The following is a 72,089-nucleotide window of genomic DNA, read 5'->3' as shown; positions in this document are numbered from 1 at the left end:
CAGCACACCCGCACCGAGAATACCACCGGCACTCCTGCACTGTTGATCACTCCCGCACTGAGGACACTGCCGGCACTCCATCAATGCTGACACTGCCGGCACTCCCACACTGAGGACATTGCTGGCACTCCTGCACTGCCAACACAACCAGCAACCCTGCACGGCTGACTCAGCCGGCAGCCCCACACTGTCGACACCACGTACACACCCCAGCACTGAGGACACCATTGGCACTCCCATGTTGTTGACATCGCGGACACTCCTATACCGCCGACTTCAACAGCACCCCAGCAGTACTGACCTCACTGGCAACCACACACTGAGAACACTGCCAGCACTGCCAGCACTGCCAACACTACTGCCACCCAGGCAGTGAGGACACTAGTGGCACACCCACACTGCTGACACAACTGGCAGTACTGACTCCGCCAGCAACTCTGTACAAAGGACACTGCTGGCATCCCTGCACTGAGGACACCACCATCACCTCGGACACCACCAGCACCGAGCAGTACAGACATCGCCAGCAACCCTACACTGAGAGCACTGCCAGCACTGCCGACAATGCCAGCACCCCTGCAGTGAGGACACCCCTGACACCCCAACATTGCCAACACAGCCAACAGTACTGACACTAGCAGCAACTCTGCACTGAGGACAGCACCCCAGCAGTACCGACACCGTCGGCAACCCCACACTGAGAACTCGGCCAGCACCCTTGCACTGCCTAAACTCCCACACTGAAGACATCGCTGGCATCCCGTGTCACAGTAAGTGCACTATTGGTGTATCCGCCCTGCACTGTATCCTCCATTGCATCCGACCCACACTGAATCCTGCACTAAATCCATCCCACACTGTATCCAACCAACAGTGTATCCTGCACTTTATTCAACCTGCACTGTATCCAACTAGCAATATATCCCACACTGTATCCGATCCACACTGTATCCTGCTCTGTATCCAACCAGTATTGTATTCAGCACTGTATGCAACTTGAACTGTATTCAACCCAAACTGTATACGACTCACACAATATCAAACCCACACTATATCCAACCCACAGTGTATTTTGCACTGTCTCTGACCTGCAGTATAGCCCACACTTTATTCAACCCACACTGTATCCAACCTGCACTGTATCCAACTAGCAATATATCCCACACTGTATCCGATCCACACTGTATCCTGCTCTGTATCCAACCAGTATTGTATTCAGCACTGTATGCAACTTGAACTGTATTCAACCCAAACTGTATACGACTCACACAATATCAAACTCACACTATATCCAACCCACAGTGTATTTTGCACTGTCTCTGACCTGCAGTATAGCCCACACTTTATTCAACCCACACTGTATCCAACCTGCACTGTTTCCGACCCACACTGTATCCCACACTGTATCCAAGAAGTAATATATCCCGCACTGTATCCGATCTGCACTGTATCCAACCCACACTGTATTCCACACTGTATCCAACCTGCACTGTTTCCGACCCACACTGTATCCAACCAGTAATATATCCCGCACTGTATCCGACCAGCACTGTATCAAACCAGTAATATTTCCCGCACTGTATCCGACCAGCACTGTATCCAACTGACACTGTATTCAACACTGTATCCAACCTGCACTGTATCCCGCACTATATCCAACCCACGCAGTATTCAACCAGCACTGTATCCAACCCACACTGTATGGCGCTTTGTATCCAAACTGTCCTGTGGCTCGCACTGTATCCATCCCACACTGTATCCAACCCACATTGTAAACTACAGTTTAGCCAGCCAGTCTTTGGCCAATATTGGGGAAAATGATATTTTAAGCTGTGAGGTGGTCAAAATTGAGTGGAAATGACTGGAAATGAAAGTTATTGAGGTTAATAATGCCCTAGGAACAAACAAAGGCCAAAATTAAGAGATTTTAGCTTTTTTGTAAAAATGAAAAAAAAAAAAATCAAAATCCAAAGTCGGCTAACAAATCAGAACCAATTCCAAATCAAGCAAAAATGGCCCTGCGCACATCCCTAATAATAATATCTCTGCCCCCTTAGTTTTACTTTTAATTTGTGTCCTATTTGTGAGAAATAAAGGGTCTAACTCAGACCTAATCGCAGCAGCAAATTTGTTAGCAAATGGGCAAAACCATGGGGGTCATTCCGAGTTGTTCGCTCGGTAAATTTCTTTGCATCGCAGCGATTTTCCGCTTAGTGCGCATGTGCAATGTCCGCACTGCGACTGCGCCAAGTAAATTTGCTATGCAGTTAGGAATTTTACTCACGGTTTTTTCCTCGTTCTGGTGATCGTAATGTGATTGACAGGAAGTGGGTGTTTCTGGGCGGAAACTGGCCATTTTATGGGAGTGTGTGAAAAAACGTTACCGTTTCTGGGAAAAACGCGGGAGTGGCTGGAGAAACGGAGGAGTGTCTGGGCGAACGCTGGGTGTGTTTGTGACGTCAAACCAGGAACGACAAGCACTGAACTGATCGCAGATGCCGAGTAAGTCTCGAGTTACTCAGAAACTGCACAGAGATGTCTTATCGCAATATTGCGAATCTTTCGTTCGCAATTTTGATAAGCTAAGATTCACTCCCAGTAGGCGGCGGCTTAGCGTGTGCAAAGCTTCTAAAAGCAGCTTGCGAGCGAACAACTCAGAATGACCCCCCTATGTGCACTGTAGGGGGGCACATATAACATGTGCAGAAAGAGTTTGATTTGGGTGGGGTGTGTTCAAGCTGAAATCTAAATTGCAGTGTAAAAATAAAGCAGGCAGTATTTACCCTGCACAGAAACAATATAATCAGAGGCGTAGCTAGGGTTTTCGGAGCCCAGGGCAAAATGGAAAATGGCGCCCCCCAAAAAAAATAAAAAGAAAAAGAAAAGAAAAGAAAAACACAAAAAGAAGGATGTGCGTGCGCCGAAGGCGCGTGCACCTAAACATGGGCGTGGCAACACCCCAGAAGGGGTGTGGCCACTGAAAATGGCCCACGGTGCCAGTTACATTGCCCCACAGTGCCACATACAATGCCCCACAGTGCCGGATACATGCCCCACAGTGCCAGTTACATTGCCCCACAGTGCCGGATACATGCCCCACAGTGCCGTATACATGCCCCACAATGCCAGATACATTGCCCCACAGTGCCAGATACATGCCCCACAGTGCCAGTAACATTGCCCCACAGTGCCAGTTACATTGCCCCACAGTGCCAGTTACATTGTCCCACAGTGCCAGATACATTGCCCCACAGTGCCAGATACATGCCCCACTCAGTGCCAGATACATGCCTCACACTGCCAGTTACATTGCCCCACAGTGCCAGATACATGCCCCACTCAGTGCCAGATACATGCTCACACTGCCAGTTACATTGCCCCACAGTGCCAGTTACATTGCCCCACAGTGCCAGATACATGCCCCACTGTGCCAGTTACATTGCCCCACAGTGCCAGATACATGCCCCACAGTGCCAGATACATGCCCCACAGTGACAGGCCCCACTCAGTGCCAGTTACATGCCCCATTTGGTGCCAGATACATGCCCCACTGTGCCGCCGCCGTTGACCCCCCTGGTCACTCACCGGCCGCCTTGTTGTTGATATGTGAGGCGAGGAGAGAGCAGCGCAGCGCCTCTCCGTCCCCTCACAGCTCCAGGTCTCTGGCAGCTGTCTGGCGCCGGTTCGCTAGCCAATCAGAGCTCGCGGACCGGCAGCCAATCAGGAGCCGGTTCGCAAGCTCTGATTGGCTAATGCCGGAGACCAGACACAGCAGCGCTGCTGGCAGCGCTGCTAGTGCTGGCAGCGGCGGTGAGGGGAGGGAGAGATGCTGCGCTCTCCTCCCCTCACATTTAGGGTTACCGGTGGCGAGTGGGGCATGATGCCCTGGCCGCCGGCGGCGCCCCCTTCTCCTGGGCCTGCCAAGGCGCCCAGGGCACGTGCCCCACTACCCTAGATATGCCTCTGAATATAACCCACCCAAATCTAACTCTCTCTGCACAGGTAATATCTGCCCCCCCATGCAGTGCACATGGGCCCTCATTCCGAGTTGTTCGCTCGCTAGCTGCTTTTAGCAGCCGTGCAAACACTAAGCCGCTGCCCTCTGGGAGTGTATCTTAGCAGAAGTGCGAACGAAAGGATCGCGGCGCGACTACAAAAAAAGATTGTGTAGTTTCTGAGCAGCTCCAGACCTACTCCTAGCTTCAGACTATTTAGTTCCTGTTTTGACTTCACGAATACGCCCTGCATTTGGCCAGCTACACCTGCGTTTCCCCAGCCACGCCTGCGTTTCCCCAGGTACGCCTGCGTTTGTATCTGACACGCCTGCGTTTTTACACACTCCCCGAAAATGGTCAGGTACCACCCAGAAACACCCACTTCCTGTCAATCACTCTGCGGCCAGCAGTGCAATTGGAAAGCGTCGCTAGACCTTGTGTGAAACTGCATCAGCTGTTGTGAAAGTACGTCTCGCGTGCGCATTGCACCGCATACGCATGCACAGAAGTGAAGCTTTTTTACCTAATCGCTGCGCTGCGACCGAAAACAGCTAGCGAACAACTCGGAATGACCCCCACGGTTTTGCCCATTTGCTAACAAATTCAGGTCTGAATTAGGACCAATATTATATGGTTCTGAATAATGTTTGTGCTTTCTTCAGTTATGTGAATATTATTTGCAACATTATAATATTATTATTTAATTTAGTCTACATATCTTCTGTAGTGTAGTAATTATTACTTACCTTTCTACACCCGATCTTGATCAAAGCAGTTTAAAAAGAGAAAGTGTACTGCTCAATAGTACTAGAGATGTGCGGCTGGCATTTTTCGTGTTTTGTGTTTTGGTTTTGGTTCTAATTCCCTGCTCATGTTTTGTTTTTGGATTGGTTTTGACAAAACCACCCTTTTGTGTTTTGGTTTTAGTTTAGGATCTGGATGATTTTTTTAAAAAACCATAAGAAAAAGCTAAAATCATAGAATTTGGGGGTAATTTTGCTCCTACAGTATTATTAACCTCAATAACAATCATTTCCACTCATTTCCAGTCTATTCTGAACACCTCACACATCACAATATTGTTTTTAGGCCTAAAAGTTGCACCGAGGTGTCTGTATGGGTATCCGTTCACATGGTCGACCATGTTATGGTCGACAGTCATTAGGTCGACCACTATTGGTCGACATTGACATGGTCGACATGGACACATGGTCGACACATGAAATTGGTCGACATGAAAAGGTCAACATGCATTTTTTTACTTTTTTTTTATTTAGGGGAACTTTTCCATACTTTACGATCCACATGGACTACGATTGGAACGGTAAAGTGTGCCGAGCGAAGCGAAGGCACCATGCCTGAAGCATGGCGAGCGAAGCGAGCCATGCGAGGGGACGCGGTGCACTAATTGGGGTTCCCAGTCACTTTACGCAAAAAACGACACCAAAAAAAGTAAAAAAACTCATGTCGACCTTTCATGTTTCGACCATTTTCATGTGTCGACCATGTGTCCATGTCGACCATGTCAATGTCGACCAATAGTGGTCGACCTAATGACTGTTGACCATAACATGGTCGACCATTCATACCGGAACCGTCTGTATGACTAACCTAAGCGAAACAAGTTTGCGGCACAAACACCTAGCCCATCTAGGAGTGGCACTGCAGTGGCAGACAGGATGGCAGATTTTAAAAATAGTCCCCAAACAGCACATGATGCAAAGAAGAAAAAGAGGTGCAATGAGGTAGCTGGATGGCCAAGCTAAGCGACACAAGTGTGCGACACAAACACCTGGCCCATCTAGGAGTGGCACTGCAGTTACAGACAGGATGGCACTTAAAAAGACTAGTCCCCAAACAGCACATGATGCAAAGAAGAAAAAGAGGTGCAATGAGGTAGCTGGATGGGCAAGCTAAGCGACACAAGTGTGCGACACAAACACCTGGCCCATCTAGTAGTGGCACTGCAGTTACAGACAGGATGGCACTTAAAAAAACTAGTCCCCAAACAGCACATGATGAAAAGAAGAAAAAGAGGTGCAAGATGGAATTGTCCTTGGGCCCTCCCACCCACCCTTATGTTGTATAAACAGGACATGTACACTTTAACAAACCAATAATTTCAGCGACAGGGTCTGCCACACGACTGTGGCTGAAATGACTGGTTTGTTTGGGCCCACACCAAAAAAGAGGCAATCAATCTCTCCTATCACAAACTGGCTCTACAGAGGCAAGATGTCCACCTCATCATCATCCTCCAATTCCTCACCCCTTTCACCATGTACATCCTCCTCACAGAGTATTAATTCGTCCCCACTGGAATTCACCATCACAGGTTCCTGTGTACTTTCTGGAGGCATTTGCTGGTAAAGGTCTTCCCGGAAGACTGTATAATTCATTTTGATGAACATCATCTCCTCCACATTTTGTGGAAGTAGCCTTCTATGCCGATTGCTGACAAGGTTACCGGCTGCACTAAACACTCTTTCGAAGTACACACTGTAGGGGGGGGGGGGTACTTAGGTAAAATAAAGCCAGTTTGTGCAAGGGCCTCCAAATTGCATCTTTTTCCTGCCAGTACACGTTCGGACTGTCTGACATGCCTACTTGGATGCTGTCACTCATATAATCCTCCACCATTCTTTCAATGGTGACAGAATCATATGAAGTGACAGGAGACATGTCAGTAATCGTTGGCAGGTCCTTCAGTCCAGACCAGATGTCAGCTTTTGCTCCTGACTGCCCTGCATCACTGCCAGCGAGTGGGCTAGGAAATGTTATTCTTTTCCTTGCAACCACAGTGGCAGGAGAAATTGAAGGAGGAGCTTGTTTACGAGTCACCTTCCGCTTGAGTTGACAATTTACTAACTAGCAGGTCTTTGCAACCCCTGCACACTTGTGTCTGCTGGAAAGAGAGATACAACATAGGCTTTAAACCTAGGATCGAGCACGGTGGCCAAAATGTAGTGCTCTGATTTCAACAGATTGACCACCCTTGAATCTTGGCAAAGTGAATGAAGGGCTCCATCCACAAGTCCCACATACTTTGCGGAATTGCTCCATCTTAGCTACTCCTTCAATTTATACAGCTGCTTCTGCAAAAGCCTGATGAGGGGAATGACATGACTCAAGCTGGCAGTGTCTGAACTGACTTCACGTGTGGCAAGTTCGAAGGATTGGAGAACCTTGCACAAGATGGAAATCATTCTCCACTGCGCTTGAGTCAGGTGCATTACCCCTCCTTTGCCTATATCGTAGGTGGATGTATAGGCTTGAATGGCCTTTTGCTGCTCCTCCATCCTCTGAAGCATATAGAGTGTTCAATTCCGCCTTGTTACCACCTCTTGCTTCAGTTGATGGTGGGCAGATTCAGGAGTGTTTGCTGGCGCTCCAGTTATCGGCACGCAGTGGCAGAATGCCAAAAGTGGCCTGCAATTTTTCAGACCACCGACAGCATCTCCTGCACACCCCTCTCATTTTTAAAAAAATTCTGCACCACCAAATTAATTGTATGTGCAAAACATGGGACAAGCTGAAATTATTCAGTTGTAATGCACGCACATTATTGGTGGCATTTTCCGATATCACAAATCCCCAGGAGAGTCCAATTGGGGTAAGCCATTCTGCGATGATGTTCCTCAGTTTCCGTAAGAGGTTGTCAGCTGTGTACTTCTTTTGGAAAGCGGTGGTACAAACGTAGCCTGCCTAGGAACTGTTAGGGTCTCCTGCCCTGTGCTGCCACGTCGTCATGGCAACCGGGAGACAAGTGCTAGCAGAGTGGCCTGAGCGCAGCTGATACTCCGGTTCGGGTCTTTTGCTGTGCAGTGGTTACAGGCTTTGTGCACGGCAGGGGATCCGGTGCTGGTTTTTGTGCTCACAGTCTGTGAGGTCTGAGTGGGGCGTGGACAGCACCTGCTATATAAGGCCTCTTCTCAGGTTAAGCAGATGCTGCTGAATCTTTGTTGGTTAGTCAGTTCCTGAAAGTTAGCCAGTACTGTGTAGCTTTGTATTTGTTGTTGCTTACTGCAAATAGGCCTTGGGGTTTGGTACTACACTCTGCCAATCCAGACCTAGCAGTAAGACTGGAGTCAGTCGTTTAACTTGCTGGGGTTCTTTTGCTACTCTGTGAACTTAGCAAGTTTGCAGCTGTATTCTCAGACTTGCCTGCCTAAATCCTTTCTCACTGTGCAAAGGTGTTCAGGTGTCAGTTTAGTGGCAGTAAGCTGAACCTGTGCACTGCAAGTGAGGATTAGGATTGTGGAGACTCTCCTTGTGTCTATCATTCCATCTCTGACCAAGGAGTTTACTGCCACACCCGTTGGTAACCCTTTAGGGTTTTTGCTGTTGCCCTTAGCAACAGCATTTCGGGTTCTCTACGTATTAAAACACAACATCTTGCTTTTTCCATCTGAGCATTCCTAATACTAGGGAGACACCCAGTTTCTTAGCCTCTGGGCTTATCTGTTCACTTTGTGTTTATTTTGTTACCCTATCACCTTCTGTGTACGTAATGTCATATTCCCCAGTCTGTCTGTGAGTTCATTTGTTTTGCATCCCTATCCGTTCAGACACCAGTACATTCCTGCAGGCACTGGTGTGCATAACAGTTCAGACACCAGTACATTCCTGCAGGCACTGGTGTGCATAATAGTTCAGACACCAGTACATTCCTGCAGGCACTGGTGTGCATAACAGGAACGAGTTAGCGTTTGCAAGATGCTGCTACTGGTGCCGTTGCGGGAGGCCATACATCAACCCAGTGGGCTGTCACAGTCATATAGTCCTTAGTCTGCCCTGTTCCACTTGTCCACATGTCCGTGGTTAAGTGGACAGTGGATACAACCGCATTTTTTAGGACACTGGTGACTCTTTTTTTGACGTCTGTGTACATTCTCGGTATCGCCTGCCTAGAGAAGTGGAACCTAGATGGGATTTGAAACTGGGGACACAGTACCTCAAATAAATCTTTAAGTGACTCTGAACTAATGGTGGATACCGGCCGCACCTCTAACACCAACATAGTTGTCAAGGCCTCAGTTATCTGCTTTGCAAAAGGATGACGCTGTCATATTTCATCTTCCTCACAAAGGACTGTTGGACAGTCAATTGCATACTGGAATTAGTACAAGTGGTCTTCCTACTTCTCCTCTGGAATGACGATCGACTCCCAGCAGCAACAATAGCAGCGGCAGCAACAGCAGGCGTACCACTCAAGGATCCTCCGGAGGAATCCCGGTTAGGAGATGACTCCACAGTCTTGAAAGTGACATGGCCTGCAGGACTACGGACGTTCCTGACTGAGGAGGAAGTTGACGTTGAGGGAGTTGGTGGTGTTGCTTGCAGGAGCTTGGGTACAGGAGGAAGAAGGGATTTAGGTGTCAGTGGACTGCTTACGCTCTTACCCAAAATTTCTGAACTTGACACTGACTTCTGATAAATGTGCAGCAGGTGACGTATAAGGGAGGATGTTCCTAGGTGGTTAACATCCTTATCCCTACTTATTACAGATTGACAGAGGCAACCGATGGCTTGACACCTGTTGTCCGGATTTGAGGAGAAATAATTCCACACCGAAGAGGTGGCTTTTTTGGTAGTTTGCCCTGGCATCACAATGGGCTTCTTCATCCCAAGGACAACAGGTGTCTTCCCCCGTGCCTGACTTAAACAATCCACATCACCATCAGAATCCTCATCGTCAACGTCCTCCTCAGCGCCAGCAACACCCATATCCTCATCCTGGTGTATTTCAACAGTGACATCTTCAATTTGAATATCAGGAACTGCACTGTGGGTGCTTCTTGCAGCACTTACAGGGGGTATGCAAATGGTGGAAGGAGCCACCTCTTCCTGTCCAGTGTTGGGAAGGTCAGGCATCGCAACTGCCGACACACTTGGACTATCCTTGGGGATTTTTAATACCATCTCAGAGCGCACAGTTCTTTTCTGTGCTCTTTCCAGCTTAACTCTTTTAATTTTTCTAGCGGGAGGATGAGGGCTTTCATCATCATGTGAAGCTGAACCATTAGCCATGAACATAAGCAAGGGCCTCAGCCGTTCCTTGCCACTCCATGTCGTAAATGGCATTTTGGCAAGTTTACGTTTTTCTTTTTTGGTTCTTTTTACTGAACTTTGGCTTTTTGGATTTTACACGACCTCTACTATCACATTGGGCATCAGCCTTGGCTAGTGGCAGCAGCTTCAGTTATAATTGTTATACTGCAGCAGTGGATATATAGCAGCAGCGTATATCGTCACTGGAATTACTGATGACACAGGACACTACCACTGGTCTGATGCAGCCCAACAGGCTGTTATAATTGTTATACTGCAGCAGTGGCTATATAGCAGCAGTGTATATCGTCACTGGAATTACTGATGACACAGGACACTACCACTGGTCTGATGCATCACAACAGGTTGTTATAATTGTTATACTACAGCAGTGGATATATAGCAGCAGCGTATATCATCACTGGAATTACTGATGACACAGGACACTACCACTGGTCTGATGCAGCCCAACAGGTTGTTATAATTATAATTGTTATACTGCAGCAAGTGGATATATAGCAGCAACATATATCATCACTGGAATTACTGATTACACAAGACACTACCACTGGTCTGATGCAGCCCAACAGGTTGTTATAATTGTTATACTGCAGCAGTGGATATATAGCAGCAGCGTATATTGTCACTGAAATTACTGATGACACAGGACACTACCACTGCTCTGCACAACACAGCACCACTTTATACAGCTACGCTGGATATATGGCAGCAGAGAACACCAACACTGTGAATGGCTGGACTGATACAGCACAATACACTGACTACACTGGACTGGTCTGCACAACACAGCACCACTTTACAGCTACACTGGATATATGGCAGCAGAGAACATCAACACTGTGACTGCTTGGACCGATGCAGCCAACAATACACTGAGTGACTACACTGGACTGGACTGAGCAGCACAACACTTCCGACCCCACTTTCCTGCCCCAACACACAGACACTGAAGACTGAGGACACGTCCTCTCTATACACTCTCCGAGACTGGAGTGAAAATGGCAGGGAAGCGTGGCTCCTTATATGGAATCCAAATCCCACGAGAATCCGACAGTGGGATGATGACGTTTTGCCGTGTTTGGGTTTCCAAGTCAAGAGGGAAAATCCGAGCCTGGCTCGGATCCGGACTCGGAAAGCAAAGTTCGGTAGGGTTCGGTTCTCTGAGAACCAAACCTGCTCATCTCTAACTAGAACTTACAGGACAATGTAGTTAAGCTTTGCCAATCCCACGTACTTTACAGACAGGCAGTCTATAAAGTGTAGTCTTTCATTATTACAGTGAGAGATGGCACCTTACTTTTAGAAACACTTTTTTCATTAAACGAAACTCCTTTTTTGTGGATGATGAGTATTGCTCGTACTTTGCATATATCTGTAACCTGCAGGAGATGAGTCCCACTCATCCTACATTGTGACTGGAGGAATTTGAAAAAATAAAAAATATCCATATTAGGTGACAGTGGCCAATGCGGATTGGGGAGAGATGTCATTTTAGTCTAAAATACAATATAATAAATTATACATATGGAATTATTTTAGATGTACAATATTCCCAAGCCTGACAACAAGAAAGATGGGGTTACCTTTGAAAGAGAAGAGGAAATGCAAGGAGAGGAGGAAATTACATGTCATATTTCACATATAAGTAATTGCACTTTTCATATTATGTCACCCACATTTCAAAAAAAGTAGTCCCTTCGTTCAAATGATGTGTCCTCTGAAATGCTACAGGTTTGTATTTATACATCTTAGCTGCATTCACGCCAAACAGTCCCTCCCAACACGCCAGGACCCATGAGATACTGCTGGTGTCGGCCATTTACTTTTGCCAAAAATGTGTCTTAGGGGGTCATTCAGACCTGATCGCATGCTGCCTTTTTTCGCAGCCATATGAACCGCAATGCACAGGAGCGTTGGCCACCGGCGAAAGGAATCGCTGGGCAGCGACAGAGCTAACAAAGAAAGCGATCGCACCGGCGATCGCAATAACATTGACAGGCAGAAGGCGTTCGTGGGAGGCAACTCACCATTTTAAGAAAGTGTCTGGAAAAACGCAGAGGAGGAGGATTCCTGACGTCAGCACCAGCTCGGAACGTTGCAGCGGCTGAGTTATTCCTGGGCTGTGCAGAAACTGCACAAACTTTTGCTCACTGCACATCCGATCGCACCCCTGCACAGTAATTACCCCTCCCCCTGTAAGCAGAAATTACCTGGTTGCAGCAGTGCAAAAAAACGCCTGCGTGCGACCAGGTCTGAATTAGGCCCTTAGTTACAATGTGATGCCGCTATGATACACCCAGAAAGAGTGCTGATTAATTTGATATATGACACTTATATTTCTGTGTGTGGATGAGTCTTTATATGTACAGTATATGAAGTGCTACAATATAGCAGCCACAGCTTTTTTTCTCAATACAAGTTTCATTATGCCCTGTAAACAGATTCAGTCAAATACAATAGACAAGTGTTGCATATCAAATGAATCAGCACAGACTCCTGGTCCATAATATTCACATTGCATTGCGACTAAAATGCAATTTCAGCAATAAAAGATGCCCAATGCTAATAGAGTTGCATGGGACCTGGCACCTCACTGGCACCTGGCATCTCATGCTGCATGGAATATTGAGGTGAGATGTATGAGGACACATCTGTATTGCAGAAGCAGAAGCATCTGCAGCAATGCAACTGTAAGAAATATGGAAGCAACAGGATTTTGCAGGTGGTGCAAAAATAATGAGTATTGTAACTGGTTATCATGGCTCATGTCATGATGCCTTCATCCCAAGTCAGTCATCCCTTCATGAATGCCCTATTCATCTATTAAAAACTAGGTTTAGGTGTCTTGACACATCTGGTGGAGTGTAGTTATATAGTCTGGTAAAGTGACAAATATTGTGCTCTGCTGTTGTCTACTGAATAATAATAATAATAATAATAATAAAATTTTTATTTACAGTATATATTGCTTTTTTCTAGGTTTCAAAGTTGATTTACAGATATCAAAAACATAGTCCATTGTACAAAAAGGTTTATAGTTACAGCAAGTATAAAACCACACAGAAATAATAAAATATAATGTAATCTTAGGTAGCACAATAAGCATAATGCAGTATTGGTGTAGACATTTTTATTTATAACGTCCATTGTTTGTATATTCCACCCACAAAAGCTACCAGGTGAGGCAGCTATAGTACCTTGGGTGAACTAAATAGTATTACCTTGGGTGGGATAGGTTATACCTAGAAGAGATGACATAAAATGGGTGGTTGCAGTGTCCTAATGCTAGAAGTAGTACTTGCCTTGTAGGTTATTGCCCCTTTGAAAAAGAAATTGCCCAGCATCCCAGACCTCTGTCGATCTCTGACTCCATTCCAGCCCGCTGATAATATCTGTCAGGATGTTCCGGAGCACAGTTGCCTACTATGCACCACTGACAAATGTAATGGGTGGTATTTAGTATGCCGGCTGTTTGGAAACCGGCGCTCATTATACCGGTGACGGTATGCCGACACCCGGCATACCGACAACTATTCTCCCTCTTGGGGGTCCACGACCCCCCTGGGGGGAGAATAAATAGCGTTGCGCCCGTAGTGCGCCATCGTGCTCACAGTGTGGCGATCGCAGCAAGCCAGCAAGGGGATCATTTGCGCTCGCCCAGCTGCTGGCATGCTGGCAGTCGGGATCCCGGTGCCTGTATCCTGGGTCGCCGGGATCCCAACAGCCGGCCACTCATACTACACCCAAATGTAACATCTGTGGGGCTGATGCAGAGTGGAGTGTGTGGCTGTTTTGTGAAGTGTATATTGCATATTTTTGATCTGTGGCTACTCCAGAATGAAGAGTACAGGCAATGTAGTGTTGTCCCATTTTACTTGCATCCCAATTTGGGTAATTCCATGCCAAATCATCACAGCTTCACACTCGACCACCTTGGATTTTTGTGGGGTTTAGTGGGATCATGGATGACATAAAGTGACCTTCATATGTGGGGTTTTGGCTAGAGATGAGCGCCTGAAATTTTTCGGGTTTTGTGTTTTGGTTTTGGGTTCGGTTCCGCGGCCGTGTTTTGGGTTCGAACGCGTTTTGGCAAAACCTCACCGAATTTTTTTTTGTCGGATTCGGGTGTGTTTTGGATTCGGGTGTTTTTTTCAAAAAACACTAAAAAACAGCTTAAATCATAGAATTTGGGGGTCATTTTGATCCCAAAGTATTATTAACCTCAAAAACCATAATTTACACTCATTTTCAGTCTATTCTGAATACCTCACACCTCACAATATTATTTTTAGTCCTAAAATTTGCACCGAGGTCGCTGTGTGAGTAAGATAAGCGACCCTAGTGGCCGACACAAACACCGGGCCCATCTAGGAGTGGCACTGCAGTGTCACGCAGGATGTCCCTTCCAAAAAACCCTCCCCAAACAGCACATGACGCAAAGAAAAAAAGAGGCGCAATGAGGTAGCTGTGTGAGTAAGATTAGCGACCCTAGTGGCCGACACAAACACCGGGCCCATCTAGGAGTGGCACTGCAGTGTCACGCAGGATGGCCCTTCCAAAAAACCCTCCCCAAACAGCACATGACGCAAAGAAAAAAAGAGGCGCAATGAGGTAGCTGTGTGAGTAAGATTAGCGACCCTAGTGGCTGACACAAACACCGGGCCCATCTAGGAGTGGCACTGCAGTGTCACGCAGGATGTCCCTTCCAAAAAACCCTCCCCAAACAGCACATGACGCAAAGAAAAAAAGAGGCGCAATGAGGTAGCTGTGTGAGTAAGATTAGCGACCCTAGTGGCCGACACAAACACCGGGCCCATCTAGGAGTGGCACTGCAGTGTCACGCAGGATGTCCCTTCCAAAAAACCCTCCCCAATCAGCACATGATGCAAAGAAAAAGAAAAGAAAAAAGAGGTGCAAGATGGAATTGTCCTTGGGCCCTCCCACCCACCCTTATGTTGTATAAACAAAACAGGACATGCACACTTTAACCAACCCATCATTTCAGTGACAGGGTCTGCCACACGACTGTGACTGATATGACGGGTTGGTTTGGACCCCCCCAAAAAAAGAAGCAATTAATCTCTCCTTGCACAAACTGGCTCTACAGAGGCAAGATGTCCACCTCATCTTCACCCTCCGATATATCACCGTGTACATCCCCCTCCTCACAGATTATCAATTCGTCCCCACTGGAATCCACCATCTCAGCTCCCTGTGTACTTTGTGGAGGCAATTGCTGCTGGTCAATGTCTCCGCGGAGGAATTGATTATAATTCATTTTAATGAACATCATCTTCTCCACATTTTCTGGATGTAACCTCGTACGCCGATTGCTGACAAGGTGAGCGGCGGCACTAAACACTCTTTCGGAGTACACACTTGTGGGAGGGCAACTTAGGTAGAATAAAGCCAGTTTGTGCAAGGGCCTCCAAATTGCCTCTTTTTCCTGCCAGTATAAGTACGGACTGTGTGACGTGCCTACTTGGATACGGTCACTCATATAATCCTCCACCATTTTATCAATGTTGAGAGAATCATATGCAGTGACAGTAGACGACATGTCCGTAATCGTTGTCAGGTCCTTCAGTCCGGACCAGATGTCAGCATCAGCAGTCGCTCCAGACTGCCCTGCATCACCGCCAGCGGGTGGGCTCGGAATTCTGAGCCTTTTCCTCGCACCCCCAGTTGCGGGAGAATGTGAAGGAGGAGATGTTGACAGGTCGCGTTCCGCTTGACTTGACAATTTTGTCACCAGCAGGTCTTTCAACCCCAGCAGACCTGTGTCTGCCGGAAAGAGAGATCCAAGGTAGGCTTTAAATCTAGGATCGAGCACGGTGGCCAAAATGTAGTGCTCTGATTTCAACAGATTGACCACCCGTGAATCCTTGTTAAGCGAATTAAGGGCTGCATCCACAAGTCCCACATGCCTAGCGGAATCGCTCCCTTTTAGCTCCTTCTTCAATGCCTCCAGCTTCTTCTGCAAAAGCCTGATGAGGGGAATGACCTGACTCAGGCTGGCAGTGTCTGAACTGACTTCACGTGTGGCAAGTTCAAAGGGCATCAGAACCTTGCACAACGTTGAAATCATTCTCCACTGCACTTGAGACAGGTGCATTCCACCTCCTATATCGTGCTCAATTGTATAGGCTTGAATGGCCTTTTGCTGCTCCTCCAACCTCTGAAGCATATAGAGGGTTGAATTCCACCTCGTTACCACTTCTTGCTTCAGATGATGGCAGGGCAGGTTCAGTAGTTTTTGGTGGTGCTCCAGTCTTCTGTACGTGGTGCCTGTACGCCGAAAGTGTCCCGCAATTTTTCTGGCCACCGACAGCATCTCTTGCACGCCCCTGTCGTTTTTTAAAAAATTCTGCACCACCAAATTCAAGGTATGTGCAAAACATGGGACGTGCTGGAATTTGCCCATATTTAATGCACACACAATATTGCTGGCGTTGTCCGATGCCACAAATCCACAGGAGAGTCCAATTGGGGTAAGCCATTCCGCGATGATCTTCCTCAGTTGCCGTAAGAGGTTTTCAGCTGTGTGCGTATTCTGGAAAGCGGTGATACAAAGCGTAGCCTGCCTAGGAAAGAGTTGGCGTTTGCGAGATGCTGCTACTGGTGCCGCCGCTGCTGTTCTTGCGGCGGGAGTCCATACATCTACCCAGTGGGCTGTCACAGTCATATAGTCCTGACCCTGCCCTGCTCCACTTGTCCACATGTCCGTGGTTAAGTGGACATTGGGTACAACTGCATTTTTTAGGACACTGGTGAGTCTTTTTCTGACGTCCGTGTACATTCTCGGTATCGCCTGCCTAGAGAAGTGGAACCTAGATGGTATTTGGTAACGGGGGCACACTGCTTCAATAAATTGTCTAGTTCCCTGTGAACTAACGGCGGATACCGGACGCACGTCTAACACCAACATAGTTGTCAAGGACTCAGTTATCCGCTTTGCAGTAGGATGACTGCTGTGATATTTCATCTTCCTCGCAAAGGACTGTTGAACAGTCAATTGCTTACTGGAAGTAGTACAAGTGGGCTTACGACTTCCCCTCTGGGATGACCATCGACTCCCAGCGGCAACAACAGCAGCGCCAGCAGCAGTAGGCGTTACACGCAAGGATGCATCGGAGGAATCCCAGGCAGGAGAGGACTCGTCAGAATTGCCAGTGACATGGCCTGCAGGACTATTGGCATTCCTGGGGAAGGAGGAAATTGACACTGAGGGAGTTGGTGGGGTGGTTTGCGTGAGCTTGGTTACAAGAGGAAGGGATTTACTGGTCAGTGGACTGCTTCCGCTGTCACCCAAAGTTTTTGAACTTGTCACTGACTTATTATGAATGCACTGCAGGTGACGTATAAGGGAGGATGTTCCGAGGTGGTTAACGTCCTTACCCCTACTTATTACAGCTTGACAAAGGGAACACACGGCTTGACACCTGTTGTCCGCATTTCTGGTGAAATACCTCCACACCGAAGAGCTGATTTTTTTGGTATTTTCACCTGGCATGTCAACGGCCATATTCCTCCCAACAGGTGTCTCCCCGGGTGCCTGTCTTAAACAAACCACCTCACCATCAGAATCCTCCTGGTCAATTTCCTCCCCAGCGCCAGCAACACCCATATCCTCCTCATCCTGGTGTACTTCAACACTGACATCTTCAATCTGACTATCAGGAACTGGACTGCGGGTGCTCCTTCCAGCACTTGCAGGGGGCGTGCAAATGGTGGAAGGCGCATGCTCTTCACGTCCAGTGTTGGGAAGGTCAGGCATCGCAACCGACACAATTGGACTCTCCTTGTGGATTTGGGATTTCGAAGAATGCACAGTTCTTTGCTGTGCTGCTTTTGCCTGCTTGAGTCTTTTCATTTTTCTAGCGAGAGGCTGAGTACTTCCATCCTCATGTGAAGCTGAACCACTAGCCATGAACATAGGCCAGGGCCTCAGCCGTTCCTTGCCACTCCGTGTGGTAAATGGCATATTGGCAAGTTTACGCTTCTCCTCCGACAATTTTATTTTAGGTTTTGGAGTCCTTTATTTACTGATATTTGGTGTTTTGGATTTGACATGCTCTGTACTATGACATTGGGCATCGGCCTTGGCAGACGACGTTGCTGGCATTTCATCGTCTCGGCCATGACTAGTGGCAGCAGCTTCAGCACGAGGTGGAAGTGGATCTTGATCTTTCCCTAATTTTGGAACCTCAACATTTTTGTTCTCCATATTTTAATAGGCACAACTTAAAGGCACCTCAGGTAAACAATGGAGATGGATGGATTGGATACTAGTATACAATTATGGACGGGCTGCCGAGTGCCGACACAGAGGTAGCCACAGCCGTGAACTACCGCACTGTACTGTGTCTGCTGCTAATATATAGACTGGTTGATAAAGAGATAGTATACTCGTAACTAGTATGTATGTATAAAGAAAGAAAAAAAAACCACGGTTAGGTGGTATATACAATTATGGACGGGCTGCCGAGTGCCGACACAGAGGTAGCCACAGCCGTGAACTACCACACTGTACTGTGTCTGCTGCTAATATATAGACTGGTTGATAAAGAGATAGTATACTCGTAACTAGTATGTATGTATAAAGAAAGAAAAAAAAACCACGGTTAGGTGGTATATACAATTATGGACGGGCTGCCGAGTGCCGACACAGAGGTAGCCACAGCCGTGAACTACCGCACTGTACTGTGTCTGCTGCTAATATATAGACTGGTTGATAAAGAGATAGTATACTCGTAACTAGTATGTATGTATAAAGAAAGAAAAAAAAACCACGGTTAGGTGGTATATACAATTATGGACGGGCTGCCGAGTGCCGACACAGAGGTAGCCACAGCCGTGAACTACCGCACTGTACTGTGTCTGCTGCTAATATATAGACTGGTTGATAAAGAGATAGTATACTCGTAACTAGTATGTATGTATAAAGAAAGAAAAAAAAACCACGGTTAGGTGGTATATACAATTATGGACGGGCTGCCGAGTGCCGACACAGAGGTAGCCACAGCCGTGAACTACCGCACTGTACTGTGTCTGCTGCTAATATAGACTGGTTGATAAAGAGATAGTATACTCGTAACTAGTATGTATGTATAAAGAAAGAAAAAAAAACCACGGTTAGGTGGTATATACAATTATGGACGGGCTGCCGAGTGCCGACACAGAGGTAGCCACAGCCGTGAACTACCGCACTGTACTGTGTCTGCTGCTAATATATAGACTGGTTGATAAAGAGATAGTATACTCGTAACTAGTATGTATGTATAAAGAAAGAAAAAAAAACCACGGTTAGGTGGTATATACAATTATGGACGGGCTGCCGAGTGCCGACACAGAGGTAGCCACAGCCGTGAACTACCGCACTGTACTGTGTCTGCTGCTAATATAGACTGGTTGATAAAGAGATAGTATACTCGTAACTAGTATGTATGTATAAAGAAAGAAAAAAAAACCACGGTTAGGTGGTATATACAATTATGGACGGGCTGCCGAGTGCCGACACAGAGGTAGCCACAGCCGTGAACTACCGCACTGTACTGTGTCTGCTGCTAATATAGACTGGTTGATAAAGAGATAGTATACTACTAATATTATATATACTGGTGGTCAGGTCACTGGTCACTAGTCACACTGGCAGTGGCACTCCTGCAGCAAAAGTGTGCACTGTTTAATTTTAATATAATATTATGTACTCCTGGCTCCTGCTATAACCTATAACTGGCACTGCAGTAGTGCTCCCCAGTCTCCCCCACAATTATAAGCTGTGTGAGCTGAGCAGTCAGACAGATATATAATATATATAGATGATGCAGCACACTGGCCTGAGCCTGAGCAGTGCACACAGATATGGTATGTGACTGACTGAGTCACTGTGTGTATCGCTTTTTTCAGGCAGAGAACGGATATATTAAATAAACTGCACTGTGTGTCTGGTGGTCACTCACTATATAATATATTATGTACTCCTGGCTCCTGCTATAACCTATAACTGGCACTGCAGTAGTGCTCCCCAGTCTCCCCCACAATTATAAGCTGTGTGAGCTGAGCAGTCAGACAGATATATATAATATTATATATAGATAATAGATGATGCAGCACACTGGCCTGAGCCTGAGCAGTGCACATAGATATGGTATGTGACTGAGTCACTGTGTGCTGTGTATCGCTTTTTTCAGGCAGAGAACGGATTATAAAGTAAACTGCACTGTCCTCACTAGTAAACTCTCTCCACTCAGTCTCTACACTTCTACAGTAACAGTACTCCTCCTAGTCAGCTCCAGTAAATCTCTCTCAGTCTCTTATAATCTAAATGGAGAGGACGCCAGCCACGTCCTCTCCCTATCAATCTCAATGCACGTGTGAAAATGGCGGCGACGCGCGGCTCCTTATATAGAATCCGAGTCTCGCGATAGAATCCGAGCCTCGCGAGAATCCGACAGCGTCATGATGACGTTCGGGCGCGCTCGGGTTAACCGAGCAAGGCGGGAAGATCCGAGTCGCTCGGACCCGTGAAAAAAAACATGAAGTTCTGGCGGGTTCGGATTCAGAGAAACCGAACCCGCTCATCTCTAGTTTTGGCCCTTTGTAATGCGCGGTGTTCATGCAGCAGGGTAGCAAACATGATAAGAAGTATGGGGTTTATGCTTGTAAGGTCAACTAGAACAGGTTGTGACTTTGCTTCTGGTTGTTGTGGAGCTCTCATGCTGGTCTTGTTTTGAAGCTGGGGGACCATAGTATTCATGACATATGGTTTTGTATTTGAGTATTGATGTCTACATTTCAATGTCACATTATGTGACCTTGAATATCTGGAAAGGTATTTTTGATTTTTTTGTACATGGACTGTGTTGTGCAGTTCTCTCCCATTTACATCTCTGACCTTATCTCCATTTATACTCCTGCCTGTCCCATTTGCTCTGCTAATGCACCCCACATCTACTGCCTACTGATTACCTCCTGCCACTCCTACAGTACCTCCAAGATTTTGTACGTGCTGCCCACTTTCTCTGGAATTCTCTACTTTTACCCCTGAGACTCTCTACCCCTCTACAAAATCTGCAAACAGGCTCTCAAGACCCAATTCTTTACCAAACCCAGATGTCTCTCATCCTAAACCCTTTGTCCCATGCTCACTTTCCACCCCATCTGTGTTACCAGTGTTTGTGTGCAAGTAAGCTATGGGTAGCAGGGTGGTGAACCATGATGACTCCCTGCGGCTGACACAAGATGGATTCCCTATATGGAAGCAGCAAGATGATGATCTACTGCTCTAGCTGGGCCTCCTCAGTGACATTGGATGAGGGCCCCTGGAATTTGAGGCATTAAAGGCCACTGGCATGGCAGCAATAGGGCTAATCTACCACAACCACCAAGTAGAAGGTGAGCCAGATGAACCTCGTCCACCAGGTAATGCAATATAGATATTAAGCAGGTAGGGGTCCCATTGACAGTGGGAGGCAGGTCAAGTAGACTCTAATAAAACACTTTATCACCTGTAAGTATATTTCACACCATGACGGATGTTGTAGCAGACCATAGTTGGCAAAATGTTTTGTATATAAAAATGCAACTTAATAAAGTTTATACATATGGAGCCACGCTAATCGTGGCTCCGACTGTGCCTGGGCACACCATCCGAGATGCGCACACACCCCATTAACTTTAGTGGGAGAGTCTCTGTGCACTCCCGTAGCGGGGCTAGGTGCCTGATCGCCTAGGCCTGCCAGAAGTGCATACCTCCATCTGTACATGTTACTTTTAATTACCTTTACATTTGGTGTCATACTGTATGTAAAGGTTACATTTAGGCATTTACCAGGGCCACACTTTCATTAAATCTGAACCTGGTATTGTGGCTGTTTTTGTTTTGCTTGTCTTCTCCTTCTCAATCTTCAAATACAGTTCACATATCTATAGCTCTGGCTCCCCCTCCATAATAACACAAAGCAAATAACATGGAAACCAAAACTTACTAACACTACACTCTACACGAGCAAACACAAATAAACACTGACAAAACAGAAATACTATAATAATGACATTAATGACAAAAAGATAAATAAGACAAACTTTTAAAATAGACAAGACTATAGCTAAAAAGGCAAGACAACACAACTTACAGCAATCCTTTTATTGGCATAAATTACTCCACCAAATTCTTAATTCCTCTCTCCAAAACCAAACAACCTGCCACCTCAATACACTTGCAATGTGTTGGCACTGTTTGGGGCATTTTTGTGAGGGGTTTGTAATGTCAAAAAATTAAGTGCTTGTTTAAGCCAATAGAATGGTTATAGGAAGTGTTTGTGTCGGTTCTGTTAAAATTACACTTCTCTGTGAAACTACATTCTATCAGAACGGAATAATTCTATGGGTCTTTAGATAGAAAATATATGATGGACATTGCTGTCAGAGCTATACTGATGTTCAAATCCGATAGGTAGTAAATGATGGAGTTTTAGATGGCAAGCTGATTGCCGTGTCCTTTTGATAGCAATAGATGGCAAATACTTGGTAATTTTTGTTCTTAGACTTGGGAAAGTGGCCATGGCAATTTTACCCTAGACCAATGTCTAGTACATTGTGGGTAGTGTGGGTATGTATGCATTGTCCCCTCCACCACCACCACCACAAAATTATGGCAAGATTAAACCTTCCGGCCACCAGCTAGAGACATTGAACAGCAACAGTAGTAGCACTGCTACTACAGTCATACCTATATTCACATATGAAATTTAGGCTGGGGTGTCTCTGGGACGTCCTGTATATTACTGTATTTCTGACAATCAGTGCTTAGTAAATTATGGTTTAAAATGCATGACTTCAATACAACAAATCTGTGGAGCAATGTAAGGATGTATTGATGCAATGTATTGATATACACTTTGAGTCTTAGTTAATTTTTTCATGTTTTCATTGAATTAAGTTATCTTTCCTTTCCTGGGTATTGAAATGTCTATACCTCCTTGTCAAAGTCGGAAAAATATCATGCTACACGTTGCCATATATTCACCCCATACGCTTCCCGCTGCACGTGCACATTCTCTCCCGTGCGTGCACATATTCGCAGTTGCATGACGGCGCCTCCACGGCCATGCGCTTGAGCGCGTGGTATGTGCATTTACGGTAGAGTTTGTGTGCGTCTAGCGGGTGACTCAATCGTTACATAGTAAATCCAAATAGTATGTTTTATAGGTAATGTTCCCCTTAATAGTAACTATAAGTTTGTTTATTGTAACTGGTCCCTGGACAGAGGAATTCCTCTTTGCATGATACGAAGGGTCAGATAGGGTCTGAGCGGTGATGGTTGGTACCTAACTAAAGAACATGTTATTAGGAACAATCCGGTGCTGGTTAGGTAAAGATTTATCGCTCCTGCGTATAGTTATGTCTATTAGTAGTTTCTGGACATTTACTATATTTGCGGTTCATTATCCATGCGGCGGGAATCTTGAGATTCCCTCCCACCTGAGCAGTTCGATATAGTCACAGCCCACCTGTTCAAACCAACCTATGACCTTTTGTTTTAATGCGGAGAGACATTCCTGTGTCCAATGAACAATTTGATTGTAGGACCCTTTGTAGTGCACTGTATATTGTGTATATAAGGGTCACTGTCCCCAGACCGGCCAGTACTCTCTCATCAACATTTATCTCTGATAATTGGAGGACTGGATCCGGTTGCGCTAGCGCGTGTTCCCCGTATGGTATGTTTCTCTGTGGCCACTTTGTTACCCGTGTAATGTTAGCCGTTCATTCTTAGTCTATGTATTTGTGTTTGCGATTGTGCCGCTATTGTATATTCACGTGTAGTTATTCTGTTAGATATTTATGTTAGCCTGTAGTGTATGAACTGTTAACTGTTTTCCCCTTTTTACTTAGCTAAATATTGTTAGTAAAGGTGTTGGAACCTTAGCAAGGTATTGTGTGTTTATTACATTGCTGAGGGTAATCGGAGCGTCTCAATCGCTCAAGCAGCTTTTATATTAACAAGGTTAAGCAGCGTTATATCGCTACAGTATTTCAGTAGTAAGGTTTAAAGTACTAACTCAATCTTTCAGTGTGTTGCATACAAGGGTTACTGAGTGTCATCCCATGAGCATCTGCGCCGCTCGTGTTCCCCTCGTGGTCACGAGCGTCCGCTACGCTGTTTGCGTAGCATTATGGTAGTCGGCCGCCTATAGCGTGCTCGACACCAAGCGTTAAGCTGTGAGCGAGCGTGCCGCATGTGCGTCTTGACCACGGCTAAGCGTCTGCTACGCTAAGTGCGTACCCTTACGGTACCCCATACGCCAATTGCGTACTGAGTCTCTTACCCATATATAGTGAATGTTATAAGGTAATAAATTGGCATTATCAATTGGGGCCTCGTCCGTCCTCCACATATCCACACTAGTGCACACAGACTTTATCTGTCAGCAAAGGGTGGGAAAGCAGTATCCTTTCGTATCCGTATTGGTGGTGAGGGATACAGTGGTGCTGACTAGATAAGCGTCTGTTACGCTACGCTGTAGGAGTGCTGGGGTGGAATCCGGAACCGGAAGGTAGGAAGGTAAGAACAATACGCTATTATCTTTTAAAACTGTTTATTTCTGTTTTGCACACACGCACGCACGCACACACCTGCATTCTTTTCATTTGTACATTGTTACATCTCACTCTCTTGTTGCCATTAGAATCGATTATTAGACACGTGCTGAGAAAATCTGGTGCTATTTAGTTGAGATTATAAAGGATCATTTTTAAGGGAATAATTGTAAAGGACACACACACAGCATAGCAGATACTGTGTGGTGTACGGTAAGCGATTACAGTTGAACATCATTTACATTTATAGAAATGTGTTAGTTGTGTATCTGTGGACATATCTGGCCTGCGTACACGTGTCCCTAACAAAGGGTGGGACTAGCGTACGTGACGCGAGGGTCGACGCACGGAGTGTATATTACGCAACAGAGCATACGGATACGCCCACCGAAACTCAAATTACACAATAGCATTGTTTTGGTGTGGGCGGTATAGTATAGCCACCTGATAATAGCACAGGTTTGTTCAGTTTCCAAAAAAAGCTTAGTTAAAAGGGAACCTTTTTCTATTTGCAATACTCAGGGATTGGACTACTGCCTGTATGAAAGGAATTTCTGTACAGAAAGATCAGTGTGCATATGAGTGAATAGGAGTGAGTGTGGAAATAAAGGTATTATTTTGTGAACCCAGAAATCGGGATCCCGTCGGAGACCACATCAGGTGAGTGGACACTTGGTGGCGTGGGACTGGCTTGCCCGCGTTAACATTACATAAGGAAAGAGGAGCAAGTAGTATCCACAGACAAAAGGACTGCGAAGGTTTAAGCGCAGCCCGGGGGGTTTTGCGTAGTACCCATATAGATAAGTTGAGCTCCGGCTGAAGTTTTCGCAGCCTAAACAACCGATTCCGTTGGTCGTACAGCGTATAAATATTGAGTTACTTATGCGCAGTGTGACTGGACCGCACGTAATTGTGTGCATTAGTTTGTTACCTTGATACCCATTAAAATTTACTGTGGGATCATAAACGCTATTTGTACATTCTAACATGATTTGTGTAGGTTTTTGTTATTTTAAGGGAGTTTCGCTGTTCACTCAGGAAATCTCCAACAACCAATACTTACTGGGGAGGGTAGCATACTCCCACATGCCCCAGTAAATAGAGGTTACAAAAAGATCACACGAATTGGGTACGACCAGTGGTGGGCACATTGCTGGAACTCGTATTGGCCAATTGGGGCGTAAAGTGAGTGAAGGCACTAGTTGAACTTTCACCGTCGCCTTACCGCGGGCAACTTGGTTTGTTTTGTAAGAATTCGCTGAGACAGCAATATCTGCAAACAATGGGGGCCAATTGCTCAAAGAAGGGACGTCCAACAAGGGTTCACGTTGGTATTTGTTGGCCCAAAGGGTCAGCACGGTATATAATGTGTGAAAAATACGGATCACACACACAGGTATTATGCAAAGAATGGGAACGAATGACAGAGGATGATGGGGAACAGTTTCCCCGGGTAGGCAGTTTGAACCCTGAGGTATTGCAAAATCTAAGAAGAAGGATAGGTCTAATAAAATCTGCAAAGCAGAGGATTAGACATCACTTTTGTTTACAGGTATGGCAACAGGAAAGTGAAATACAACAGGAATTAGCTCAGAAAGCAAATTCGAATCCTGATAGAAGTCTGATAGCAACGGCACCACCACCGTATACAGTAGGGAAAAAAGTGGCTGCAGAGAATGGCATGCGGGTGTTCGATAAGGGTGCACTTAACCAATGTAGTAGTGATAAGAATAAAATGAAAGTTAATGCAAATGTTGATACTAACGCTAATCCATGCAAGTTGTATCCCATTTTAAACTTCCCCAAGGAATACGACCAGGAAGATGAGCCCACTACGATTTCAGCTCTCTCTCTAGCGGCCACCATAAACGATACTCCAGTGGGCACCGCCCAACCAGTAAGAGTGGTATCAAGGTCCCATAGTTCAGGGACAGGTGAGGTTGTGTCTAAAGGTAAGTACGGCACTGTACAATATGCTGAAACTGTTGCACCACACACTGTAGAATCAACCCAGAATGAAGTAATTAATCTTAATCCTGTTAGAGTGATAGCGGTCCCCAATGGGAAGACCGACACAAATGGGGTCACACCCATCAGGAATATTGCAATGCACTGTCCCTGGTCCTGAGCAGAATTAAGAACAATTTTGTCTGAATTCCCTTATCCCAGAAAAGATTTAGCCGCATGTCAGAGGTTCATTAAGGACCTGGGTAACTCCACTGAACCTAACAACAAAGATTGGCGGACACTACTGCGGGCATGCCTGCCCTCTAGTATTGACCCTGTAAAATTTATAGCTGACTGTAAATTAGACGAAGAGGTACCCCTTACGGATGAGTATAATCAAGATAATGTAACCAGAATCAATCTGCAGCTGGGAATATACTTCCCAGCTGTGGTAAAATGGAACAAAATTTTCTCCATCAAACAAATGGAAGGAGAAACTGCCTATTTCCACCGGGCACTGGAGGAAATGGCTAAATATACTGGGATCGTGGAAATTGAGGCAAATGTACACCATAGAGAGGTAGCGGTGTCCGTCTTGATGGACGGTTTAAAGGAGGTGTTAAGGAATAGGGTACAAACCACTCAACCTAACTGGAGAGGTATGTCGGTGGCCGCCTTAAGAGAGACTGCTGTTGGGCACGACAGGAACATCACAAGACGCAGGGAGTCACAGGGTGATAAACTGATGGCTATAAGTTTCCAAGCCCTTACAACAAGGCCGCCTCAGTCTAAATCTCAGACCCCTGGTGGTAAGCCGTATATGGTAAAATGTTACAATTGTAGTAGGGAAGGACATTTTGCACGTAACTGCACCAGTAACCCACACAATGCATATAGAAACCCTAGACAACGACATGACATACGAGATTGGGATCAAGGACCGCAGAGACGGAGTTATGAGCCACACGCAGGGGAAACAAGAAGGTATCCCCCAAGAAGAGACTGGCAAGTCTCTGATAGTTCCCATTTACCCCCTTCACAGGTAATAGCTGCCAGTGCGATGCAGGGAGGTCACCACGCACCATAGGGGTGGGGCCACACCTGTAATCTGCAGCCAGTGAAATTAATTGCGAGCCTTGGAAGTGAACCCGAGGTCACAATTGATGTAGCTGGTAAATCTCTAAATTTCCTTGTAGATACAGGGGCGGCCAAGTCAGTGATAAATTCGACCGTGCGCATGAGAACCACTGGTAAAACAATTCCAGCCATGGGAGTAACAGGAGTAGTGCGACAATACCCTTTAAGCAAACCAGCAGAGATTACGATAGGGCCTTTGCATACCAAGCATTCTTTTCTGCTGGCTGCATCGGCTCCGACTAATCTCCTAGGGAGAGATTTACTGTGCAAAATGGGATGCGTCATATATTGTACTCCTGAAGGTGTGTTCTTGGACATACCCAAAAACCACGCTCAGGAAGCGCAGGATATGCTAGACTCCCCAACAAGATTAATGTCACACTCTGTTATTGTAAATAGGTGTCCGTCCAAGGTAGAAGAAATGACTTCCCAGATACCGGAGTCACTTTGGACCAAGGACGGACAAGACACTGGATTAATGGCAAACGTAGCCCCAGTAGTTGTGCAAGTAAAAGATGGTAGGATAGCTCCAAAAATCCCACAATACCCTCTGAAGCCAGAGGTGGAGTTAGGAGTTTACCCTGTAATAGAGCGTTTGCTACAACAGGGCATTCTGGTAAGGACGTCCAGCACTGCCAATAATCCCATCTTCCCTGTTAAAAAGAGTGGGGGGAGGGGTTACAGATTAGTGCAGGATCTAAGGGGGATCCACAAAATAGTTGAGAGTCAATTCCCTGTAGTGCCAAATCCAGCTGTCATCCTTATGCAAATCCCTCCCACTGCCAAATATTTCACTGTGTTGACCTCTTGACCTCTGCTCCGCCTTCTTCTCGGTACCTCTGCACCCTGACAGTCAATACTTATTCGCATTTACATACAGAGGAGTTCAGTACACCTGGACTCGCTTACCACAAGGTTTCATTGACAGCCCAAGTATTTTCTTTCAGGCCTTGCATGATTGTTTACAGTCTTTCCAACCTGAGAGTGGATCAGTATTAATACAGTACGTGGATGATTTACTGCTGTGTTCTGATTCACTAGAAGCGTCCCTGAGAGATACGAAACAACTCCTGTTTCATCTTTCAGACACAGGACACAAGGTTTCCAAGGATAAGTTACAATTATGCCAGACCAGGGTGAAGTATTTGGGACACTGTCTGACACAAGGACTGAGACACCTCACCGCTGATAGAATTCAAGCAATTCATGACATGACCCTGCCACAAACCCAGCAACAGATTAGAACGTTTTTAGGAATGTGTGGGTATTGCCGTAACTGGATCCCAGGTTTTTCCATACTGGCCCTAATTTGCAGGAGATGGTCTCATCAAGCAAACCTGATCGGATTTCGCACACAGACGAATCCGAGATGGCATTTGAGAGACTTAAACAGTGCCTAACGCAGGCACCGGCATTAGGTATGCCAGACTATGGGAAACCCTTTGAGCTGTACGGAACAGAGAGTGCTGGGTGCGCAGCAGGTGTTTTAACCCAGAAGCATGGTGATGCCAGCAGGCCGGTAGCCTACTATAGCGCTCAGCTAGATACGGTAGCGCGATCCCTCCCCACATGCTTGCGAAGTGTTGCAGCGATAGCATTGCTAGTAAGTAAAAGCGAAGATGTAGTGCTAGGACACAACCTCACAATTCATACACCACATGCAGTGTTACTGAATTCTGCCCAAACCAGGCACGTCTCATCTGCACGGTTTACAAGATGGGAATTGGCATTGATGGCCCCGGTAAACATTACTATAAAGAGATGCAGTGCACTAAATCCTGCAACATATCTCCCAGGTGTGCCTGGACAGCCACAAAGGGTGGAGGATGAGAGTGATGGTGAAGGAGGATTTAGTAAGGACAGCGACACACATGATTGTATGGAATATTTGACCCAAAATTTCACGGCAAGGCCTGACATCAGTGACAACCCACTGGAAGATGTAGATTTTACTTTCTACACTGACGGTAGTTGTCACAGACAGACGGACTCGGGAGACTTGTGTACTGGATACGCAGTCCGTAGATGACCAAAGTACCATAGAAGCAGAACCGCTAGGCCCACCACACTCAGCACAAGTTGCTGAACTGGTTGCCCTAACCAGAGCATGCGAATTGGCTAAGGGCAAGTCAGCCAATATTTACACAGATTCTAGGTACGCCTTCGGAGTAGTCCATGATTTTGGGGCCCTATGGCGCCTCAGAAATTTCATGACGGCAGCTGGCACACCCGTAGCGCATGCAGCCCACATCAAAAGACTTCTAACAGCGATACAGGAACCCGACAGAGTGGCTGTTATCAAGTGTAAAGCTCACACATATAGCCAAGATCCGGTATCACTTGGTAACAGCCGAGCAGACGAAGCTGCTAAATCAGCAGCCAGTACCCCCATACAAACAGACATCACACAACTAATGGTATTTAATACTGTAAACACACAGAAATTATGTGAAATGCAAAACTTGTGTTCCCCACAGGAAAAGGCAGTTTGGAGGTCAAAAGGATATGGCCAGGAGTCCTCAGGACTCTGGACAGATGGACAGGGTAAGCCAGTGGCACCCAGAGCATACTTTCCAAGTCTAGCGGAAGCGGCACATGGGCTGACTCATCTAGGCATAGAAGGAATGTGTAAGTTGGTAAGAGCTTATTGGTGCGCCCCAGGATTTTCTTCCCATGCGGGTAAAAGAGCGATGACATGTCTCACCTGCTTGAGGAAGAATATCGGAAAGGCAATACCAACAGAGCCATCCCATATCCCTCCGACAGATGGCCCTTTTCAGGTAATACAATTTGATTTCATACAATTGCCACCTTGTAGAAATTTAAAGTATGTATTGGTCTGTATTGACGTGTTCTCAAATTGGGTTGAAGCATTTCCCGCGGCCACAAATACCGTTGTGTTTACTGCAAAGAAAATTGTGCAGGAATTTGTGTGCAGGTATGGTATCCCTAGAATCATTGAGAGTGATAGGGGTACCCATTTTACAGGTGAAGTCTATGGCCTGAAGCTTTGCCAATCGTATTATACAGCATCAGAACCACTCCCAGGTCCCCTCTTAATCTGTCTCCTTTTGAAATTCTGTTTGGTCGACAACCCCATGTTATGATTAACCCCCAGGAGGATTTGAAATGTAACAATGAAGTAACCGTAAAGTGCTTGGTTAAGATGAGTAAGCAATTGAGGAATCAGAATGATAATCTAAAGTTGGTGATTCCTGATTTGCCAGACCGTAATTGTCATGACATTGAACCTGGGGATTATGTAATGATACGGAATTTTCTACGCTCAGGTTGCCTTATTGACAGATGGGAAGGACCATATCAAGTCTTATTGACCAGCACAACTGCATTGAAGGTTGCAGAGAGGGAGACTTGGGTCCATTCGTCTCATTGTAAAAAGGTTGCTGACCCAGAGAGGTCCCGTGATAAAGAACAGACGGTAGAGGTTGTATCACTAGAGTGTCTGTTCAGGGAGGATTGAGACAACACCTGAGCGCTGAGAATATTAAGACCAGAAGCGTTTGTCGAGCCGGATTTCTTTTTCCCTTTTGTTATTTTCTCCAGTTCCCATCTCCCTCCTATTCTCCTCCCCCCCTTCTTATTTTTCTCCTTTTCCTCCTAAGATGGACTTGCCCCAAGAGACTGTGATCTGGATTTTCCTGTTGACCATGATGTTGACCAGAGCAGTCTGTTTCGGTGAGAGTACCATGGAGGTCGAAGAAGGATCTGGAATGGGTTCTGATGACCAGGATGAAGGCGTAGATTTCCAAGAGCAGCACAATCACTGAGTAAAGACGAGTATCAGAAAACGATCTGGTAGCATTGACAATAGAAGGAATTGTGAAGGATTGTTAGCTGAGGAGAACTGCATCTGTAGGCATTGTGACAATATAGTTGAGGATGGGTGCATCAAGAAATGTCAGTCCAGTTTTAATATCCACATGGACCGGCATCCATTGAGTGTCTATCACTCCTTAGTGGGTAAAGTGTTAAACCAGACAGACTGTTGGGTATGCTCTCAAGTACCTCAAGGTCATAGCAAATCAGGACTAGTACCATTCCCTTTAACTGTAGGAGAGGTACTTGAGCTAAGTGGTGGGAGGCCGGTGGACAAGAGGTTTAATATCTCTAGTCCTCCTAGTTTGAAGCTCCACCAATATCATGTGGATAGGTCTTTAGTATGCTTTAACATTTCCAATCCCCGAAAGCCGGGAAATTGGGAAGTGTCATGGAGTAATCAAACCATGACCTTTTCATACAGAGCCGACAGAATGCCCATAGACACAGAACTTATACGCCAGATAGCCGACCCTGGAAGATTTTTCTGGTATAGGTACACTTTAGGAAGTAGGACCATGCGAGTTGGAGAAGTATCACCAGGATACTGTGCACATATCGTACAAACAGATACGTGTACTAAACAGATGGGAGAATTAGGGTTAGGAGGTTTCACATGGAAAATTTGTAACATGGTAATGTCATACTCTGTCCCATATGTTCTCCCCGATGATGCATATTTCATATGCGGGAGGAAGGCATATAAGTGGCTTGCCCCAAACTCAGAGGGATTGTGTTATATTGGAAAAGTACTGCCTGAAGTAATGACTGTAACCCATAACAAAATGAAAGACATTCACCGCAGTGCCCAAGCTCCTTATACTCACACTCATTACGAGCACGTCGTTAAACGGCACCTGATAGAGAGGACAGAGCATCCGGCCTCTGATCTGATCCATGAATCCACCGGGATTCAATTCCTACTCGCGTTAGATATCACTCGTACCGCCAGAGGAGTGATAAATTATAGATATATATCTGCGCTAGCAAATTTGTTAGACAATATCACCGAAATGTATGACGACACGTTTAGGTACACTGGGAAAGAGTTACAAGCCTACAAAACAGAGCTGGTTCAGCATAGGATGATTCTCAATTACCTCACAGCTGTGACAGGCGGGTATTGTGTTACCCTAGCAACTCAATATGGAGTAAAGTGCTGCACGTATATTACAAACAGCACGAGGTCCCGGCCGAGGTCATAGACCAAAAGATGGATGACATTTTACAATTAAAGTGGGAGTTCCGAAGGAGACATAATCTCACTCTCGCCGCTGTGGGCAATGAGCTGACCGGTTGGGTGTCATGGTTGAACCCACGAAATTGGTTCTCGGGCTTAGGAGAATGGGCCCAAGGTATTATAATGGACGTAGGGAAATTTCTCTTGTGTATTCTGGGAGTCGTCATATTGGTTGGACTGATATTTAGATGCGTTCGGGCTTTAACGAAGTGTAAAGGTAGTACCAGAGTGATGAGTCTGAGGAGCGAGGACACTGTAATAACAACAACAAATTTGATTTATGACCCAACGATAGGGACAATGTTGTGATGAAAATGTGATTCCACGGTCCGTTTCTTTCACCCGTTTCTCCTTTGTTTTCCTCCAAGGTACAAAGACATCCGCTTGGAAGAAGAATTTGACAACCTCTTTTACACAGACCATTGATGGACTAATACCACAGACCCCCAATATCCCTAGTGACTTTAAATTTTTACGATAGCCCAATACTTTAGAGACTGTTTTTTCTGGACAATGGAAAAGCTTTTGTCGCCATTTATAGCAAAAGCATCAAGAGACATCAGACAACATGTACATCAAGACAAGACATCAGACAAGACCTCAATCGGTGAATGCATATTAAACTCACATAGTTTATGACTGCATTTATAATAATTGCTTCTTATCTTCACCTCTACAACCTTCAGGTAATGACACACATAGTCGATAGGGAATATAGACACAGATATCAGCACTCACATACCCCCCCATTCATGTATCATCAACTAAATGTGCTCCCCCATTTAGTTGCAACCAAAAGCCGAAAGAGCTCGGTAAAGTTTGACAGCCCATCCACAGACCCTTAATATGGGATAAGAAGGATTCAAATGTATACTTCGCAATACCTCGAAGCTTGATGTAAAACACGTACGGCACGATGATACATGACCCCTCAAACATGGATTCATACACACATGCTTCTACTATCTCACTAGGTCATACCTTTTCCCCACCTTCTCTTCTCCTCCCTTTACCCAATCATAAAAAGGTATTTACATGATGACATATATTTTCTTTTTTTGAACTGTTTTAGGAAGTGGCAGTTATTGATGACTGCCAAAGGGTGGACTGTCAAAGTCGGACAAATATCATGCTACACGTTGCCATATATTCACCCCATGCGCTTGCCCGCTGCACGTGCACATTCTCTCCCGTGCGTGCACATATTCGCAGTTGCGTGACGGCGCCTCCACGGCCATGCGCTTGAGCGCGTGGTATGTGCATTTACGGTAGAGTTTGTGTGCGTCTAGCGGGCAACTCAATCGTTACATAGTAAATCCAAATAGTATGTTTTATAGGTAATGTTCCCCTTAATAATAACTGTAAGTTTGTTTATTGTAACTGGTCCCTGGACAGAGGAATTCCTCTTTGCATGATACGAAGGGTCAGATAGGGTCTGAGCGGTGATGGTTGGTACCTAACTAAAGAACATTTTATTAGGAACAATCCGGTGCTGGTTAGGTAAAGATTAAGCGCTCCTGCGTATAGTTATGTCTATTAGTAGTTTCTGGACATTTACTATATTTGCGGTTCATTATCCATGCGGCGGGAATCTTGAGATTCCCTCCCACCTGAGCAGTTCGATATAGTCACAGCCCACCTGTTTAAACCAACCTATGACCTTTTGTTTTAATGCGGAGAGACATTCCTGTGTCCAATGAACAATAAGATTGTAGGACCCTTTGTAGTGCACTGTATATTGTGTATATAAGGGTCACTGTCCCCAGACCGGCCAGTACTCTCTCTCATCAACATTTATCTCTGATAATTGGAGGATTCGATCCGGTTGCGCTAGCGCGTGTTCCCCGTATGGTATGTTTCTCTGTGGCCACTTTGTTACCCGTGTAATGTTAGCCGTTCATTCTTAGTCTATGTATTTGTGTTTGCGATTGTGCCGCTATTGTATATTCACGTGTAGTTATTCTGTTAGATATTTATGTTAGCCTGTAGTGTATGAACTGTTAACTGTTTTCCCCTTTTACTTAGCTAAATATTGTTAGTAAAGGTGTTGGAACCTTAGCAAGGTATTGTGTGTTTATTACATTGCTGAGGGTAATCGGAGCGTCTCAATCGCTCAAGCAGCTTTTATATTAACAAGGTTAAGCAGCGTTATATCGCTACAGTATTTCAGTAGTAAGGTTTACAGTACTAACTCAATCTTTCAGTGTGTTGCATACAAGGGTTACTGAGTGTCATCCCGTGAGCGTCTGCGCCGCTCGTGTTCCCCTCGTGGTCACGAGCGTCCGCTACACTGTTTGCGTAGCATTACGGTAGTCGGCTGCCTATAGCGTGCTCGACACCAAGCGTTAAGCTGTGAGCGAGCGTGCCGCATGTGCGTCTCGACCACGGCTAAGCGTCTGCTACGCTAAGTGCGTACCTTTACGGTACCCCATATGCCAATTGCGTACTGAGTCTCTTACCCATATATAGTGAATGTTATAAGGTAATAAATCGGCATTATCAATCTCATCATATGATGTGCTCTGTGAAATATGACATTATTTAAGGGATGTACTAAGCATCACTTCCACGATTCAGTACATCCCACCACTTATTACATAGATACTAATCGCATATGTACTAACATATACACTAATCGCATATGTACTGTTGGATCCCTCTCAGAGGACATTGCGGAAAGAAGTCCATCAGCTTTTATAGGGTAACGACAGAAAAGCTGGCATTATAGGAAATGCAGCCAAAGTCTGAAAACTGCAGTTTTCAGGGTTTGGACCACAATTTCCCATTATTACATTTCACCCACTATGAGTTGGGTGATTTTCAAACAATACTCTCACCTTTAACAGAAAGCATTAAAGCGTTTTAGATGATCGCAAAGCTTGAACTGTCAAGAGGAGTAATACAAAGTATACAAACAGATATTTTTATTCAAACTGTACTTCCTTGCAACTGAAAAATATGGAAATTGGTCATTATAAAACACTAAACTACCCAGTTGTATAGGAAAAGTCAATAATTTAATTTAGTGTATTAAGCATGATAAAAAAAATTAGGCTACTTGAAATTCTAAAAATACATTTTATACTTTTCTTAGTTCTGAAATCGTCCAAAAGTATGCCTTAGCTAATTTTTATGGTAATCCGTTTCACTGATGAGTGCTTTCAGCGTTATTGGTGTGTCAGTTTTATTGTAACTGGGAATTGTAAATGACACAAGAGGCCAGCGAATGCTCTAATATGTTTTGCAGATCTCTGATCTTAATTAAAGTTTTTTTTGTGCGATGTCATCCTAACAAGCTGTTGGTTATCCCTGGGGCTACTGTACAGTATGGAGCAAAGCCCTAATGACTTTCTTTATGTCAGTATGGGCCCACGCATATTATTTCTGCAAAAAAAAAAATGTCATTAACGCTACATGTCTTGAAACTATAATTTTTTTACCAATTAATCACAGGTAGATCATAATGTGAAAAGTACCTAAGCAACTAATTTGAAATTCTATACAATACATAGATACATATTGAAGGAAAGTAGTTCTAGGAGAAAATGTGTATTTATGATGCTCATAATACATTACAATTTATTTATATAAATATAAATTTGAACCTTGTCAACCTGGAAAATTCGCTTGCTGATTAGACTACAGATGTGTCCTCCTACATCCTTGCTACAGTCACGTTAAACAACTCTTTTAGTCATGCCATTCTGTGGTGTGACTCAGTAGCGCCGAACAGTGCATTTTAGCGCTGTGTGCAAGAAACGGCATTGGCGCCGCCCACCCTTTATGAAAAATCGGCGCGTGCAAAAAAATTAGGGGCGTGGCTTCGTAGGGAAGGGAATAATACCAATTCATACTACAGTGCACAGTAGTCTCCATTATTCAAATTACGCCGCACAGTAGCGCCACTACACCAGGTGGAGCCCCTTTTACACATTATGGCAGACAGCATCCCCCTTTTTACACATTATGGCAGACAGCGTCCCCTTTTTACACATTATGGCAGACAGTATCCCCTTTTTACACATTATGGCAGACAGCGTCCCCTTTTTACAGCGTCCCCTTTTTACACATTACGGCAGACAGCATCCCCTTTTTACACATTACGGCAGACAGCATCCCCTTTTTACACATTACGGCAGACATCGTCCCACTTTTTACACATTACGGCAGACAGCGTCCCCTTTTTACACATTACGGCAGACAGCGTCCCCTTTTTACACATTATGGCAAACAGCGTCCCCTTTTTACACATTACGGCAGACAGCGTCACCTTTTTACACATTACGGCAGACAGCATCCCCCTTTTTACACATTACGGCAGACAGCGTCCCCTTTTAACACATTACGGCAGACAGCATCCCCCTTTTTACACATTACGGCAGACAGCGTCCCCCTTTTTACACATTAAGCAGGCAGAGGTGAGAGAGAGTGTGTGTGTGTGTCAACTCACCTGGGGGGAGGCCACGATCACCGATCCAGCATCCACATGGAGTCCTCAGCAGAAGACAGCCAGCACACTTTCAATTGCGGTTGCCCGCCCGTCAGGTGCTCCCGGTCCGCGTGTTACCCTGCCCAGCAAACAGGTGCTGCTGACCCAGCACCCACCGCCTTCCACCGGCTCCTTCCCTGCAGTCAGTGCGGCTGCGGAGGTGCTGGCTTTTAAATCTGTCCTCGTTAGATTGCCGCCGGTACTATGACGGGCGGCTGTCAGTGGCTGCCGGTGGTTGCAGGGTGCAGCGCTTCGGATAGGTTGCTGTTGTTAGTGGAAGCACTGTGGCCAGAGAGGGGGAGCAGTGGTCAGCGTCGCTGCCCTGCGGGTTCGGCCAGTGGTCCTGCGCCCACAGTGCTCTTGCGCTCTGTGCCAGGCACCGCTGGCCCATAGCTAGTTACGGCACTGGCGCAGAGCATCTTTATGTGCAAGTTTTTCCTTTTAAATGTGTCTAAGTCGCATTGCTATGTTAAAAGGCGCACATGCAGCTAATGGTGATTAAAATAATATGTCTTAGCACAGTGTGCAGGGCCCTGGGATCAGCACAGTTGCTGTCCCATGGCATATGTATATGGCTAATACTGTGCCTGTAACAGCTCCCTGCAGCCAGTAGCACTGCAACACTGCCCAGAGCATACAATGGGCAATACAGACAAACGCCCTACAGCCTGTGGATCTGCATGGAACATCCTTAGGACACTTCAGGTGGAGCTCTCCATCCCAGAGTAGGCGACCCCATTCCCTAGGCATGCAGTTATGACATCACATTTGTAGGGAGTGCGACTATCAAAGGGCACCTTTTATGTGTCACAAAATGTCCCAGTTTCCATTACCACTGGGTAACTCACCTGTCACCCTGCTCCTGGATCCAGCTCCATGGCAATCCTCTGGGGCCCCGGTGCAGCTCTTTGATCCAAGCACCTATGGAAGACCAGTCTACAGTCATATGATACCAGCAGCCAATCCATGATCAGTCAGGGATATAAAGGGACTTCCTTGAGAGACAGAAGGGGCCAATGCAATGTTGTCTATAGCCCCATTTAGACCTTTCCAGTGAGCTCCAGCATTCAACTTTGCTCTATTGCTCTAAATGCCAATCTCCGCCTTACTGCACTACTGGCTCCTGTATCCAGTCTGAAATCCTGAACCATTGGTTCCAGTTCAAAATCCTGCACCATTGGTTCCAGTCTGATATCCTGCATTATTGGTTTCAGTCTGAAATCCTGAACCATCAGTTCGGGTCTGATAACCTGTACCATCATTTACAGTCCGATAATCAGCACCATCGCTTTCATTACTGTGCTCCAGTTACTCCCATTTCATCCTGGCGATCCAGTATCATCTTGGTTTCTAACTTTCTATCTCTGTCCACCTGTGATATTCTGGCATTAGTACTGGGAAACACAGTCAGTGGGCCGCGACCTGTGTGTTTGGCATAGCTAAGCCCAATACTCCCTTGAGGGGGTCCCTGGTGAAGGTCACCAGCATGTTAGACTCCATGCCTCTGTACTAGGTCTTGGTCAATTCCCACGTACCAGCTAGCATCCTCATCTCTTCCACATTCAGTCTTACTTCCATAGGCAGAACTCTGGGAGGCAACGGAGTCATCTGCCGCCGGGCTCCTGTTCTGAAGGGGGCACCTCTCCTCCCATTCTGTGACACCATTGAATTAAGTTAATTGATTTGATAGCTGCCGATGTCTTTTCATTGGCCGACTTCCTCACTGGACCCTGCACCTTACAAATCACACCCTCTTTATTATACTGAATATACACATTTTACAAGTGTCACACCCAGGATTAGAAACCACAACCCAGGGGCAAACGCAGGATTTGTGAAGGGGGGTTTCCAAAGAGGGTGTGGAGGCAAGCACATGAAGGGGGCAGAGTCTGAGGTGACTATATATATATATATATATATATATAAAAAAATAAAACACCTGATGACAATATGAAATAAATATATTGAAATGTTGACAGAAACTTGTTTACATTTGCATTATTAATAACTTGAGTGCCGCACCTTCCATGGAGATATTGCTATTATCTGTGAGGTCACCAGGAAAGCACCTGTTTTAAGTGAGGAGTGCCGGACCCTTGACGCTATATATAATCTTAGTGTGTGTTATACACACACACACACACACACACACACGTTTTTGTCCGGCACTCCCATATTTTGCACTCTGAATCCTACTGTGGTGCCTTCTAAAAGTAATGTAATATACAGTACAGAAGTGTATGCGTATATACTGTATATATATGTATATATCTAAAATTTACAGTATGGTCCCAGTACAGCTGTAGGTCCACAGGCAGCCTGAATACTGCTGCAATCAGTACAAAAGTATACCAAACCTTAAATAAGAATAAATATGTGGGCATTCTTGTAAATTACAGGAAACAGTCTTAAAGAATAAAAGAGTGAACACTGTCCTCTGTTAGCCCCCTCTCGTCTCCTACCCCCCCCCCCCTCCCCTCCCCTACTCACTCACCGTGCGCGGACTGAGGAAGAGAATGCCAAGCTTCACCCGGTCAGCTCTCACAGCCCCATAGGAAATGCCTGGGAGGATCTGCGCGTTGCAGCTCCCCCTAGCTTCAGCCAGCAGGCACTGCCAGCCATCTCTCTCTCTAGATTCACGGAGGGAGTTGTCGCGTGACTCGCGTCACTCCTCCGTCTCAATAAATAAATAAATATAAAATCGGTCATGTGCGGCAATAAATCGGCGGCCAGGGGGGGTTTCTAGGTAATCAGAAACTCCCCCTGCATGCGCTAGTGCAACCTATTACACTGGAAACAGACACCTCACTGATGAAGCTGTTTGCTCCTGTATAGGAAATATGAGAATTTTAACTATATGAAGATACTTCTCTGACAATTACACGTAACTTAATAAAGTTAGAATTCTCATACTTCCTCTACAGGAGCAAATAGCTCCATCAGTAAAGTGTCTGCTGTTAGTGTAACAGGTCATGAGTTCTAATCCTGGGTATGACTGCTAAGAAATGTGTGATTTAAAATAAAAGACAATTAAATGTATAAATACTGTATCACACACACACACACACACACACACACACACACACACACACACACATTTATCTTAATATAGGAAATAGGGGGGCACCAATATTTATCTTGCCTCCGGGCAACTGGGACGAACTTACGCCACTGCTTACTTCAATTATGAGAATACAGTATTCCAGAGTATTCAGTTGTTCTATTCATTCCAGTATGTCAGCATTCTGGTTTCATTCCAATGAATCCTGTGTTCCGACTCCATATAATTTATAATCTGTGATTAAGCATCACCTGCACTTCCTTCTGGTCCTCAGCTGCATCTCCAGATAACTTAAGGCCATCCAGTTTTCCAATGCTCACCAGAGAATCCATGCACCCAAGACTCCAGTTCAGGTTCACAGACAAACCTATCCATGACATTATGGCTCTGATATAAACAAATAATTAAAATAGGCTTATAAACTCCTCTGAATTATATATAAAAAAAAAATCACATATCACATACTGGTCTGGACAGGGCTAGTAAATTTCAAAAATAAAAATCATATCTACCTAAGATGTGGGCATTTAACTCCATAAAGTTGTCACCTGAATGTGGATCTCAAATTGCTTGGTAAGCTCATTGCAAACAGGGTTAAAACTATCCTTCCCATGTTAATACACTCTGATCAGGTGGGTTTTGTCCGAGGTCATGAGGCACAGGACAACTCCACCAAGGTAATTGATTTGATGCACATTGCTCTGACTGAGATATCCCAAGTTGCCTTGATCTTAACTGATGCACAGAAGGCCTTTGATAGAATTGACTGTCTGTTCACGGGACGTCTGTTTATTCCATGGGACTAGGCTCTACCTCTTTGTTTAGAATTGTGGCTCTTTTGATCTGCCTACACCATGCCTAAAAATAAATGGCTCATTGTCACTCCAGTATTTATTTATAATGATACTCTGCAAGTTTGCCCCATCTCCTCTTATTTTTGTATTATGCATGGAGTATCTTGCCTGGGTTATCAAATTTAACTCTGACATCTCTTGACTAACTGTGGGTGGCTGTGAGTATAAGCTATCTTAATTATCAGATGATCATTATGATTACTCCATCTGTGTCCATATCTCTCCTCATACACAAATTTCACAAATGAGTTTAAAATAAACTTTACTAAATAGATAGCAGTTACTTTTACAGTCTTGGTTGTGAATACTCTGAGGTCCTCCTTCACTTTATCCTGGCACCCTTCAGAATCTGTCCCATTTACTGTATTCTCTGAAAAAAATTGCCCCTCCTTGCTTTGCTTCGTTGAGAGATTCATGACTGGGGCGCATTCTTGTGTTTGGACAACACAAGTATAATTAAAATGAATGTATTACCTATAATACTTTACTTTTTCCAGACCCTCCTAATACATGTGCCTAGGAGTTGTTTTTTTAGAATCCACTGCTTGATAAGGAACTTTGTATGGGGTGGATGACGTCCTTACGTTTGTCATGATGTGCTATAGATAATTAGAGAGCTTCCAGCAACCTCACTTTTCCTTTTACTTTATAGAGTTCTGGAGTGGTCTAGACTGGAATTAGGCAGAGGTTGGTGATCGAAAATCAAGGGTTTCCTGTTTGCCTCAGTCTGTTGACTTGGCTGCTAACTCTTCTTTGGTTGGCCGTCCCACTGTGGGCTCAACCTTGACTCTATGGAGATCATTACAATGGAGACCTTGTATCTCTTCACAATTATTTCCTATGACTCTACCTTTTTACAATCCTGCCTTTCTTCTAGGACAATCCTCTTTGTCTTATCACCCCTGGGTGCAGGCTGCGGTTGCTTGCATTGGCCAGCTGGTGACCTATTCTAGTGTGTCATTATTTAGCTATGGTAAAAAAAAAACTGGGATCTACCCACCTCTGAGATCTGAAGATACCTTCACTCGTCACACTTCGGGCTCGGTGGCTTGCTGCGCTCGCCACAAGGTTTATAATTAACTCTATGCCGACATGGATTGATAAGATATTAAAAAGTCCAAAAACATGTCAATTTAAAAAAAAACAGTCTACCTTTTTATGTCGACCTTTTGACCCTGTCTACCTTTTGACCCTGTCTACCTTTTGACCCTGTTGACATTTTGTACTGTCTACCTTTTTCATGTCGACCTTTTGGCCCTGTCGACCTAATGTCTGTCTAACATATGGTGTCTATCTATTGACTGTCTAACTAGACCAGTGATTTTCAACCTTTTTAAACTCGTGGCACACTAAATGAGATTTTAAAATTGCCAAGGCACACAGTCAGTTTTTTCAACTAATATACTGATATTTACCGCAGTAATAAAACAGACACATTGGCCCCCACTGTAATAAAAAATTCATTCACCTCCACAGTAATAAAATATAGTAATAGTAATTCCACCACACACTGCCACCCACAGTAATGTCACACATTGTGTAGCCCCCCCAGTAATTCCACCACACACTGTTCCCCCAGTAATGTCACACATTGTGTAGCCCCCCCAGTAATTCCACCACACACTGTTCCCCCAGTAATGTCACACACTGTGTCCCCCCCAGTAATTCCACCAGACACTGTTCCCCCAGCAATGTCACACATTGTGTGTGTTGTCCCCCAGTAGTTCCACCACACTGCCCCCCCCCCCAAGTAATGTCACACATTGTGTCGTGTCCCCCCCCCCCCCCAGTAATTCCCCAGCAATCAATTAAATAAATAAAATACATTGGCCCCAACCTCAGGTTTCTCGCTCAGCACGGAGCAGGGGAATGGGTAGGTGCGGCGAGCAGGAGAGCTGACGGCCGGGGCAGGCGTGCAGGAGAGCTGGCGGCCGGGGTAGGCGGGCAGGAGAGCTGGCGGCCAGGGTAGGCGGGAAGGAGAGCTGGCGGGCAGGAGAGCAGATGGGTAGGCGTGACGTGCGTGACCTATGAGTCACCCCACGTCACCATAGGCCACGGAAGAGAGCAGTGTGCTGCCCGAGCCTAGTAGCAATAATAGGGGCAGCAGAGCGGCAGACATCTCTGACGGCGACAGGCAGCGGCACATCTGACAACCGCACGCGGCACACTAGTGTGCCGCGGCACAGCGGTTGAAAAATACTGAACTAGACACTATCTATCATCCGGCTACCACTAAAAATAACTATGAAATAAAAAATATCACAGGCACTGAAAAGGATACAATGTTTAAATCTATGTACAGGTTAGGGTGTCTATGACTCTCCAGCTGTGATAGATCGGTCACTTACTACTTGTGGAGGAGAAACATTAAGTGTTATGGGACTGTTTAGAACAACTTCAAATGTGTATGGTCAAAAACCCTTTACTGTATTCACACAGATGTCAGCTGCAATATGCAGTTAGGAATGACCTAAAGATAATTGTATGAAATATGCTAATGATATATGAATTCATAAAAATATTTCATCAATATTGTATAATATTTTAATTGAATACAATATTAATATAAACTGGATTTTTAAGAATAAACAAAAAACGACAATTTAACCAATTTAAATTGTAATCAATTAAATAATACAATACCATTTACTATTACCATATTTTTACTGCTGTTCATTTGTGTACTCATTTATTTTTTTTTTGGTCATTTAAAATTGTCAAACATGATTTGCTAAGTATGATTTGTTAATGATTGGAGAGTCATCATATTTATATGGGCAGTACAGATGGTTTAATGGTTAGCATTACTGCCAAACAGCACTGAGGTCATGGGTTCAATTCCCACCATGGTTCTAACTTTGTGGAGTTTGCATTCTTGATGAGCGGGATCGGTTTCTCGGAAACCGAACCCCCCCCGAACTTCACCCTTTTTACACGGGTCCGAGGCATACTCGGATTCTCCCGTATGGCTCGGTTAACCCGAGCGGGCCCGAACGTCATCATCCCGCTGTCGGATTCTCGCGAGATTCGGATTTTATATAAGCAGCCGCGCGTCGCCACCATTTTCACTCGTGCATTGGAAATGTTAGGGAGAGGACGTGGCTGGCGTCCTCTCCGTTTATTCATTGTTGAGTTGATGCAAATATTTGTGCTTGCTTATATCATTGTGGGGACTGGGGAGCAGCTTTATATTAATATAGGAGGAGTACAGTGCAGAGTTTTGCTGATCAGTGACCACCAGTTTTATCCGTTCTCTGCATGAAAAAAATGCTCCTTATCTGTGCTCAGTGTGCTGCATATATCTGTGCTCACACTGCTTAATTGTGGGGACTGGGGAGCAGCTGTATTATATAGCAGGAGTACAGTGCAGAGTTTTGCTGACAGTGACCAACAGTATACGTTGTCTGCCTGAAAAACACTCCATATCTGTGCTCAGTGTGCTGCTTTATTGTGGGGACTGGGGACCACCAGTATAATATTATAAAGGAGGAGTTCAGTGCAGAGTTTTGCTGACCAGTGACCACTAGTATATAATATATAGCATTACGGTACAGTAGGCCACTGCTGTACCTACCTCTGTGTCGTCAAGTATACTATCCATCTACATTCTATACCTGTGGTGCATTTTAGTTTTGCAGTTTGCTGACACAGTGACCACCAGTATATATAGCAGTACGGTACGGAAGGCCACTGCTGTACCTACCTCTGTGTCGTCAAGTGTACTATCCATCTAGATTCTATACCTGTGGTGCATTTCAGTTTTGCAGTTTGCTAACACAGTGACCACCAGTATATATAGCAGTACGGTACGGAAGGCCACTGCTGTACCTACCTCTGTATCGTCAAGTATACTATCCATCTACATTCTATACCTGTGGTGCATTTTAGTTTTGCAGTTTGCTGACACAGTGACCACCAGTATATATAGCAGTACAGTACGGAAGGCCACTGCTGTACCTACCTCTGTGTCGTCAAGTATACTATCCATCTACATTCTATACATGTGGTGCATTTTAGTTTTGCAGTTTGCTGACACAGTGACCACCAGTATATATAGCAGTACGGTACGGAAGGCCACTGCTGTACCTACCTCTGTGTCGTCAAGTATACTATCCATCTACATTCTATACCTGTGGTACATTTCAGTTGTGCAGTTTGCTGACACAGTGACCACCAGCATATATAGCAGTACGGTACGGAAGGCCACTGCTGTACCTACCTCTGTGTCGTCAAGTATACTATCCATCTAGATTCTATACCTGTGGTGCATTTTAGTTTTGCAGTTTGCTGACACAGTGACCACCAGTATATATAGCAGTACGATACGGAAGGCCACTGCTGTACCTACCTCTGTGTCGTCAAGTATACTATCCATCTACATTCTATACCTGTGGTGCATTTCAGTTTTGCAGTTTGCTGACAGAGTGACCACCAGTATATATAGCAGTACGGTACGGAAGGCCACTGCTGTACCTACCTCTGTGTCGCCAAGTATACTATCCATCTAGATTAAATACCTGTGGTGCATTTTAGTTTTGCGGTTTGCTGACACAGTGACCTCCAGTATATATAGCAGTACGGTACGGAAGGCCACTGCTGTACCTACCTCTGTGTTGTCAAGTATACTATCCATCTACATTCTATACCTGTGGTGCATTTCAGTTTTGCAGTTTGCTGACACAGTGACCACCAGTATATATAGCAGTACGGTACGGAAGGCCACTGCTGTACCTACCTCTGTGTCGTCAAGTATACTATCCATCTAGATTCTATACCTGTGGTGCATTTTAGTTTTGCAGTTTGTTGACACAGTGACCACCAGTATATATAGCAGTACGGTACGGAAGGCCACTGCTGTACCTACCTCTGTGTCGCCAAGTATACTATCCATCTACATTCTATACCTGTGGTGCATTTTAGTTTTGCAGTTTGCTGACACAGTGACCACCAGTATATATAGCAGTATGGTACGGAAGGCCACTGCTGTACCTACCTCTGTGTCGTCAAGTATACTATCCATCTACATTATATACCTGTGGTGCATTTTAGTTTTGCAGTTTGCTGACACAGTGACCACCAGTATATATAGCAGTACGGTACCGAAGGCCACTGCTGTACCTACCTCTGTGTCTTCAAGTATACTATCCATCTACATTCTATACCTGTGGTGCATTTTAGTTTTGCAGTTTGCTGACACAGTGACCACCAGTATATATAGCAGTACGGTACGGAAGGCCACTGCTGTACCTACCTCTGTGTCGTCAAGTATACTATCCATCTACATTCTATACCTGTGGTGCGATCTTGGTGCGCCTCTTTTTTTCTTTGCATCATGTGCTGTTTGGGGACAATTTTTTTGAATTGCCATCCTGCCTGACACTGCAGTGCCACTCCTAGATGGGCCAGGTGTTTGTGTCGGCCACTTGTGTCGCTTAGCTTAGCCATCCAGCAACCTTGGTGCAAATTTTAGGACTAAAAATAATATTGTGAGGTGTGAGGTGTTCAGAATAGACTGGAAATGAGTGTAAATGATGGTTATTGAGGTTAATAATACTATGGGATCAAAATGACCCCCAAATTCTATGATTTAAGCTGTTTTTTAGGGTTTTCTGTAAAAAACACCCGAATCCAAAACACACCCGAATCCGACAAAAAAATTTCGTTGAGGTTTTGCCAAAACGCGTCCGAATCCAAAACACGGCCGCGGAGCCGAATCCAAAACCAAAACACAAAAGCCGAAAAATGTCCGGTGCACATCACTAGTTTGCATATTCTTCCCATACATTCGTGGGTTTCCTCCAGGTACTCCGGTTTCCTCCCACAATCCAAAAATATACTCGTAGGTTAATTGGATCCCAACAAAAAAAATAACCCTAGCGTGAATGTGTGCATGTTCATGTGGTAGGGAATATTGATTCTAAGCTCCACTGGGGCAGGGACTGATGTGAATGGCCAAATATTCTCTTTAAAGAGCTGTGGAATATGTGTGCTCTATATAAATAACTGGTAATAAATATTAAATAAATAATGGATGTATCTGATGAGATCACAACACTTATGAAACATGTCTAGACTGAGACAGTATTTTAATAGCTCTTAAACATTTTGAGAAAGCTAGAAAGTTTTGTCATGGATTAGGAGAGAAAACACAGCATTTACTTTATGGCTACAGTCACCAAGCAGGTGAAGTGGTGAGAATTGCAATCATGCTTCACACAATACCATTGATCTGAATAATATATATTTTTTCTTTCTCTTAAGTAATATGGGATGTTGCGAGTACTAAAGGCTAGTTAAAATAATTAGACTTGTTTTTAGACTTACTATCTATGTATGTGAGGAGATCATTTGCATACTAATTAACTAAAAGCAAACTGACACATTCCTATTTGAAAAACACTAATGCTGGGCATAATATATGTTACAATTATCTGGCCAATCCGCCCAATATCGGCAGATCGGCGAGATAAAAGCAGCCTGTATGCGGGCAACTGATCCAGTAATATTCATCATTTGGACATGCCGGATTGTCCAGAATGTCCGTCCGATTTTGACAGTGTCATGTCAGCTGCATTGGGCAGTGTATGCCCTGGTGCAACAGACCGACGGACATTTCCCCTGTTCCCTGACATGGGGGCGGAGCACTGATGTCACGGCCAATACACTGTGAAAGATCTGACAGTGTATGCCTGTGATATCTGCAGTGTCAGATAAAATCCCTGTCAGATTGACAGGCAGTTTATCTTTCTGTATATGGCCAGTATAAGCATTATCTATGCCTGGTAAATAACCACATTACCGCACTGAACATGAAACTGGACATCATTGTGTACATTTTTTTCATTTACTGTATATGAACAATATAGTTGACACATTTTATTTATACTTATTTTATTTATGTTTGTTGAAAAAGGGTTTTCTACGTGTGGGTTATAATTCAAAATGACCTACTGTATAAACTGCATGCAATTATTGATAGCATATTTACTAACCATTGCTTGCGTTCTTCTTAGAAAAGAATTTTGAGAGTTATATTATAATATAGGAAGCCAATGCCTTTGTATTAGTAAATTATTTTAAATGACCATTGTTGGATTTTGCGTTCTCTTGGCTAATGGGACCATGTTCTAGTATGTGAAGTATGCTGGAGTTTGGTCCCATTAGCCATTGTAAACTACTGAACATATTGCACATATTTCTAGGAGATGGATCCTCAGCAATAGCTGCTCACACATGCGCTGTCTGATGACCACACAAGTGGAGTTGTGCAGTTGGGACACAAATCCGGACATATAATGATCACATTAACAATCGCTTTACTTGCTACATATGACAGGAAAATGATCCTATCGAAGCCTCTCTCCATGCATACAGATGGAGCCACGGTCATCTTGGCTTCTCTGCTGCGCCTAGGCACGCCATGGTTTATTAGCATAAACCTTTCATCTATTGTTCTCAGATGGAATTACAATACAGAGAGAACAATACATCAGGATTAAGTCATTACAGCAGGAGATTAAATTTGACTGCCCTGGCACAGTTAATCCTATTAAATGCCAAGATAAAGGTGGCTCCATCTGTATGTTTATTTGTTAAATCCCTGCAATAATCAGGGGTCTATTCATGAAGCAGTGATAAGAGCAGAGAAGTGAGCCAGTGGAGAAGTTGCCCCATCAACCAATCAGCAGCTCTGTATAATTTTATAGTATGCAAATTATAAATGTTACTTCAGTGCTGATTGGTTGCCATGGGCACTTCTCCACTGGCTCACTTCTCCCCTCTTATCACTGCTTAGTAAATGTACCCCTAAAGAATTTATTGCACCACTTTGTTCATCCATTCAAGCACTCCACCACTTGCGAGACATTTTGCTGCACAATGCACATAGACACACTATGAGGGAGTTTCACTGCATGCCAATAGACCATATTCCTTCTCTCAGTAGGGGTGGGGATCGCAATAAACTTCTATTACAAAGTAAATGTTTCAGGGTACATCTCCTCAATACTATTGCCCCATTTGGCTTGAATGAGAGACCATCATTTAGTTGTTTTCTTTATTGCAATAGTGCATCTGATGGTGCTGTCTATTTCATATATGCTAAATGAGATTTTGTTTACACATTGCCTTTCTAGTAACATGCAATTATGGTTTGTGTTATATGTATATTGTTTGTGATCATTTGCCTTGTCCCCTTATGGACAATCCTCATATAATCCTACGCACTCTTATTTCTACTGTTATTGAGGACTGCTTTATTAAATATTAATGCTATTTGTTTATGTAAGCATACCGGGTTGTTATGGTTACACTGTGTTACTGTGGGCACTACCAGATTGTGATGATTTGTCACTTCCTGGTGTTGCACTTAATGCCTGTCCTCCATTCTGTGCTTTGTGGGTAGTGGGAGACAGTGTTTTTTCTGTATCCACATTCCTCTTGCATTGCTTACCATGGTTACCAGCATTGAATTCCGGTCATCTCCATTACAGCGCTGCAATACTTCTGGTTATAGAGACATGAGTACAGCTGACTGGAGTTTAGACAACAGTTGAGTGTGCCCTGGTTGATTGGATTAGGTATTTAGAAGACTTGGTTTGACTGTGTCATTTGCCCATAACTAAGGAGTCCTGTTAACACAGCTGTCAGAGCTGTGACCTCTTCATGGCAGGATGACTGACATTCGATGGTTGTGACTTGTGATATGTACTGTCCTCTGTTCATGCTGTACCATGTTTCTAACTGATTTGCCTCCTGTCCAATATGCACTTTAATGATGTATCTGCAGTGTATGCACATTTGTTTTAGATATATCTGCATTTTTTCATGAATTAGATGTTGTTGGCTCTTTTTTCGTGTGTGTGTGTGTGTGTGTGTGTATGTGTGTGTGTGTGTGTGTGTGTGTGTGTGTGTGTGTGTGTGTGTGTGTGTGTGTGTGAGATAAGTTTTAAAGTTTTAAATAGGTGCTCTTAAACATATGGAATTATTTAGACCAGACAATTTCTGAGCAACTTTTGGAAGAATAAATATTATCCAGTTAATTAGTTAAAACCCTATTACCCCCAATGCATGCAAAAGCCCTACAGTTTTTATTCTCCTTTACCTTTTCCCACTCCCAAAATAAAGCATGTGATAGTTGTGCAATTGAATACATGTTAGTTGCTTTGCACTTTGGTCACTTAGGGGGACATTTACTAAGCAGTGATAAGAGCGGAGAAGTGAGCCAGTGGAGAAGTTGCCCCATCCACCAATCAGCAGCTCTGTATAATTTTATAGTATGCAAATTATAGATGTTACTTCAGTGCTGATTGGTTGCCATGGGCACTTCTCCACTGGCTCAATACTCTGCTCTTATCACTGCTTAGTAAATGTCCCCCTAAGTCAGGTTCTAGCTGCCCTTTCTCTACCACCATAGTAAGTGTTTCTATTCTCAATAAAGATGACCTTTTTTCAGTCTTGTTTATTTTACAGTTATGAATTCAGTTCACAGAGGTATATCATTTAAATGTCAGAAACAAAAGCCAACATCAGCTGTTAACACTTTAAATCGACTTCTTATCAATGTCTGATTTTTTGCAAATACTTTTATAGTGGTGGTAAGGTACTTTTTCAATTGGTTCTTTTTCCTTTTAAATATTCAATTACATATACTTATCTTAAATTTATATAAGAAAATCTGCAACCAGAAAGCTAAATAGCCTTTGAAATGTGAAAACATAAAGTGTAAAGTTTTAAAGGTGTCGAAAAGTATTTTGAATTGAGTTGTTTCCTTGACAACCACATTTCCATTGCATTATTGTGCCAGCTGTTAGCAGTTTGAACATCTTCATAATTTTAATAATCATATAACTGTACATTTTAGTTGAAATAATGCTGTTGGAATCAAGGTAAAACAGTGTACTACTTTAGCATATATCATATGAATAACACTGAATCCTGCAAACCAAAGGGTAAACAATTTTGAATGTTATCTTTTCAAAGTGGCAAATGATGCATTCCATTTAAAAGGTTTTACATTTTAGCAATCAAGGAGCTTTATGAGTTAGCGGTGGATTGCAGCATATTTAAAATAATTGAAAAAAACCTCCCTAACATTAAGCAAAGTTACTAGGCATGCATTTTAACCCGTGCATTCCCCAAGAATGCAATACACATTATAAGATAAATAAATGAAAAATTACATGGATTCAGCATTCTGTCATTTTAGAATTTGCAACAACTCATTCTTAAATATAGCATATAACAATTTCTTCTTCATTAGCTACTGTACACACTGATAAAGGATCAGACAGTACAGTCCACACTTTACTGTTAACCATGCCGGGTTCATTGTCGAAATACTGTATTAATGTACTTTATGGCATGGACGGACTGGGGCCTTAATTCGGCCCTGGCAATCGTGGGGGCACGCGCGTCACAGGGGGCATGTCGTGTGACATATGGGGGCGTGCCACAAGTGATTGGGGGCATGGACTCATGACACGCCCTCATTATAATGGCGATGGTTGCTGGGGGCGTGCCACGAGTCCTGGGGTGTGGACTCGCGGCACGCCCCATTTCCATGGAGACGATAGAAACAGAGAGCCAGAGGCTGCGCTGTGCGCGGCCTTCCCGGCTCTCTGAGTAACCGATTCGGCCCACTTGCCCATCGGCCCTTATGGCATGTGCCAGATGGCCAGTCCGGCCATGCTTTATGGTGTTTTACCATTTTCATATTTTGGATTGCATTAGCTTCTCTGAGAAGAACGTTAATGTTATGTGATGAATTGTTTTATGGGTGTTATTTTTGAGAAGAACTGAAATTACAGGTATTCTCAGTCTTACCTAAGTAAGTAATCTTATCTTTGTATGTTTGTGTATTGAGATCAGTGCATTAAGTTCACAAAGCTAATTATACCAGTTTTTCTTTATTTACAGTGGCGTCCCAAACAAAGGTACATTGGAGAAAAGATTCATATTTTTACAAATAGGATGTCAAAGAATGATACAGGACCTGATTCAGAGATGGGCGCAGATCAATGCATACGCAGCAAGATCTGCATCCATCTCCTCAAATGTTGGGGGCCACCCAGAACAGGGCAAGGCCACTTAGTATGTGTGGCTCTGCCTCTTGATGCATCTGCAATTACATTGTGTATGCATTGAATTAGGGTTGACTCCTGGCTGCGCTGTCAGGCGGTCAACCGCCTTTTTTTTAACCACAGTGGCTGAGTGTGACATAGTCACCCTGAAAACGCATGCCCCCCTTTGGCCCATCCCTCCCGCAACATTCTGCATTGACACCCCCCCCGGCGGCCACTTGTGTCAATAACTTCTATGCGGTTGCAAGATGTAGGGTCACACATGCGTACTGCGGCCAGTGTGCGTGCGCAGACCACCCGAATGCAGCCACTACATACAGACGTGTGGCTTCGCTCAGGTCTGAATTCACCTGGGCTATCTGTTGTTAAAAGTAGATTCGCATACACATACAGTACATAACTATTATTTATGGAGAAAAACCACCACAATTCCCGGCGCAAATATAATCAGCGTATAGCAAAATCAGATACCCATCAGCTGCAAATAATGAGAGCTAATGCAAAGGCTCCAAGAAAAGAAACAACAGAAAAAAATTATTATTATTGCGCTTGATATTCTGACAATAAATATTAAATATATACTTTTAATTTATGTAATTGTGTTTGAATTCGTACAATAAATAAACGAGAAACTTGCTTGTAGAAATATATAAATTTTTACTATATTCAAATTACAATAGTACACTTTAAATAATCTATGCTAACATTCACAATACACGTATGATAATTAAAACGATAGAGCTGGATAAAATATATACGTATATATTAGTAATGTGCACCGGATATTTTTCGGGTTTTGTGTTTTGGTTTTGGATTCGGTTCCGCGGCCGTGTTTTGGATTCGGACGCGTTTTGGCAAAACCTCACCGAAATTTTTTTGTCGCATTTGGGTGTGTTTTGGAATCGGGTGTTTTTTTCAAAAAACCCTAAAAAACAGCTTAAATCATAGAATTTGGGGGTCATTTTGATCCCATAGTATTATTAACCTCAATAACCATAATTTCCACTCATTTCCAGTCTATTCTGAACACCTCACACCTCACAATATTATTTTTTAGTCCTAAAATTTGCACCGAGGTCGCTGGATGGCTAAGCTAAGCGACACAAGTGGCGGACACAAACACCTGGCCCATCTAGGAGTGGCACTGCAGTGTCAGGCATGATGGCACTTCAAAAAAATAGTCCCCAAACAGCACATGATGCAAAGAAAAAAAGAGGCGCACCAAGGTCGCTGGTTGACTAAGCTAAGCGACATAAGTGGCCGACACAAACACCTGGCCCATCTAGGAGTGGCACCGCAGTGTCAGGCAGGATGGCACTTCAAAAAAATTGTCCCCAAACAGCACGTGATGCAAACAAAAATGAAAGAAAAAAGAGGTGCAAGATGGAATTGTCCTTGGGCCCTCCCACCCACCCTTATGTTGTATAAACAGGACATGCACACTTTAACGAACCCATCATTTCAGCGACAGGGTCTGCCACACGACTGTGACTGAAATGACTGGTTGGTTTGGGCCCCCACCAAAAAAAGAAGCAATCAATCTCTCCTTGCACAAACTGGCTCTACAAAGGCAAGATGTCCACCTCATCATCATCCTCCGATTCCTCACCCCTTTCACTGTGTACATCCCCCTCCTCACAGATTATTCATTAGTCCCCACTTGAATCCACCATCTCAGGTCCCTGTGTACTTTGTGGAGGCAATTGCTGCTGGTGAATGTCTCCACGGAGGAATTGATTATAATTCATTTTGATGAACATCATCTTCTCCACATTTTCTGGAAATATCCTCGTACGCCGATTGCTGACAAGGTGAGCGGCTGCACTAAACACTCTTTCGGAGTACACACTGGAGGGAGGGCAACTTAGGTAGAATAAAGCCAGTTTGTGCAAGGGCCTCAAAATTGCCTCTTTTTCCTGCCAGTAAACGTACGGACTGTCTGACGTGCCTACTTGGATGCGGTCACTCATATAATCCTCCACCATTCTTTCAATGGTGAGAGAATCATATGAAGTGACAGTAGACGACATGTCAGTAATCGTTGGCAGGTCCTTCAGTTCGGACCAGATGTCAGCACTCGCTCCAGACTGCCCTGCATCACCGCCAGCGGGTGGGCTCGGATTTCATAGCCTTTTCCTCGCACCCCCAGTTGCGGGAGAATGTGAAGGAGGAGATGTTGACGGGTCACGTTCCGCTTGACTTGACAATTTTCTCACCAGCAGGTCCTTGAACCTCTGCAGACTTGTGTCTGCCGGAAAGAGAGATACAACGTAGGTTTTAAATCTAGGATCGAGCACGGTGGCCAAAATTTAGTGCTCTGATTTCAACAGATTGACCACCCGTGAATCATGGTTAAGCGAATTAAGGGCTCCATCCACAAGTCCCACATGCCTAGCGGAATCGCTCTGTTTTAGCTCCTACTTCAATGTCTCCAGCTTCTTCTGCAAAAGCCTGATGAGGGGAATGACCTGACTCAGGCTGGCAGTGTCTGAACTGACTTCACGTGTGGCAAGTTCAAAGGGTTGCAGAACCTTGCACAATGTTGAAATCATTCTCCACTGCGCTTGAGTCAGGTGCATTCCCCCTCCTTTGCCTATATCGTGGCCAGATGTATAGGCTTGAATGGCCTTTTGCTGCTCCTCCATCCTCTGAAGCATATAGAGGGTTGAATTCCACCTCGTTACCACCTCTTGCTTCAGATGATGGCAGGGCAGGTTCAGGATTGTTTGGTGGTGCTCCAGTGTTCTGTACGCGGTGGCTGAATGCCGAAAGTGTCCCGCAATTCTTCGGGCCACCGACAGCATCTCTTGAACGCCACGGTCGTTTTTTAAATAATTCTGCACCACCAAATTCAATGTATGTGCAAAACATGGGACGTGCTGGAATTTGCCCAGATGTAATGCACGCACAATATTGCTGGCGTTGTCCGATGTCACAAATCCCCAGGAGAGTCCAATTGGGGTAAGCCATTCTGCGATGATCTTCCTCAGTTTCCGTAAGAGGTTGTCAGCTGTGTGCCTCTTTTGGAAAGCGGTGATACAAAGCGTAGCCTGCCTAGGAACGAGTTGGCATTTGCGAGATGCTGCTACTGGTGCCGCCGCTGCTGTTCTTGCTGCGGGAGGCAATACATCTACCCAGTGGGCTGTCACAGTCATATAGTCCTGAGTCTGCCCTGCTCCACTTGTCCACATGTCCGTGGTTAAGTGGACATTGGGTACAACTGCATTTTTTAGGACACTGGTGACTCTTTTTCTGAGGTCTGTGTACATTTTCGGTATCGCCTGCCTAGAGAAATGGAACCTAGATGGTATTTGGTACCGGGGATACAGTACCTCAATCAAGTCTCTAGTTGCCTCTGAATTAACGTGGGATACCGGAACCACGTTTCTCACCGCCCAGGCTGCCAAGGCCTGAGTTATCTGCTTTGCAGCAGGATGACTGCTGTGATATTTCATCTTCCTCGCAAAGGACTGTTGGACAGTCAATTGCTTACTGGAAGTAGTACAAGTGGTCTTCCGACTTCCCCTCTGGGATGACGATCGACTCCCAGCAGCTACAACAGCAGCGCCAGCAGCAGTAGGCGTTACACTCAAGGATGCATCGGAGGAATCCCAGGCAGGAGAGGACTCGTCAGACTTGCCAGTGACATGGCCTGCAGGACTATTGGCTTTCCTGGGTAAGGAGGAAATTGACACTGAGGGAGTTGGTGGGGTGGTTTGCAGGAGCTTGGTTACAAGAGGAAGGGATTTAGTGGTCAGTGGACTGCTTCCGTTGTCACCCAAAGTTTTTGAACTTGTCACTGACTTATGATGAATGCGCTGCAGGTGACGTATAAGGGAGGATGTTCCGAGGTGGTTAACGTCCTTACCCCTATTTATTACAGCTTGACAAAGGCAACACACGGCTTGACACCTGTTGTCCGCCTTTGTGTTGAAATAATTCCACATCGAAGAGCTGATTTTTTTTGTATTTTGACCAGGCATGTCAATGGCCATATTCGTCCCACGGACAACAGGTGTCTCCCTGGGTGCCTGACTTAAACAAACCACCTCACCATCAGAATCCTCCTTGTCAATTTCCTCCCCAGCGCCAGCAACACCCATATCCTCATCCTGGTGTACTTCAACAGTGACATCTTCAATTTGACTATCAGGAACTGGACTGCGGGTGCTCCTTCCAGCACTTGCAGGGGGCGTGCAAATGGTGGAAGGCGCAAGCTCTTCCCGTCCAGTGTTGGGAAGGTCAGGCATCGCAACCGACACAATTGGACTCTCCTTGGGTATTTGTGATTTAGAAGAACGCACAGTTCTTTGCTGTGCTTTTGCCAGCTTAAGTCTTTTCATTTTTCTAGCGAGAGGATGAGTGCTTCCATCCTCATGTGAAGCTGAACCACTAGCCATGAACATAGGCCAGGGCCTCAGCCGTTCCTTGCCACTCCGTGTCGTAAATGGCATATTGGCAAGTTTACGCTTCTCCTCAGACGCTTTTAATTTTGATTTTTGGGTCATTTTACTGAACTTTTGTTTTTTGGATTTTACATGCTCTCTACTATGACATTGGGCATCGGCCTTGGCAGACGACGTTGATGGCATTTCATCGTCTTGGCCATGACTAGTGGCAGCAGCTTCAGCACGAGGTGGAAGTGGATCTTGATCTTTCCCTATTTTAACCTCCACATTTTTGTTCTCCATATTTTATTGTGTGGAATTATATGCCAGTATCAATAGCAATGGCCTACTACTATAAATACTGCGCACAACTAAAATGCACCACAGTTATAGAATGTAGATGGATAGTATACTTAATGACCACACAGAGGTAGGTACAGCAGTGGCCTTCCGTACCGTACTGCTATATATAGTATACTGGTGGTCACTGTGTCAGCAAACTGCAAAACTAAAATGCACCACACGTATAGAATGTAGATGGATAGTATACTTAATGACGACACAGAGGTAGGTACAGCAGTGGCATTCCGTACCGTACTGCTATATATAGTATACTGGTGGTCACTGTGTCAGCAAAACTCTGCACTGTACTCCTCCTATATAATATTATACTGGTGGTCCCGACTCCCCAGTCCCCACAATAAAGCAGCACACTGAGCACAGATATGGAGTGTTTTTCAGGCAGACAACGTATAATGGTGGTCACTGTCAGCAAAACTCTGCACTGTACTCCTACTATATAATATTAATTATACTGGTGGTCCCCAGTCCCCACATTAAAATAAAGCAGCACACTGAGCACAGAAATGGAGTATTTTTCAGGCAGACAACGTATACTGGTGGTCACTGTCAGCAAAACTCTGCACTGTACTCCTGCTATATAATACAGCTGCTCCCCAGTCCCCACAATTAAGCAGTGTGACACAGATATATATGCAGCACACTGAGCACAGATACGGAGCGTTTTTTTCAGGCAGAGAACGGATAACTGGTGGTCACTGATCAGCAAAACTCTGCACTGTACTCCTCCTATATTATACAGCTGCTCCCCAGTCCTCCCCACAATGAATTAAGCAATAATGCACAATCAAATTCAACAATAACGGAGAGGACGCCAGCCACGTCCTCTCCCTAACATTTGCAATGCACGAGTGAAAATGGCGGCGACGCGAGGCTGCTTATATAGAATCCGAATCTTGCGAGAATCCGACAGCGGGATGATGACATTCGGGCGCGCTCGGGTTACCCGAGCCATACGGGAGAATCCGAGAATGGCTCGGACCCGTGTAAAAAGGGTGAAGTTCGGGGGGGTTCGGTTTCCGAGAAACCGAACCCGCTCATCACTAGTATATATGTAACTAAGACCACAGCCAGATCTATTCCTGAAGGCTCCACAAGCTGGTTACTTATTAGTAACAATATATTTCTTTTTAGTAAAGTAAACAATTATAATCACTATGTAGCAATAATAATCATAGGCGTGCGCAGCACGTTTTATTTGGGGGTGCACCGTCGGGAGGGTGTGTCTAGCACCGCCTTTTGGGCATGTCTAGCGCCATCTATTGACGGTCAACACAATATAAAATATCCACCCTTGTACCAATCCTAATAAAGCAGATACATTGGGGGTAATTCTGAGTTGATCGCAGCAGGAACTTTGTTAGCAGTTGGGCAAAACCATGTGCACTGCAGGGGAGGCAGATATAACATGTGCAGAGAGAGTTAGATTTGGGTGGGTTTTATTGTTTCTGTGCAGGGTAAATACTGGCTGCTTTATTTTTACACTGCAATTTAGATTGCAGATTGAACACACCACACCCAAATCTAACTCTCTCTGCACGTTATATCTGCCTCCCCTGCAGTGCACATGGTTTTGCCCAACTGCTAACAAAATTCCTGCTGCGATCAACTCAGAATTACTCCCATTGTCAGATGTTGTGGTGTGCACCAAACACCCCTGATGGCACTCACTGCAATTACACTGCTCCTCCTCAGCCTGGTCTGGCTCCCCCTCTCTTTCCCCTGTAAGCTGCAGCAGCTTACTTACAAGTCAGTCACTCACTGACACTGACAGTCGCAGACTAGTACTGCTGCTTCTGGAAAAACGAGTGTCGTGTCAATGCTACCGCCGGCCGCCTGCCAGTATTAAATTTGTCTTCCTAAGAGGAACGCTGGCTGCATGCTGATCCTCATCAGTGGCTGGCGTTGGCATAGCATTGAAGCAGAGAGGTGGGTATGTGGCGGGTGTGACTAGTGGGTGTGCGAGCAGCATGACGTAATCACGTCACATCACGCTCTTTTTGTACATGGAGGTGGAGCCGGGAGTTTGAAAGCCGGTGGCAGTGGCACCCTTGAATAACCCATGTGTTCGGTCAGTAATGCAGTCCTGACACGGTGCAGCACAGAGGGGACAGTAATCAGCCTGCTCGGCAATCGCTGCATCAGGCATGTGAGATCGGGGTGCCGGACATTAGGGGGTGCCTGGGTGCACCAGGCACCCCCCCTGCGCACACCTATGATAATAATGTCACCGACAATTGCACACACCATGGTGTATTCCTGCCACATAATTCAAAGAGATATCAGTCCACCTGTCACTGGCGTCTCAGTGTAGGGGATACAACTCTGTGTTATATTTACCCGATCCAGCGGGAATATCCCATAGCAACAGGTGGACTGATATCTCTTTGATTTATGCTGCAGGAATACACCATTGTGTGTGCAATTCTGTCAAGTGTGTCACTCTCCAAGTGTTCTGACAAGTTTGTCACCACCCAGTGTTCTGTCAAGTGTGCCCCCCTAGTGTTCTGTCAACTGTCAAGTGTGACACCCCCCTAGTGTTCTGTCAAGTGTGTCACCCCCCCAGTGTTCTGTCAAGTGTGTCACCACCCAGTGTTCTGTCAAGTGTGCCCCCCTAGTGTTCTGTCAACTGTCAAGTGTGACACCCCCCTAGTGTTCTGTCAAGTGTGTCACCCCCCCAGTGTTCTGTCAGTCTGTGTCACCACCCAGTGTTCTGTCAAGTGTGCCCCCTTAGTGTTCTGTCAACTGTCAAGTGTGACACCCCCCTAGTGTTCTGTCAAGTGTGTCACCCCCCCAGTGTTCTGTCAGGTGTGTCACCCCCCAGTGTTCTGTCACTGTGCCACCCCCCCCCAGTATTCTTTAAAGTATGTCACTCCCCCATTGTTCTGTCAAGTGTGTCACCCCCAGTGTACTGTCACTGTGCGACCCTCCCAGTGTTCTGTCACTGTGCCACCCCCCAGTATTCTTTAAAGTATATCACTCCCCCATTGTTCTGTCAAGTGTGTCACCCCCAGTGTTCTGTCACTGTGCGACCCTCCCAGTGTTCTATCACTGTGCCACCCCCCCAGTGTTCTGTTAGTGTCACCCCCAGTGTTCTGTCACTGTGCCACCCCTCCAGTGATCTGTCCTTGTGTCACCCCCTCCCCCTGTGTTCTGTCACTGTGTCACACCCTGTCTGTGTTCTGTCCCAGTCACAGTGTCACCACCCCCCTGTTTTCTGTCACTGCGCCAACGCCCCCCACACCTCCCTCTGTGTTCTGTCCCATTTACTGTGTAAACCAGCCACTGTGCCCTCCTCCCCTGGATTCCAGTTTCCTGCTGGTCACTGATCAGTGCGGGTACAGGTGCCTCTTACCCCTTACCCTCCATGCTGCGCGGGTCAACCTGCCTTACAGGCACTGTGCAGAAACAATGCCTGGCATGCGCTGTCTCTTCGGCATGCACTTCCCTTGGTGAAGTGAGGGAGGGCGCAAATGTATCATTTGCAGGGGGGAGCCAAACACCCTAGCACTTGCCCTGGAGGCAGAGCTAACATGTGCAAAGACAGTTACATTGGGTGGGGTGTGTTCAAACTGAAATCTAAATTGCAGTATAAAAATAAAGCAGCCAGTATTTACCCTGCACAGAAACAATACAACCCACCCAAATCTAACTCTCTCTCTCTGCACATGTTATATCTGCCCCCCTGCAGTGCACATGGTTTTGCCCATTAGCTAACAAATTTGCTGCTGCGATCAGGTCTGAATTAGGCCCATGGTGTGTTGTTTGTTTAACATTAGAATCTTCCAGAGGACAAGTTTCGTCATTGAGAGATTGAGGAGCTACGCTTTGGCTGTAGTCACATTCTGTTACCTACATTCTATTACATACAGTTGATTTAAAGTCACCAGAAATACATCAGAATGGCAACACTTTACAAAACTTGTACCTTATTAACTTGTCCAATAGACTAATTTCCAAAGTCACATATTAGACACATTTATATAGTAGGCATAACTACATAAACATAACCTGCATAATACAGAATTACACAGAGAAATCAGTTGAAGAGATGGTCCTGCTTGTGAGAGCTTACTTTTTAGACTGATTATGGGTGAATACAGAACATGGGCAGACATGTGGAAAACAGAAACATAACAGTTAAGAGGAGGGGTAGTAGGCTTGAAGGAAAAGATGAGTGTCAAGGATATGATTAAGGTCTAGAAGACGGAGTGTCTAATTGGGCATAGAAGGGCATTACAGGAGTTGAGAGCAGCATAGGAGAAATCCTGACAGTAGGAGAGGGTGGTAGTGACAAGTGGTGGTTAGAGAAAAATGGCTAGATGCATCATCGCTTGGAAAGTGATAAAATGGAGAGTAAAAAAGTACAGCCAATCAGGTCCCAACTACCATCTCACAGGCTGTGTTTGAAAAATGTCAGTTAGGACCTGATTGGCTTGTACTTTTTCACTCTCCATTTTATCACTTTCCAAGCGATGATGCATCTGGCCCAAAGGAGAGGAGGCAGTTATTTGCAGATCAGAATGAAAGGAAGGGAGCATGTGTGGGAATGAGGTGGACATGTAGGGAGGTCAGGAGTGATTATGGGCTTTACAGGTGAATGAAATAAGTCTAAACTTGATTTGGTATGGAGCAAAGAGCTAGTGGAGTGGCTACCAGAGTGGCAAGAGAGGATAATGAAGTAGGCAGTCGTGTTTAGGATGAGATGAAGACGAACGAGGTGATAGTTTGGAGGTCAGAGAGAAGGAGGCTGAAGAAATTATATTAAGGAGTAATAAAGTGATAAAGGTGTGAAACATGATGCAAATGATGTCTCAAGCAAATAATCACCACTATATTGTGCACATAGATGTTCTAATATTTGAAAATAATTTGGAGGAAAGGACTTATTCCTTAAATTTAATTTAATCCAACTATGCATATTTAAAGCATATAGTAAAAAGAAGGTTCTGACATTTTATTATTTTTATATCATAATTGTATTTTTAAATACTATGTGGTTCATAGGTTTCCAAATTCCATGAATATAACACTTGATTACTTTTTTCAATTCACTGGTACAAATAACTATTAAAACCATTATCTTTTGGGAAGAGATCAATGTAAAAAGAATTAAGTAAATACAAAATGGAACACATAAAATTTACTACTGTATCCAGTTCAAAAGCTGTAAAGCGTAATGAGAATCTCTGCACATAACATCACAAAACTAAGGTTTACCGTGAGCATTTGAGGAATAAAGTGTTATCTAAAAAGAACTGAAAAGAGACATGTTAAATAAGCATAAGATAGAATAAAAAGGTGTGGGCAGCTAGCAGAAGTACTATATACTTACAGCAATTTATGAATATCTTTAGAATCGATATAACATGTTCAATCTATGAAAACATATACAAGTTTTTGCAGAATTGTTTACTCAAACATGATAAAATGCAATGTGGATTATGTGATATTAACTCTTGGGGGGGGTATTTACTGATGGTCAATTTGGATTGAATTGACATTTTTTTTGTTTGCTAAAAAGCCATGAATCTTGTGAATCACTTAAAGGGGGGTACTCACGGAGCGATATTCTAAGCAATCTGACTAGATTGCTTAGAATATCGGCATGATCGCTCCGTGTGTAGCCCCCTCGGCGATAGCGATGCGCGTCCCCGCACATCGCTATCGCTGCTGCTAGATTGGCCTGCATGCAGGCCAATCTAGCGGGTCGCTCACTTCACCCGCTGGGTGAAATAAGCGCCCCCCCCCCATCTCCCCCCGCACGCTCAGCACAGATCGCGCTGTGCTGAGCGGCAGGAGAGATGTGTGCTGAGCGGTTCGCTCAGCACACATCTCTCCAGCATCGGCCCGTGGGTACTGGGCTTAATTTACTAAGGACCAATTTGCACGGAAGTTGCATTATCAAAATAACATTGGTAGCATTGCTAATCCTGAATTTGCTAAGAATTGCTTAGTGAAATCACACCAAAGTCGCAGCTCAATGCACTATATCAATGTACTGGTTGTAGAAAGAATGTTTTGGTGCACAGCCTGCACGGATCAGTAAGATCCGTGCAGCCCTATCTGTTTTTAGTGTAGTAAAGAGTTAATTTGTGAAAACAAATCGGTGTGGAGTCCCCCTCCAGAAGCATAACCAGCAACAGGCTCTGTGAGCAGATCCCAGTTCTAGAAACATGGGAAAATATGACATGGGGGTCATTGAACCAGCACCGGGCTCTTGAGCCGGTCTTGGTTCCGGAAATATGGGGGTAAGAATATGTAGGGGTTACATGTATTTCCAAAAAACAGCAATGTACTTTTACTAGTGGGTGTGAGGGGTGGGAGGGGGGTAATGCCACAGCAAGGGGACATACTTTTTGGGATCACCCTGGCGAAAGCATTAATCCCCTCAGGCCGGGCATTCCTGGAGAAATGGAGACTCCCCCAATAAAGTGTTTCCCCTCTCCAGGGCACCTGAGCTGAAGACTGGGGCTATACCCAACATCCCTGGGCAGTGGGTGCCAAGTTAATAGCAGTTCAGTTAAAAGTAGATTAATATTGTCTTTTACAGGAGGACTATGGGTCCCAGATAAAAGGACTGATTGTCACAAAGGAAAGATAAGTACATGTGAGTGTGTGTATTAAAGTTTTACTGTCACTGTGCGTAATGTCTTTATTGAAATATTTCTTTTACAGGAGGGGGACTAGAGGAACCAGTGGGCCCTTAAAGCTGTGCATGCTGTTACTTGTGGTTATGCACTTCCCCAGGATTCCCTGACCTTTACTGACTACTAGGGGGTGTTAATACTTTGGCTGGGGTGACCCCAAAAAGCATGTCCCCTAGCTGTGGCATACCTCCCGTCCAGTGCTGGTTATGCTTCTGGAGAGAGAGCCCGCACCAATTTCTTTTTTAAGTGAACTCTTTATTTACACTTAAGACAAATAAGCATACACAGATCTCACTGATCCATCTAGACATCGCACCAAGCATGCTGCTTATCGCAACTAAATTCCAGCCTCACAACACAACACAAATAGCCTCAATACTAGAGATGTGCACCAGACATTTTTAGGGTTTTGTGTTTTGGTTTTGGATTCGGTTCTGCGGTTGAGTTTTAGATTCGGACGCGTTTTGGCAAAACCTCCCTTAAGAATTTTTGTCGGATTCGGGTGTGTTTTGGATTCGGGTGTTTTTTTCCAAAACCCCCTCAAAAACAGCTTAAATCATAGAATTTGGGGGTAATTTTGATCCTATAGTATTATTAACCGCAATTACCATAATTTCCACTAATTTCCAGTCTATTCTTAACACCTCACACCTCACAATATTGTTTTTAGTCCTAAAATTTACACCAAGGTCGCTGGATGACTAAGCTTATCGACCCAAGTGGGCGGCACAAACACCTGGCCCATCTAGGAGTGGCACTGCAGTGTCAGACAGGATAGCACTAAAAAAAATAGTCCCCAAAGAGCACATGATGCAAAGATAAATAAATTAAAAAAAGAGGTACAAGATGTAATTGTCCTTGGGCCCTCCCACCCACCCTTATGTTGTATAAACAGGACATGCACACTTTAACAAACCCATCATTTCAGAGACAGTGTCAGCCACACGACTGTGGCTGAAATGACTGGTTGGTTTGGGCCCCCACCAAAAAAGAAGCAATCAATCTCTCCTGGCACAAACTGGCTCTACTGAGGCAAGATGTCCACCTCCTCCTCATTGTCCGATGCCTTACCCCTTTCACTGTGTACATCCCCCTCCTCACAGAGTATTAATTCGTCCCCACTGGAATCCACCATCACAGGTCCCTGTGTACTTTCTGGAGGCAATTGCTGGTAAATGTCTCCACGGAAGAATTGATTATAATTAATTTTGATGAACATCATCTTCTCCACATTTTCTGGCAGGTAACCTCTTACGCCAATCGCTGACAAGGTTACCGGCTGCACTAAACACTCTTTGGGAGTACACACTGGAGGGGGGGGGGGGGGCAACTTAGGTAAAATAAAGCCAGTTTGTGCAAGGGCCTCCAAATTGCCTCTTTTTCCTGCCAGTATACGTACGGACTGTCTAACATGCCTACTTGGATGCTGTCACTCATATAATCCTCCACCATTCTTTCAATGGTGACAGAATCATATGCAGTGACAGTAGACAACATGTCAGTAATCGTTGGCAGGTCCTTCAGTCCGGACCAGATGTCAGCTATCGCTCCTGACTGCCCTGCATCACCACCAGCGGGTGGTTTTGGAAATTTTATCCTTTTCCTGGCAGCTCCAGTGTCGGTAGAAAATGAAGGAGTAGCTGTTGCCGGGTCACGTTCCGCTTGACTTGACAAGTGTGTCACCAGCAGGTCTTTGAACATCTGCAGACTTGTGTCTGCTGGAAAGAGAGATACAACATAGGCTATAAACCTAGGATCGAGCACGGTGGCCAAAATGTAGTGCTCTGATTTCAACAGATTGACCACCCGTGAATCCTGGTTAAGCGAATGAAGGGCTCCATCTACAAGTCCCAAATGCCTAGCGGAATCGCTCCGTTTTAGCTCCTCCTTCAATTTATACAGCTGCTTCTGCAAAAGCCTGATGAGGGGAATGACCTGACTCAGGCTGGCAGTGTCTGAACTGACTTCACGAGTGGCAAGTTCAAATGGTTGCAGAACCTTGCACAACGATGAAATCAATCTCCACTGCGCTTTAGTCAGGTGCATTACCCCTCCTTTGCCTATATCGTAGGCAGATGTATAGGCTTGAATGGCCTTTTGCTGCTTCTCTGAAGCATATAGAGGGTTGAATTCCACCTTGTTACCACCTCTTGCTTCAGCTGATGGTAGGGCATGTTTATGAATGTTTGCTGGTGCTCCAGTCTTCGGCACGCGGTGGCTGAATGCCGAAAGTGGACCGCATTTCTTTGGGCCACCGACAGCATCTCTTGCACGCCCCTGTCATTTTTTTAAAAATGTTACACCACCAAATTCAGTGTACAGTATGTGCAAAACATGGGACGTGCTGGAATTTGCCCACATGTAATGCACGCACAATATTGGTGGCATTGTCCGATGTCACAAATCCCCAGGAGAGTCCAATTGGGGTAAGCCAATCTGCAATGATGTTCCTAAGTTTCCGTAAGAGGTTGTCAGCTGTATGCCTCTTATGGAAAGCAGTGATACAAAGCGTAGCCTGCCTAGGAACGAGTTGGCATTTGCGAGATGCTGCTACTGGTGCCGCCGCTGCTGTTGTTGCTGCGGGAGGCAATCCATCTACCCAGTGGGCAGTCAGAGTCATATAGTACTTAGTCTACCCTGATCCACTTGTCCACATGTCCGTGGTTAAGTGGACATTGGGTACAACTGCATTTTTTAGGACACTGGTGACTCTTTATCTGACGTCTGTGTACATTCTCGGTATCGTCTGCTTAGAGAAGTGGAACCTAGATGGTATTTGGTACCGCGGACAAACTACCTCAAGCAATTCTCTAAGTCTCTGTGAACTAACGGCAGATACCGGATCAACATAGTTGCCAAGGCTTGAGTAATCCGCTTTGCAACAGGATGACTGATGTGATATTTCATCTTCCTCGCAAAGGACTATTGGACAGTCAATTGCTTACTGGAAGTAGTACAAGTAGTCTTCCAACTTCCCCTCTGGGATGACGATCATTGACTCCCAGCAGCAACAACAGCAGCGCCAGCAGCAGTAGGTGTTACACTGAAGGATCCATCGGAGGAATCCCAGTTAGGAGAGGACTCGTCAGACTTGCCAGTGACATGGCCTGCAGGACTATTGGCGTTCCTGTGTAAGGAGGAAATTGACATTGAGGAAGTTGGTGGTGTGGTTTGCAGGAGCTTGGGTACAAGAGGAAAAAGGGATTTAGTTGTCAGTGGACTGCTTCCGCTGTCACACAAAGTTTTTGAAATTGTCAATGACTTCTGATGAATGTGCTCCTGGTGACGTATAAGGGAGGATGTGCCTAGGTGGTTAACATCCTTACCCCTACTTATTACAGCTTGACAAAGGCAACACACGGCTTGACACCAGTTGTCCGCATTTCTGTTGAAAAAATGCCACACCGAAGAGGTGATTTTTTTTGTATTTTGACCAGGCATGTCAATGGCCATATTCATCCCGTGGACAACAGGTGTCTCCCCGGGTGCCTGACTTAAACCACCTCTCCATCAGAATCCTCCTTGTCAATTTCCTCCTTAGCGCCAGCAACACCCATTTCCTCATCCTGGTGTGCTTCAACAGTGACATCTTCTATTTTAATATCAGGAACTGGACTGTGGGTGCTCCTTCCTGCACTTGCAGGGGGCGTGCAAATGTTGGAAGGAGCCATCTCTTCCCGTCCAGTGTTGGGAAGGTCAGGCATCGCAACCGACACAGTTGGACTCTCCTTGGGGATTTGTGATTAAGAAGAACGCACAGTTCTTTGCTGTGCTTTTGGCAGCTTAACTCTTTGCATTTTTCTAGCGGGCGGATGAGTGCTTCCATCCTCATGTGAAGCTGAACCACTAGCCATGAACATAGGCCAGGGCCTCAGCTGTTCCTTGCCACTCCGTGTCGTAAATGGCATATTGGCAAGTTTACACTTCTCCTCAGATGATTTTAATTTAGATTTTTGGGTCATTTTACTGAACTTTTGTTTATTGGATTTTACATGCTCTCTACTATGACATTGGGCATCAGCCTTGGCAGACGACGTTGATGGCATTTCATCATCTCTGCCATGACTAGTGGCAGCAGCTTCAGCACTAGATGGAAGTGGATCTTGATCTTTCCTTATTTTACCCTCCACATTTTTGTTCTCCATTTTTTAATGTGTGGAATTATATGCCAGTACTATATCTGGAATTAGACGGCAGTAATGTCTGGAATTAAATACCACTAGATAGATACCAGATACCACTGTGACTAGAATGATGATGACCTATGCACAGTGGCAGGACACTACCACAGCACACTACAGCAGCAAGATGCAGCACAAGACACTAGAATTTTAGTCAGCACAATGCAGCACTGATACTGAGCACAGATTTTGAGCACTGTTCAGGATACTAGAACTGACACTGGGCAGCGAGAAGAGCACTGGACTGCTGTACTGCACTACTATATACTGGTCAGTGGTCATCACAATGCAGCAATGATAATAATGAGCACAGATATTGAGCAGTGTTCAGGATACTAGAACTGACACTGGGCAGCGAGAACAGCACTGGACTACTGGACTGTACTACTATATACTGGTCAGTGGTCACCACAATGCAGCAATGATAATAATGAGCACAGATATTGAGCACTGTTCAGGATACTAGTACTGACACAGAGCAGCAAAATACAGCAATATAATACTGTACTGTACTACTATATACTGGTCAGTGGTCACCACAATGCAGCAATGATAATAATGAGCACAGATATTGATCACTGTTCAGGATAATAGAACTAAAACTGAGCAGCGAGAACAGCACTGGACTACTGTACTGTACTACTGTACTGTACTACTATATACTGGTCAGTGGTCACCACAATGCAGCAATGATAATAATGAGCTAAGATATTGAGCACTGTTCAGGATACTAGAACTGACACTGGGCAGCGAGAACAGCACTTTACTATTATAAACTGGTCATTGGTCAACACAATGCAGCAATGATAATGAGCACAGATATTGAGCACTGTTCAGGATACTAGAACTGACAGAGCTGCAAAATGCAGCAATGAACTACTGTACTGTACTACCATATACTGGTCACCACAATGCAGCAATGATAATAATGAGCACAGATATTGAGCACTGTTCAGTATAATAGAACTGACACTGGGCAGTGAGAACAGCACTGGCCTACTGTACTGTACTACTTTATACTGGTCAGTGGTCACCACAATGCAGCAATGATAATAATGAGCACAGATATTGAGCACTGTTCAGGATACTAGAACTGACACTGGGCAGCAAAATACAGCAATGGACTACTGTACTATACTACTATATACTGGTCAATGATCACCACAATGCAGCAATGATAACAATGAGCACATATATTGAGCACTGTTCAGGATAATAGAACTAACACTGGGCAGCGAGAACAGCACTGGACTACTGTACTGTACTACTATATACTGGTCAGTGGTCACCACAATGCAGCAATGATAATAATGAGCACAGTTATTGAGCACTGTTCAGGATACTAGAACTGGCACAGAGCAGCAAAATACAGCAATGGACTACGGTACTTTACTACCGTATACTGGTCACCACAATGTAGCAATGATAATAATGAGCACAGATATTGAACTCTGTTCAGGATACTAGAACTGACACTAGGCAGCTAGAACAGCACTGCACTACTGTACTACTATATACTGGTCAGTGGTCACCACAATGCTGCAATGATAATAATGAGCACAGATATTAAGCACTGTTCAGGATACTAGAACTGACATGGAGCAGCAAAATACCGCAATGAACTACTGTACTGTACTACCATATACTCGTCACCACAATGCAGCAATGATAATAATGAGCACAGATATTGAGCACTGTTCAGGATAGTAGAACGGACACTGGGCTGCGAGAACAGCACTGGACTACTGTACTGTACTGAACTACTATATACTGGTCAGTGGTCGACACAAAGCAGCAATGATAATAATGAGCACAGATATTGAGCACTCTTCAGGATACTAGAACTGACACTGGGCAGCAAGAACAGCACTGGACTACTGTACTGTACTACTATATACTGGACATTGGTCACCACAATGCAGCAATGATAATAATGAGCACAGATATAGAGCACTGTTCAGGATACTAGAACTGACACTGGGCAGCGAGAACATCACTGGACTACAGTACTGTACTACTATATACTGGTCAGTGGTCACCACAATGCAGCAATGATAATAATGAGCACAGATATAGAGCACTGTTCAGGATACTAGAACTGACACGGAGCACCAAAATACAGCAATGGACTACTGTACTGTACTACCATATACTGATCACCACAATGCAGCAATGATAATAATGAGCAGAGATATTGAGCACTGTTCAGGATAATAGAACTGACACTGGGCAGTAAGAACAGCAATGGATTACTGTACTGTTCTACTATAGACTAGTCAGTGGTCACCATAATGCAGCAATGATAATAATGAGCACAGATATTGAGCACTGTTCAGGATAATAGAACTGACACTGGGCAGCAAGAACAGCACTGGAATACTTTACTGTACTAGTATATACTGGTCAGTGGTCACCACAATGCAGCAATGATAATAATGAGCACAGATATTGAGCACTGTTCAGGATACTAGAACTGACATGGAGTAGCAAAATACAGCAATGGTCTACTGTACTGTACTACTATATACTGGTCAGTCATCACCACAATGCAGCAATGATAATAATGAGCACAAATATTGAGCACTGTTCAGGATACTAGAACTGACACTGGGCAGCGAGAACAGCACTGGTCTACTGTGCAACTATATACTGGTCAGTGGTCACCACAATGCAGCAATGATAATAATGAGCACAGATATTGAGCACTGTTCAGGATACTAGAACTGACACTGGGCAGCGAGAACAGCACTGGACTACTGTGCTGTACTACTATATACTGGTCAGTGGTCACCACAATGCAGCAATGATAATAATGAGCACAGTTATTGAGCACTGTTCAGGATACTAGAACTGACACGGAGCAGCAAAATACAGCAATGGACTACGGTACTGTACTACCATATACTGGTCACCAAAATGCAGCAATGATAATAATGAGCACAGATATTGAGCACTGTTCAGGATAATAGAACTGACACTGGGCAGCGAGAAAAGAACTGGAATACTGTTCTGTACTACTATATACTGGTCAGTGGTCAACACAATGCAGCAATGATAATAATGAGCACAGATATTGAGCACTGTTGAGGATACTAGAACTGACACTGGGCAGCGAGAACAGCACTGGACTACTGGACTGTACTACTATATACTGGTCAGTGGTCACCACAATGCAGCAATGATAATAATGAGCACAGATATTTAGCAGTGTTCAGGATACTAGAACTGACACTGGGCAGCGAGAACAGCACTGGACTACTGTACTGTACTACTATATACTGGTCAGTTGTCACCGCAATGCAGCAATGATAATAATGAGCACAGATATTGAGCACTGTTCAGGATACTAGAAGTGACACGGAGCAGCAAAATACAGCAATGGGCTACTGTACTGAACTACCATATACTTGTCATTACAATGCAGCAATGATAATAATGAGCAGAGATATTGAGCACTGCTCAGGGTAATAGAACGGACACTGGGCAGCGAGAACAGCACTGGACTACTGTACTGTACTACTATATACTGGTCAGTGGTCATCACAATGCAGCTATAATAATATTGAGCACAGATATTGAGCACTGTTCAGGATCATAGAACTGACACTGGGCAGCGAGAACAGCACTGGACTACTGTACTGTACTACTATAAACTGGTCAGTGGTCACCACAATGCAGCAATGATAATAATGAGCACAGAAATTGAGCACTGTTCAGGATAATAGAACTGACACTTGGCAGCGAGAACAGCACTGAACTCCTGTACTGTACTATTATATACTGGTCAGTGGTCACCACAATGCAGCAATGATAATAATGAGCACATATATTGAGCACTGTTCAGGATACTAGAACTGACATGAAGCAGCAAAATACAGCAATGGACTACTGTACTGTACTACTATATACTGGTCAGTGATCACCACAATGCAGCAATGATAATAATGAGCACAGTTATTGAGCACTGTTCAGGATAGTAGAACGGACACGGAGCAGCAAAATACAGCAATGGACTACGGTACTGTACTACCATATACTGGTCACCACAATGCAGCAATGATAATAATGAGCACAGATTTTGATCACTGTTCAGGATAATAGATCTGACACTGGTCAGCGAGTAAAGCACTGTACTACTGTACTGTACTACTATATACTGGTCAGTGGTCACCACAATGCAGCAATGATAATAA

The sequence above is a fragment of the Pseudophryne corroboree genome, chromosome 5, assembly GCF_028390025.1.
Source record: "Pseudophryne corroboree isolate aPseCor3 chromosome 5, aPseCor3.hap2, whole genome shotgun sequence".
NCBI lineage: Eukaryota > Metazoa > Chordata > Amphibia > Anura > Myobatrachidae > Pseudophryne > Pseudophryne corroboree.
The sequence above is the reverse complement of the archived record's forward strand: the minus strand, read 5'-3'. Positions refer to the sequence as shown.